Genomic DNA, 60,948 nt, shown 5'->3' with positions numbered 1-60,948 from the left:
TCTTTCAGAAAGATACTCATGAGGGATTATGAAAGGGTTTTGTCAGTCTCTACATGTTCTAGTTCTTCTGAGCGCACCGCTCTCACTATCCACGCACCAAGCTCCACATAATCTTCTATGAACGGTGACGACATTATCGTCAAGAATTAGTTAGTGGGCGGGGTTTTTATACCGGTTGATCTCTGATCTCCAACTTAAACAGCTCCCGACCAGGTTAGCCGTTCAGCATGTGTTACCATGGCGATCTACCCCGGTAACAAGTGATCCACCGTCGTAGTACAGAAAACCCTGGGTTAAACCTGAAGTTACCTCGCTAACGCCAAATCTTGATTCGTAGTACAGGCCCCAGGTTTCTACCCAGTCTGACACAGCTTCCCCTCCATCATTACAGGGGTAGAGTATATTTCCTGTGTCCTGTCGGACTGTAGATCTGGTGTTACTTGATGTGCTTTCCCAGTAGGTGTAGGCCAGTAGTTCTTCCAGCTGTGGGTCATACAGACGTTCTCTCAGGTGGTGACTGCTGGGACAGCTTGGCCCCAGACATCACTGCTTTGTTTTGTTTATTATTGTGGATACGCAGGTGACTCTTCAGATTGCCATTTGTTTTACCTGAATAGTCACAGATGTCACAGCTGTAGGGCTTCTCTCCAGTATGGATCCTGCTGTGAACTCTGAAATGCCCAGCTTGCCTAAAGGTTTTACCACAGAGGTCACAGCTGTAAGGCTTTTCTCCGGAGTGGATATACATGTGTTTTTTCAGACTGCCATTGGTTGCACAACTATAGCCACAGAGGTCACAGCTGTAGGGCTTCTCTCCAGTGTGGATCCTGCTGTGAACTGTCAATTGGCCAGGTTGTCTAAAGGTTTTACCACAGAGGTCACAGTAATAGGGCTTGTCTCCAGTGTGTTTCCTGCGGTGAACTGTCAATTGGCCAGAATGGCCAAAGGTTTTACCACAGAGGTCACAGCTATAGGGCTTCTCTCCGGTGTGGATCCTGCTGTGAACTTTGAAACTAGAAGAGTTTCGAAAGGTCTTACCACAGAGGTCACAGCTGTAGGGCTTCTCTCCAGTGTGGATTCTGTTGTGAACTGTCAATTGGCCAGAATTGCTAAAGGTTTTACCACAGAGGTCACAGCTGTAAGGCTTTTCTCCTGAGTGGATATACATGTGGCTTTTCAGACTGCCGTTTCTTGTACAACTATAGCCACAGAGGTCACAACTGTAGGGCTTGTCTCCAGTGTGGATCATCATGTGCTGCTTGAGGCTAAAGGATGAGGAAAGGCTCTTCCCACAGGTTTCACACTGATGTGTCTCCATAACTCAGGTATCTTTTTGTTCTGTTTGGTCTTTATGGGCCTGTCTGGTGTCAAGTCTCTGGAAGCTTGTTTCTCTCTGGTTGAGTCTCTCTGGAGTCTTAAGATGTCCTCTGTCTCCACCCACGATCAAGCATGATTGGCCAATAGGGGATCTGGAGGAAACAGTCCAATTTAATGAGCGTTCAGCCTTCACAAAAAACATTTCGTCTGTCATAAAGTCTACTGTGCATACGTAATGTTGATCAGTTGTGAGCAGTGTGTTTCTGAGGCGTATTTTGTCAAGAGACAAACACACAACACTGTGATGACAACCGCATCTCCAGCAAGATACTCCTTCTTAAAGTAATTTTTGTTATTTGACGAATTATAATTGATATTATAATAATACACTATCATAACACTAAGCATTACATTGAAATAAATAAAAATTACTTCGGATTGTAATAGCAAAGTTTGAATACATTTATAATAAAAAAGGGCCAACTCTATTGCGTGTGTCTCATTTTTTAAGATGAGGATTACGACCAGAGATCAAATTACAACAAATTATATTGTAGGCTACATAAATTAGACACATCTTGGCTGCTCTACTGGCGAGACAGAACGCAGCACAGTAGCGCACAATCGTGACTTGCTGCACAAGTGAACGGTAAAATGGAAGTTTACAAGAACAAGAGCACATACCTGGAAAGAGACACGAAACTCTCAGACGACCGCTACATCTGAAGAACATGAATAACTTTACACTTTTTCACAACGTAAGCTACAAACATTTGCTACATTCTTAAAAACAACCACAACCAAACAGTCAGTATGGAAGAAACAACGGGCTAACTAGCTAGTGGCATACAGCACCGTGTTGAGCTTCAAACTAAAAACAAAGTTCAGGGCTGCCAACTTTAAAAAAAAAAACTACATTTTGCTGCGTACAAAGCTATTTTTGGGCTCATTCATGATCATTACCGTACAGCAAAATATATATTTTTATATATATAGCGTTATATACACACACAAAGCATACCTGAAGCAGACATCCCAACCTCTCGCTCGCTCTAAATCTAAAATATCCTATTTCCGGGACATTGTATCCACCTTTATTGCCCCCACCCATAGAGTTAATATAACCCCCACCCCTCGCCCCTCGGCTTGAGGCAACGGCCCCGGTGGATGTAGGTGGTATTGCATTTCCGATTTGCTACCCGACTCGTTTTTATTCTATTAACTCCAGTCAACATATCTAAAACTATCTCCCCCAATCATTTTAGTTCGATTCTCGAACCTGGCTCATACTACTAGCTTTTTCATAGAATCATTTTTCCAGATTTTTGCTGAGTTTGAAACCAACCCGAAATGGCTAAACTAGCACCCCATTTATTTGCTCACGTCAAGAAAAGTTGCCTGGAAACGTGCTCGCGGATACTAACAGGGCACAAGCACAAAAGTTCACATTGGCCGATAGCCGATTTACATTGAGCTGAATGAGCCATAGACTTATATTGAATGAGCACAGGGAGAAATGGCTTGAGTTGCCTGCCTTGTCATAGTAAGTTTAGTAAATCGTTGTCACACATGAAATGTTGTTAACATAGTTTATTCCCGTTATTTTAAAACAGATTTGATTTTTCGTAAAAACGTTCATGACATGATGGCAAATATATTATGTTAAGCGCGAGCATAGATTGTTGACATGTCTATCTGGAGCAAAGACAAAGATTAATACTTTAACTGTTAACCACAATAGGAATATATAGGCTATTTAAATAATATTAGTCTTGCCTTCAGAAGCTTTTGTTAAACACACCCATTATTCTTTTTTTGATCGTGTCATCAAGCCAGACTGCTTTTGTTGGACAATGAAGGTCCTCAGTGATATGTTTCACCCCCACCTACATCTGATGGAAACTCTTGTAGCCTATATGGTTCTATGAATGCCCCTTTCGAATACAAATGTTCAATATAGTATATTTTAGACACACTTCTCAAGCTTTTATTTATTACACGTCTTGTTAGATCACGTTATATCCATTAATAGACGTTTGGTTTTCTAGGTTGAACATATAAAACATAGGTCACATTTCGACACTGATGTGAAATTGAAGGCAGTGTGAATTTCCCATTCTTAGCCTGGTCCTAACCAGACCCTCGTACATTTCATTTGTACAGAGGGTCTGGGATCTCTCCATTGACAAACATTAACTTCCTTGAAGGCGGGTCCTTTGTTGAAGTTTAAAACTATTGGATCCGCCCAGAGCCACTCTGATTTGCCATAACCAATCGCAAGCATTTACCTTAGCCAACTCCTTCACCACTACTGTAACGGAGCTAGCTGCCGTAGCTGGAAAATCAAACTTTTCTTGAACCCCGTGGGGAGGAGGGCCACAACATCATGGCCACCAACAAAACTCAGCTCCGGCTTTAACCTATATTCGGCAGCGTTGCCACAACCGCAGAATAGTTTCGCTCGCATCTTTCTCCGCTGCCATTACTGAACTATTCAAACAAGTGCACAACATTAACGTCATCGCTCTCAGCCACTCCCTCTGTTCGCTGATTGGACCTACAAAAAATTGTTTCCACAGCATCCTTCATCTAAGTCTAACAATAATAGATTTTATTTGTAATGCACTTTACATTTGAAGCAAATCTGCTAACTCTTACTGGAAGCAGGCATTAAAAAAAGCTTCCAACCACTGCAGATCAATTATGTGTTTTGATAGGAACCCAGACATATAGGCCTATATTTGGGGGGGGGGGGTATTTTCTGAGCCAGCACCTCGTACTGTCCTTTGCAGTCTCACGACATACCAACTGTAAAAACTAAATACACACATTCCTAAAGACTTGGCTTAAATGTTGTCGACAATTGAACATCACTGACTTCAAGGCCAAGCACACAGGGTTCAATAAAATATTTATTTTTGCACAATCACCCCTCGACAGTCTAGAGGTAAAAAAAAAAGAAGATGAAAAGGAAAACAAAAACAGTACAAAATGACATCAGTAGCCTAAGGTCGCCGTTAAAACAAGGAAGAATATGAGACGACTTTGCAGGCCTTGTGTCGTGATCGAAAGTGACAAGCCCGCAAACTGAGGTGGTGGAATGTGAGGAGCATCTGGCGCTGTACCACTCGAAAGCTGCTACTTTTTATCATTACTCCAGTCAATGGGTGATTCATTTAATGATCCGTAAAAAAAGAAAAAGAAAAAAAAAGACACAAATTCATAACAATAAAATTATCAATTCATTTGAATAGCAGTCAGCCCTGAGATTATAATTATTATTTTTTTACATGGAAACAATACATAAGAAACCCAAAATTCTGCAACTGTAAAAAAACAAACATATTTGGTACAATGCATCTGGCTGATTAAACTGAACACACTTGCAGTGACATTTAGGGCCTGGGGTGACGTAACATACGTTTAATTGACTTGGTTTGATTCAGACACTGTCGGTTTCACCGTGAAACAAGAAAGAAACAGACCAGATGGCACAACAAAAAGGTTCCACCGCCTCACGGACACAGAGGAGAGCCATGAGTTGTGTCTGTGTGAGTGTGTGTGATCTCTGTAACATTCCACCCCTGGCTGCGACAACCCGCCCACCCCCACAGGTTGACACGGATCTTATACAACACAACAGCGCCCCTAGTGGCGTTATGCAGAAACCCATGCACATCAACAACACGCGATCCCCCTCTGTTGACCTAGGCTGCAGAACCTGAATGAAAAAGCAGAACTGTCAATCGCTCCTTCCCTGGACACACTACTGGGTCCAACCCCAGAAGGAGGAGGAGGAAATGTTTGCAGCGGGAAGCAAACTTTCCATCACGTGCTTGACTGGAGGAAGGCCCTGACCATCAACTGATTTGTCTGCGCACCGTAGCTGGCGACGAAAGAAATGGATATTTAGTAGTTGTCATAAGGCTTGTGAGAAGGTTCCTGTGGAAACGTAAACAGATCTCATCAGCAAAAGTTGATAAAAGCTGATGAGAAATATCAATAAATACTATTATCCAGAAGCTGTGAGCCTCAAAGTCAAACCATGTTTTATAAATAAGCTACACACCAACTCCACCGCTCCCAGGACCTCTCTCTCTCTTACATTAGTAACAAGAGTGAATTGCAAAGATAACAGAAGAAGACATTTCCTGTCGTTTCCAAAGAACAAACATGCTCTTTTTGAGAAGCCCTACAGCAAAGCTCAACCGAGTGTGGTTATAGGTAATGAGTGTTGGCTTACATCAAACCATGTAAGAAATGTAATTCAATAACGTATTGAACAGACTGAAATTGAAACATAAAAATCAACTAGCGTCACAGGTCCAAAATAAGTTACAGGAAAATAAAGTTTGTTGGGGGGGGGGGAGAGATTCCTCAGACCCACAAAGATGACTGACGGGGCATCTTAGAAGACAAAGCAAACCAAGTATCTGAATGGAAAGAATTGGACTCCATCCCTCCTAGTCTCTCTAAACAGTCTGGTCGAGTCCAAGTAGGACAAGCTGGGTTCAATACATAGATTTCAGGGGTTCCGTCGAGGTGTTTCTACAGGGGAACATCAGGTTCTGTAGAGGTGTTCCCACAGGGTACCCCAGGATTCTGCAGAGGTGTTTTCTACAGGAGAACCCAGGGTTCTGCAGAGGTGCATCTACAAGAGAACACCATTCTCAGAACTCCAGTCTGCAGTCTACAGGCTAAACATTCAAGCATAAAAGCAGATGTGCAAAGTGCTGTAAGCCAACCGAAAACAATCAAGGCGTGTATGTCTGTCTGAATGCACAGTTTGACTGCGTGCCTGTATGTCGGATAGTCTGCATGCACAGTTAGACTGTGTCTGTGTGCGAGCAGTGACAAATAGCTGTGAGATGAGCCAGGTCCTCTCTGACTGATAATCTGAGCAGGATACACAGTAGGGCCAGCCAACACGATATAGATAATACTGCACCACCTTGTACTGTCCTTGGCAGTTTCATTCACCAAGCATCACTCAAAAGTGCTTCCTGCTCCTACACGATCCCTCGTTTGGTGGAGGGGCGGGCAAGTACATTCACAAGACGAACAAACGAAACCATACTGTCGTTATCTTCTCCTCGGGATCCGAAATCGCGATACAGTTAACCGGCCGACTGTTTAGTGCAAGTCAGTCGTACTTCCTGAACTCACCCCCGGCCCCGTGCCTCCCTCTCCGGCGAGGTCACGGTCCCTGCGCTGTGTGAAGTGGCGTTTACAGAAGGGTCACAGACAAGCCATAGGTTAGCTGAACTAGAGATGGTTTCTCCTCCTCCTCTCTCTCTCTCGGCCACCATGCTAACAGCGTTCCCACAATCCCCTGCATGGAGTGACCTCACCAATGTCTTCGGAACACATAAGAGTTAAGCTCTGGGTTAACTGCAAACCAAAACGCCACGAGATTCCCCCAGAAATAAATAATCAAAGTCAAATGACATACTTACAAAGCTTTACAATTCATTCCATTCAAAAGGAGGAGAGAAAAAACCCCATCTCTCCTCCCCCCCCCCCCCCCCCCCCAAACTCATAAATAATTACGAAGTTATGGCACAGTTTGGATATGCCATTATGAGAGAAGTGAAAGTCTCTTCCCAGTAGTGAACTGGGTCTGTCCCGGCCTGGGCTGTCCCGGTCAGTCTGGACACTGGGCGACGGGACCAGACCAGTCAGCTGTCTAGCGGCGTGTTCCCAGTAGAGGGTTTGTTAAGGTTTGTGGGTGTTTTTTTCCATTCCATCTGAGCCTGCCTGTCAGTCAGCAGGGCAGGGTTCCGCTGTCACCATGGTTACCGGGCTTCCGCGACAAAGTCTTGAGAACGCCACAGTTGAATGTCTAAAGAGAGAGAGAGAGAAAGAGAGGAAGAAACAGTCTTAGGATGGAGAAAACCAAACAAAATGATATTGCATACATATTGCGGGTCTGCATTGGCTGTGTGCTTGGCAAGCTAATGCATTTAAGACTAGATAGGACAAGGTGGTAACTAAATTCACACTTGACAGTAACTGCAAATATCTTTGCAGCAAGTCTGAAAAAATGACTCATCTGGCAGGGTTTTGTAGCTGAACTTGGGATTTAAAATATATAACACCCCCCCCCCCGCTTACTAGTGGCTATCCTACGGAAGATGTATCAGGGCCATGCCAAATCCCACTTTTTGGAAACATGGGGGTAGGTACATTCTTATTTGCATGGCCCAAATATTCTGGCGTTTGCCTTATTATTGCGGAACCTTTGACAGCCCACATTCAGATGCAAAAATCTGCATTGGTGAAACAACAAAGGGAACGAGCAGCATGTTCTAACCTCTGGAGAAAGAGGGAGAGACAAGAGGGAGGGATTAAGAAAGAGAGAGGGCATTCAAGGATATCACGTGAGAGAGAAAAAGAAAGAGAAAGGGATTAAAAAGGAGAGAGAGAGACACGCTGAGGAAAAAAAAATTGACAGAAAGAGGGAGAAAAGGGAAAAGAGAGAGAGAGAGAGAGAAGGAGGGAGAGAAAGAAAGCCAGAGTGAGAGAGAACAAGCCCAGCATCAGACAGTCTCACCGTGTGAATCAGGAAGCGAGTCCCGGCTGGGCAGGTCACCTGCCGTCTCGCCTGCCCCCCGGGGGGCCTTTCAATGACTTGTTCTAGAGCAGGAAAGAACCGAGAGATCAACCTACGCGAATCCTAGAAGCTTATCGCTAGCTTGTCACTGAGCCAGCCTCTCAACAGCCCCTTTCTGGTTTCTATGATAACATGTCAGTTTGCCTACCAGAGAAGCAGCTGTGAGGCAAGATTTCGGCAGGAGTGATGCAATACATTTCACCACAAAAGGCCAATGGCAAAAATAAGACTACTAGTGTTACAAAATCTGTGTGTGTGTGTGTGTGTGTGAGAGAGAGAGGGGGGGGGGGGGGGTCACCTAATACAAACCCAAAACACATCCTATCCCCTCACAAATGTATTGATCAAGAGTGAGCTCTCTACAAGCTCTGTGCGGCGGACGCGACATCCAAAGGGGTTGCCAAGTGACGATTGATTCTCACCTTGTGCTTTCTACACTTCATAGAGAAGTTCTCCTCGATGAGCACACAGTCTGCAAACACAAAGGCACAATCAATCAAGTAAAAGACCCCGGGATTCATCCCCGCAGGTCTGCCCGGAGCCTTGGAGCTGGCAGGGAGCATGAGAGCTGGCTGTAGATATGCACGCACTGCTTCGAGGCAGCACACTGCTTGAGCCAGGGCCCTCAGTCTGGAGACAGCCAGACCCAATGACCAGAGTGTGTTTGAAATCAAAAGCATGAAGCAGTGATGGCTCATTAGGCTTGGTGGCCTGCAGTTTACTGTGGAGATTCACCCTGATGGGTTAAATATTCATCATAGGTCCATGAGGAGCTAAAAGAACAGTGCGATTTGCAACACGCAGTGGTATTTTTACTCCTGTTGTTAAGACTCAGGCTGGGACATGTTGGCCCTGCGAACGGGGATTTACAGGGTTTGTATGAAACAGTGGGAGAGAGTGTGTGTATATGTGTGTGTGTGTGTGTGGAGGCTGGGCAGACCTACCTGACTGTAGGGCACATCTGTAGTGATATTTGTTGGGGCAGCCTTTGAAGAAGCAGCCCAGCGTGGCACCTGGGTTATGGCAGCCAGAGCAGGTCTGAAAACAGCACAGAGAACCAGGCTTCAGCATTAACCACGTTCCGGGCCAACGGCAGAGGACAAACACGTTCTTCACCGGACCACGTTTCCCATGATCCACCTCGACTGTCCCACTTTCAATGTCAAAGCTAACAGGAGAGCTCGCAGGTTGTAAACACGATCAAAAACGTACAAATTCAAATGCAAGAATAAGTCTAGTCATCCTAATCTTGGACGATTTGACTGGTAAAGATAGCTCTCTGGGAAGGTCAAACAGAAGGCATCTTACCGTCTCCTGAGCCACCTTGACTGCCTCCTCCAGTCCGTACACCTTCCCCTTCACCAGGAACACGCCTGCAGACCAGACGCAGCAGTCCTCGTGCAGCCAGTACTCACACGGTTCCAGAGGCACCACGGGGGGGGCGTACCAGTCCTCCGTCGCCCGGCCCCCAGGCCCAGCCCCCTCCAGGGTCCCCGCCTCCGGCCCTGACGCCTCCAGAGACTCGGCCCCTGCCCTGGCCCGCTTGGCCGCAGGGCTGCTGGAATGGTCGGTGTAGCTGGTCCACCTGGGGTGGCTCCCCAGCAGGCTCTTGTCCTGACTGTGTCGGGGGGCGGGGCGGTGAGTCCACACCCCCGGTGGCCGAGCACACTTCCTCCCTCTCCTGCTGAAGGACGAGTCCGAGTCGCTGTCCTCCTCCTCCTCTTTCACACCTGTGCTGGCGGGGGTCTTGGCCCTGGGCCTGTAGCCCTCTGGGTAATAGGGTCCATGGAGGTCTCCCAGGTCCAGGGCGTTGGCTGACCCACCACACAGGCAGCAGACCAGGGAGTTCTGGTACGGGCTGTGGGTGGAGACCCGGCCGGGCTGCAGGCAGGAGGTGGTGGGGATGGCCCCAGGGATGAAGCCCCCTGAGCTGGCCTGCTGATGGCCCTTCTTCAGCCTGGCTGCGTCCTCCTCTGGGTAGTTGATGACCATGCAGGTGGACGGGACCCGCTTTCGCTCCACCTGGATGAAGGGAGAGAAGCTGTCCATGGCCCTCAGGTCCCTCTTCTCCTCCTTGTAGTGGAGGTACTTCAGCCTGATCTCCGGCTCCTTCGGGGAGAACATGGAGGGTTGGCAGGCATTGTATTTTGGCCTTTTCCTCTTGGAAGGAGGCACTTTGCTGGCCGAGGCCTTGGCCTTCTGCTTTGGGGGAGATTTCTTCTCAGCTTTGGCTGGTGAGGAATCTCCCGTCACATCGACGATTGAGGGGGGCTCTGGGTCGGATACGGGCGGGGATTCTTCAGTTGGGGACCCCTTGTCTGTCGCAGACTGTGGGCTTTTTGGAGTGAAGCTGTTGTGTGTGTGCTGAGGAGGAATGGCAAGTTCCAAATCTGAGGTAGACTCTGTGTAACTGTCGGTACTTTTGTGAATGCTATTTTTACCCTTTTCCAGTGTGGGTGCAGAGTGTAGTTTGATTTTGATCTCTGGAGGGAGAGCGCCGTTCTCCTCGACTTCCTCCTGGCCTACAGATAAGGAGCCGACAGCTTCAGACGCACTTATCTCAGTCTGCATCTGGGCCTGCGTAGCCTTGATTTTCTTGCTGGGCCGCACAGCTTCCGACACTTTATACCAGGTGGGATTAATATTCATCACGATGGCCTCCAGCCTCGTGCCCCTCCCAGAGCGTGGGGGCAGTTTCTTCTTCTCAAAGCTGTTCTGTGCCAGCCTAGCGTTACCGTTCAAGTGAGGGGAGCGAGCGCCGTCCTTGGCCTTCTCCTCCGGAGCCTCGGACGCAGACCCGTCGTCCGTCAGGTCGATGACGGCTTCCGAAGGCACCGAGCGAGCGTCCTCCGGGTGCCCTCTGGAGCCGGGGTCGAGCGCCGGCCCTTCGACCGCCCGCGTCTCCCGTCCCGCCCTTTCCGGCTCGTCCCAGCGGGCGTCCGCCGGCGAGTTGTCGCCGCTGGGCGAGCTGGACGCCTCGGGGAGGAGGTACACGTCTTCCAGCGAGGTAGCAGAGGGGGATACAGGGTCTTCCAGCGGGCTAGAGTACTCCCCGCCGACGGCGCAAAGGTCTCTGGGGCTCCTGTCCGGAAGAAGCGCTGGGTTCTCCGTCCTGGAGATGAGGAGCAGCACCTCCGAGTCCTTCCCCTCCCGTCTCCCGTCCTCGGTGTCGGACGCGTGGCGCTCCGGTAAGGACCCGGCGCGGACGCCAGAGTCGGACCGGCTGCGTCGGCCGTTCCTCAGCCCTCCGTCGCCGGGGGCCGCGTCCTGAGACGGACGGCGCTCCGGAGGCGTGCTCCGGCGCCCGTGTCCGTCGACGGACCCGTTCGTGGCGGCGTGTCCTCCGTTGAGCTCGCGAGGCAGCTGTGTTCGACACACCCCCGCCACGTTCCCGCTCGCCGCCCGAGTTGGGGACACGGCGTGGCGTGTCGGTTGGGACTGGGAGGCTAGGTCTAGGGGCTTGTCTGCCTGCTGGTGCAGGTAGTGCTGGCTCACTTCCTGGTTGAGTTCCACCATCTCCTCAGACTCCTCTTCCAGTTTACATGAGGTGGGGCAGAGAGAGAATTTGCTGATAGACGGTACGCCACACAGGGGTGAGTGCTGGGACTCGTGCGTGGAGAAGACGTGAGACCTGCTCACATAAGACAGGGTGACCGTAGTGTTGGAAAAGGCGTTGTCGGGTTGGATCTGGTCTCCAGAATGAAGCCTTTGATCGGACGAAGGCTCGGGGAAGGGTAGACCTTTGTTGCTGCCGGAGTTTGTGTACCAGGAGGAGGACTTGACCACCCGTAAGGGATCCATGGAGCTGGCTTTCGGGTGACATTCCTCACTTCTCCTGGTGAGATCGATCACAGAGGGAAGGCTGCAGGTCAAGGAGAGGTCTTGAGGCTGGAGGTTATTTGCGTTCCCTTGGGGTTGCTCCATGGCAACTGCAAAAGGGACAGAAAGAGATTGCTTGAGGTTTTATTTTCATAGCGACACTTTGAAACAGATTTAGCTGTTTGTAGTCAGCCAATGAGAGATTATCATCAAATGTATAACATTTCAGGAACTATTTTTTTGTCTCTTTATGTGGCATAATTTTTGTTATCCCAAATAAGTTTTCATTATTTGATAAATACATAAACAATAAAATTAATAAGAGGGAAGCTTTCTAAAGATATGCATGTTTGACTAACGCGCTAACTGGCTAACAACTACATGAACAATACAATCAATGTAGAAATATTTAATCATATTTCAATTTAGAATAATGTCACTGGTTTGAGCCAATGTTCATGTTGGTAGGATAACGTTAACAAGTAACCTAGTGTTAGGGTTATGTACAAACCAACCAGATACTAGTATTACTAGTTGCTAACAAATGCTGACATTATCTAGCTCAATAAAATGACTGTTGCTAGACAGCGAGCTAGCGAGGTAACTATGCTAACCAGCTAACTCTCAAAGCCTGACGTTTTCATATCGCGGAGTCACCCTCGGTCATCGCTTTTAAAATGTATTTCACTGACTGACCTACTGTAAGTAGAAACAAGTATGGCTCTACCTTGTTGAATAGCTAATGGTGTGGTTGATGAGTTATCAATATCGAGCTGGAAAGCTTGATAGCAGTTGGTACTAAGGTACGTAGGCTACTGATGACTTCATCTGACGTTAGCTAGCTAAGATTAGGCTAGGTCGCTAACGGTACCAGTGTGCTTTCTGGGCCTGCATAGATGAGACAAAGAGGGAGCGTACTACGCTGCCAGACGTCGAAACTTACCCACCGGGAAAGACTGGTGGGGGGGGTTCAACGTCCAATTCAACAATTTGTCCCACCAGTCATGTCGTTCGGGAGCCTATCTTTCGCCGACATCCTAGATCACCTTATTTGATAAAAGAAAAGCACACCTCCTGTTTGTCGATAAAACAGGATAATCCGTACTTCTCTGAAAACAGTTCTCCGTACGTGAGATGCACTTCAACAGCAGTTGTCAGCTGGCGATCACAGTGAAGCATTGTGGGAATACACAGGGTGTGTTCTGCAATGACTGTTTCATTGTGACTGCTGTATGTCAGACGGTCATTAGCTGTCTTTTCAACATAAATCTATTCACAACGTTACTTTATAGAATTATAAAAACAAGGTAATACTACGTTTAGTTGATTCGTTTATATGTTTATGTTTATTAGTTTATATTTAGTTGATATGAATATTGAAGTCCTTGCGGTTAACTTGATTTTGTGGGTTGGACTGCATGTAGTTAGAGCTACTTATTTGCTAAATGGGGTCCAAATTGTCAGTTTAAGAAACCCCAAACCTCAAAATTGACAGTAAAATTGTACATAGTTTTGTACTTTAACACGTTTAGATGAAGCACCAATCTATATCTGACTAAACATTTATTGTAACGGTTTCTTACAGGGGCAGAAGAGACAACTTTGAAACTCATGGGTTGTTTACCAGCCAGACCACAACTGCAGGACAGAATTAAGAAAAATATATAAAATTGTCCAGTTAGAGAAATGACAGATTTGAAAATATTCAAACACATGGTGCAAAAATATTTATTGCTAATAAATCTGTTGTCAGTTGGTGTACATTTGCTGTATATTTACAATAAGAGAGTACAGTGAGAATGGGAATGAGCAACAAAACCCCAAAACATTTAAATAAATACACAGGGACTGCCACTGAACATGACTACAAACATAACCCAAGAACTCCCTCCCATAAACTGGACCAATATCATTACAGAGAGATGGGAGAAAAACTATATCAATGTAAATATATATATTTATATTCATTTTCATAACAAGCAAATCCCATCCATACGCATTCAGCAGTCACCTGTCACGGGATAATTTCAAAACGGTCCACGATTTCAGAAAAACATAATCTATGATGAGTATTCACCATATGCAAGCCAACACCTCAGGCATTGAATGAGCAATATCCTGTGCAACAGCTAGTTTACTTGTACAGTGATGCAGGCAAATCTTTTCTTCCCATAGCTTGTTTATTTAGCAAGACTTCCATCTGTGCTGAAATGATAAGGGGTTTGGAGGAAAGCTTCAACATGTGCACACTGACCACACCAAGCAGAATACACAGGCCTGAAGGCAACATCGTTCCTACCATTGGTTATGTGAGGGTTATTCAATCATCAATGTGTTTAGCCGTCACTTACTCCTTTGGCTAACAACGGTCTGAGGAGTTAAAACAGTAGCTTACTCAGTCACGATTTAGTGTATGCTTGATAAGACGCTTCATTAAAAACAATACAGAGTATTTACAGTAAGACATGGCAATCAAAACGCAAAACAAATGTCACAGTAACCGAAGTGCATAGAATGCAGACTCTTCTTCTATCGACATGAAATTGAAACTTTATACCATGTGTTTTTTATATATATTGTGTATGTATATATATATATATATATATATACATATATATACACACATTGCGTGTGTGTTTGTGACCAGTGTGTTTCTAAGTAAGTACATTACAGAGCTAAAATATAGTGAGCCTCTAAACATGCAGCGTTGGTGGACTACACGTCCCTGTCAGAAGTCCTTAGTGTCTTTGTTGTCGAACAGGTGGAGTCTCTGCTCAGCTGTCAGCCCTTCCTTCAGACTCTGCAGAGAGACAGAGACAGAATGAGGCGGGGGGGGGGAGAGAGAGAGAGAGGAGGAAGGGGGGGAGAGAGAGAAGGGGAGGAGAAGAGAAACAGAGACAGACAGAAAGACAATAGACAGAACGAGAGAGTGGGGAAGCGGGGGATGAGTACGACAAAGAAAGAAAGACCGAGAGAGAAAGGAGGGAGAGGGGAGAGAGGCGGGGCGAGAGCAAGGGGAGAGAGAAAACAATTGAAAAAAAACCATTAATGATCAAGTTGAACAGAAGCCCTTGAATCACTCCCGACCATCCTGTGAAGTGTGAAATCTGACCGACCAGTAAGCCCTTCTATCTTTGTTAAGATAAAACACACACACACACACATGCGCGCGCGTGAATATGACATGCATTCAAAGTCATACAAATCAACAAAGGAAAGAAACCCGAGGTAAAAGAGGATGAACCACTTCCATCCGTACAGTCGACCACAGCGTGGAGGCTGGGGAGCACTGTGGATGGAAGCCACCCGGTGATCGGAGGCCCGTCGTATGAGAGACAGACGAGAGTCACCCACAGGCAGGACACCAACAAGCTGCACATCGCCACACGCTCGGTTATGAACAGACATCCTACATAAGTCTCACTCACACACACAATATACATACACACACATCCTACATAGTCACACACACACACACACACGATTCCCCCGCTTCTCATCCCGAATCCTAATCCACGCGGACCCACAACATTCCTCGATCGACTTTGCGCTCCAAAAAGGGGCAACCAGGCCCCGTTCTATAGTGTGGGTCTGGGTTGGGTTTACCTAAAAGGAGAAGGGTAGGCCTATCGGTCCTCAGGCAGCCCTAGCTGTCCCAGGGCATGTCACGACTCACAGACTGAGGACAGAAGGGGGGAGAACACACCAGTATGTGTGTGTTAGACGAGAGAGAGAGAGAGATCCATCTCCACCAGGACGTCTCTTGTTAGCTCTAGCACATACACAAGGTGGCTGGTACACACATGCAGTGATTGGTTACAATCCACAATTAGGAGGTCAAATGGTCAAACGTCTATGAGGTTTTGTGGGTGTGTTTATTAGTTTATATTTAGTTGATATGAATATTGAAGTCCTTGCGGTTAACTTGATTTTGTGGGTTGGACTGCATGTAGTTAGAGCTACTTATTTGCTAAATGGGGTCCAAATTGTCAGTTTAAGAAACCCCAAACCTCAAAATTGACAGTAAAATTGTACATAGTTTTGTACTTTAACACGTTTAGATGAAGCACCAATCTATATCTGACTAAACATTTATTGTAACGGTTTCTTACAGGGGCAGAAGAGACAACTTTGAAACTCATGGGTTGTTTACCAGCCAGACCACAACTGCAGGACAGAATTAAGAAAAATATATAAAATTGTCCAGTTAGAGAAATGACAGATTTGAAAATATTCAAACACATGGTGCAAAAATATTTATTGCTAATAAATCTGTTGTCAGTTGGTGTACATTTGCTGTATATTTACAATAAGAGAGTACAGTGAGAATGGGAATGAGCAACAAAACCCCAAAACATTTAAATAAATACACAGGGACTGCCACTGAACATGACTACAAACATAACCCAAGAACTCCCTCCCATAAACTGGACCAATATCATTACAGAGAGATGGGAGAAAAACTATATCAATGTAAATATATATATTTATATTCATTTTCATAACAAGCAAATCCCATCCATACGCATTCAGCAGTCACCTGTCACGGGATAATTTCAAAACGGTCCACGATTTCAGAAAAACATAATCTATGATGAGTATTCACCATATGCAAGCCAACACCTCAGGCATTGAATGAGCAATATCCTGTGCAACAGCTAGTTTACTTGTACAGTGATGCAGGCAAATCTTTTCTTCCCATAGCTTGTTTATTTAGCAAGACTTCCATCTGTGCTGAAATGATAAGGGGTTTGGAGGAAAGCTTCAACATGTGCACACTGACCACACCAAGCAGAATACACAGGCCTGAAGGCAACATCGTTCCTACCATTGGTTATGTGAGGGTTATTCAATCATCAATGTGTTTAGCCGTCACTTACTCCTTTGGCTAACAACGGTCTGAGGAGTTAAAACAGTAGCTTACTCAGTCACGATTTAGTGTATGCTTGATAAGACGCTTCATTAAAAACAATACAGAGTATTTACAGTAAGACATGGCAATCAAAACGCAAAACAAATGTCACAGTAACCGAAGTGCATAGAATGCAGACTCTTCTTCTATCGACATGAAATTGAAACTTTATACCATGTGTTTTTTATATATATTGTGTATGTATATATATATATATATATATATACATATATATACACACATTGCGTGTGTGTTTGTGACCAGTGTGTTTCTAAGTAAGTACATTACAGAGCTAAAATATAGTGAGCCTCTAAACATGCAGCGTTGGTGGACTACACGTCCCTGTCAGAAGTCCTTAGTGTCTTTGTTGTCGAACAGGTGGAGTCTCTGCTCAGCTGTCAGCCCTTCCTTCAGACTCTGCAGAGAGACAGAGACAGAATGAGGCGGGGGGGGGGAGAGAGAGAGAGAGGAGGAAGGGGGGGAGAGAGAGAAGGGGAGGAGAAGAGAAACAGAGACAGACAGAAAGACAATAGACAGAACGAGAGAGTGGGGAAGCGGGGGATGAGTACGACAAAGAAAGAAAGACCGAGAGAGAAAGGAGGGAGAGGGGAGAGAGGCGGGGCGAGAGCAAGGGGAGAGAGAAAACAATTGAAAAAAAACCATTAATGATCAAGTTGAACAGAAGCCCTTGAATCACTCCCGACCATCCTGTGAAGTGTGAAATCTGACCGACCAGTAAGCCCTTCTATCTTTGTTAAGATAAAACACACACACACACACATGCGCGCGCGTGAATATGACATGCATTCAAAGTCATACAAATCAACAAAGGAAAGAAACCCGAGGTAAAAGAGGATGAACCACTTCCATCCGTACAGTCGACCACAGCGTGGAGGCTGGGGAGCACTGTGGATGGAAGCCACCCGGTGATCGGAGGCCCGTCGTATGAGAGACAGACGAGAGTCACCCACAGGCAGGACACCAACAAGCTGCACATCGCCACACGCTCGGTTATGAACAGACATCCTACATAAGTCTCACTCACACACACAATATACATACACACACATCCTACATAGTCACACACACACACACACACGATTCCCCCGCTTCTCATCCCGAATCCTAATCCACGCGGACCCACAACATTCCTCGATCGACTTTGCGCTCCAAAAAGGGGCAACCAGGCCCCGTTCTATAGTGTGGGTCTGGGTTGGGTTTACCTAAAAGGAGAAGGGTAGGCCTATCGGTCCTCAGGCAGCCCTAGCTGTCCCAGGGCATGTCACGACTCACAGACTGAGGACAGAAGGGGGGAGAACACACCAGTATGTGTGTGTTAGACGAGAGAGAGAGAGAGATCCATCTCCACCAGGACGTCTCTTGTTAGCTCTAGCACATACACAAGGTGGCTGGTACACACATGCAGTGATTGGTTACAATCCACAATTAGGAGGTCAAATGGTCAAACGTCTATGAGGTTTTGTGGGTGTGTGTTTGTTTGTTGTGGGATGAAGCGAATGCGTCGCTGGAGTGTGCAATTACAATGATGTTACAGTGGTTGACCGCTAGGTGGCAGTCTGCGACAACACAAAAAAACAAAACGTTGCACCTTTCACAGAGCAGGGAGACCTCTACTGGCTATGACCGTCTCCTTCCAAATACAACTCTTTTAGTCTCTTTCTGCGCTCGTCTCGCAGACTAACTACAGACAACCAAGTTTACATCCCCCCTCCCCCCTTTCATGTTTAATGTACCGTAACCTCCAATTCAATCTTGCATCTGACTTATGTAGTTCTGACTGGGGCGTGTTTAGAGCTGACGGCTGGTGCTGGGACAGTGTGTGAGGGCGAGGGGACCCTACCTTTGACCTCATGGTGCGCTCTGAGCGTTTGGCGGCGGCAGCGGCCATCTTGAGAATGTCTGGGTTGCTTTTGGACTTCATGATATCTGAGAGGAGAGCGCAGAAGGAGCTCAGTTTGACAGCAGCGCTAACTGAGCTGACTGTAGAACAGTGCTGCAAGCCCCAATTCACTATGACAGTGCTGCTCGCCTCGACCCACTATGACAGTGCTGCTAGCCCCAGCGCACTATAACAGTGCTGCTAGCCCCAGCGCACTATAACAGTGCTGCTAGCTAGGTCAGAGAGGAAGCGTATCAGAGTTGTTTATTAGACTTGCTTATATATGGCTATACAGATAGAGGATTTGGGCCGCGTGCGTGGGTGGGTGGGTGCGTGCGTGTGTACCGTAGCCTCCTCGCTCCACCTCCTCCAGCGAGGGCTCCCCCAGGGCCTCGTGGGCCAGCTGCAGCTGGTCTCTCAGCCGGCCCAGGTCCCGCTCCGCTTTGGCCTTCACGATGCTCAGCTCTGTGTAGATGTCCTTGTACTTGTCCGTCGCATACTTCTTATCCTGGGCGCGCGCGCGCACGCACAAACACACACGCAAACACACACAAACACAATCAGCATCTAGAGTCTCAAGTTTGTGTCTTTTGTTTCTTCGAGTTGAAACTTCATCTCTGACAAACACGTACTCTTTGGGCTGCCTGAAGTTCATCCTTCAGCGAGTTGATCTCCTGCTTCAGGTACTGCACCTCAGACTCCTTCACCCTCAGCATCACCTGCACAGACACAACAGGAGGTCAAAACCAGCAGCACCTCCATACAGTGTCAGGCCTGCTGGGATGAGATCCAGTCCTTGAGCCTGAGATTCTGTCTGAGACTAGGACAATGCCTGAGTCCAAGTCTGGATCTGGGCCTAATATTAGTATTGGGACTCGGACAGGGCCTATTATTAATACTGGGACTAGGACTGGGCCTAATATTAATACTGGGACTAGGACTGGGCCTAATAGTAATACTGGGACTAGGACTGGGCCTAATATTAATACTGGGACTAGGACTGGGCCTAATATTAATACTGGGACCAGGACTGGACTTAATATTAATACTGGGACCAGGACTGGGCCTACCTCCAGCTCATACAGCTCCTTGCCCTGGACCAGGGTGCAGCAGTCTCCCTCCTCACTGGTCATGGAGCGCATCTTGGTGATCTCTGCTGCCAGGCGGTTGTTCAGCTCCTGACAACATAACGACAAACGACAACCAATTCAGAACTGGTGTGACGCGTGTGGAGGGAGCGAGGTTGGGAGAGAGACCAAATGAGGGGGAGAGGGGGCGAAGAAAGAGAGAAACCGTTGCCTGTGATCATGTATACACAGTATGTGTGCATGTGTGTCCACCTGGTTGTGTGCGTTGAGCTCCTGGTTCTCCCTCTGACACTGGCGGAGGGCCTGCCTCTCGGCCTCCAGCGCCTGGGCCAGGTGGGCGTTCTCCAGGCACTTCTGGGAGTACTGCTCTGACAGCACCTCGATCTCCCGCTGGAACGAGCACAGCTCCTCCCTGCAGCGCACACACACACACACACACAGACAGACACACAGACAGAGTGAAACACAGCCTTGGCACCAGAGAGAGAGCGAGAGAGAGAACAGGAGGGAGGGAGGGAGACGGGCAGCAAGAGAGACAGACAGGCAGATAGGTATGCAGACAAGCAAGCCAAGCCGGCAGGCAGGTAGCCAGACTGCCAGCCAAACAGGCTTCGTCCTTGGGACGACTTAAACTGTGTCTGAAATTCCAAAGCTTGGCAAGGTCGCCCTGCTACCTCAGTGCCCGGTTACCATGGTTACAGCTGGCACGGCGAGACACACACACATACAGGCATTGTCTGCTCATCCTGAACCCGCCCCACAGCTTGAACCCTACAGCCAGCCAGCCTGAGTCCTGCACGCAGCCAGACAGGCCCTGAGCACTCCACTCACGCACCCACCTAGCCCTTGAAGCCTCCAACCACTCACCCATCCACCCAGCCCCTTAACACTGCACACCACCCAGCCCCTGTGGGTGGGGGACATAAACCCACGTCCCCCACCCACCCCACCCTATACCCTCCACCAATGCACCCACCCAGCTCCTGAACCCTCCACCCACCCCGCCATATACCCTCCACCCATGCACTCACCCAGCCCATGAACCCCCCCACCCACCCAGCCCATGAATCCCCCAACCCACTCGGCCTCTGCACAGAGTTTCTGAGGTCACCCAGAGAACCAACCTCGGCCTCGAAAATAACGAGCGGGGACAGTTTGTCGAGTCACGCACATCGCTGTGGGGAGTCTTCCCCTGGCTCTGACGACGGCAAGGCCCATGCTAAAACCCACGCGCTCAAGTCTGCTACGCGGCGCCATCAGTCGGGTCAGTCGGAGCCCAGCTGCCCCACAGGACTCTGGGAACAGTCGCTCACCTCACAGCGTGGGCAGGTGCGAGCATACGAGCAGCAAGCCTGTCAAGTCACAGCTCGTCGCCTGGCTGCCGGCAATGCACCTGAGACTGACGATTCATTAAAGTTATAAATCACGGAGGTTTTTTATTTTTATGTCTCCATCTGTCATCTACTTGTCAAGCAGGAGGGGAGGGGTTAGGTGTTCCCGGGGAACTGACGCGGGCTCAAGTCAGGTAAGCCGAGTCAGCACCTCGGAGCGCGAGTCCAATTTCGAGTGAACGACGTGAAACCCCAAGCACGGCGTATTCTCGTCGCGACAAGGGGAACCGTCCCGACGCTCCTGGTTCTCCTGGGCACTAACGTTCGTGGGGGGGGGGCGGGGGGTGGGTTATAACGTACTCGTGCTGCCTGCGGATCTCCTCGATGTCCGCGTTCTCCGTGTTGTTGCCGGTCTTGCGCGCCTTCTCCAGCTCCTTCTCCAGCTCCGACCGGTGGGCGTTCTTCATCGCCTCGATCGCTGCGGCAACCACAAACAAAGAGGGGCATTGAGAGGAGAGGCCGGCTCCTGGCGGAAACAACCTGCAGACACTGGCCCGTTGCGTAACAGTTTTTATTCCCGCTAGAACAACAAGCATCCGTTTGTCACATGACCAGAAGTGTTTTTGCGGGCTATTTCAGGGATGTGTTATGTTGTCCATTTGGGTCTGTGTTTTAACAAAAAGCATCACACATTTACCTCACCTTAATAAAACAGTCACGAGCATCTCATTAACAACTAAACTGATCCCACAGGAGTGGGGATTGGACTTTGATCTATATACTGTATGTGTGTGTATATAGCTCAGTGGTAGAGCATTTGACTGCAGATCAAGGGGTCTGCGAAATGAATTCATTACATGAAGTCTATCTGGGGTGTTACTGACCAAGAGCATCAAAACAGAGGTTAGGATCTGATCCAAGGCCAGAGATTAATGGACGTCTTTAAGAAAGGAGTGACATTTAGGGTAAGTCAACAACTTCTAGAGCCAGCTTCACCTCTCAAGCACAAAAGGACACTAATGATTTACCTGTCCTATAACTGCCTGCTCTGTAACTGCCTGCTCTGTAACTGCCTGCTCTGCAACTGCCTGCTCTGCAACTGCCTGCTCTGCAACTGCCTGCTCTGCAACTGCCTGCTCTGCAACTGCCTGCTCTGCAACTGCCTGCTCTGTAACTGCCTGCTCTGTAACTGCCTGCTCTGTAACTGCCTGCTCTGTAACTGCCTGCTCTGTAACTTCCTGCTCTGTAACTTCCTGCTCTGTAACTTCCTGCTCTGTAACTTCTTGTTCTGTAACTTCCTGCTCCATAACTTCCTGCTCCGCAACTCCCTGCTCCGTAGCTTCCTGCTCCATAGCTTCCTGCTCCATAGCTTCCTGCTCCGTAGCTTCCTGTCAGAACGACGTACTGACCAGAGATGGTGGCGGCCGTCTCCTCGGCCAGCAGCCGATCCTTCTCCTCCTGCAGGTTTTCCAGCTCGCGCTGGTGCTTCCGCAGGAGCTCGTCCACCACCCTCTGGTGGGACTCCTCCATGGCGGTGAAGCCCCGCTCACAGGTGGCCTGAAGGGCAGAGGACACACAGTCAGCACACACACACACACTGAGCAAACACATACTCTCAGAGCGCATAGACACACAGTCAGAACACACAAAGTGAGCGCACAACACAATGCACATCCACACGCGGCCTCAGCTAGGACCAAGAGTTGTTCCTGACCATGGGAACCAAACCAGGGAAAACTCTAGTGCCTCGACCTGGGCTGAGAACCGCTCCACGGACACAGAGACTGCAAACACGCAGCTAGCTACAGCACGTTAGCCACGAGCCGGCGGTTAGCGGAGGGTTAAAAGGACAACGGAATACTCGAACATGCTAAAGGAATGCGTGGGCAGTAAAGGGGTGAGACCATGCCCGTACTCCCCCGTGGGGTGAGCAGAAGGCCCAGCCAGGTTTGTGCCGACTCTGGGCCGCCGCTTATAAAATGTCAATTCCAACTCCAGTTCATGTCTGGTGTAAATGTCTGAATTCTGGTGCAATTGTCTGAGTGCTTATGCACATAAAACCATGAGCCGTTGCTGTTGGCCAACTGTTTGGGTGGAATGTGGGATTGGAGCCGGATCCACAACCCAACTCGTGAAAGGACTGATTCTCAAAAGGATCGAGCTGGCACACACAAACCCAATGCATCTTCATCGCGAGGCGTAGCCCCAGCCAGCGTCAAACGAGGACAGGCTGCCAGCCTCGCACTAACACCTTTAGGTAACATGGAGAACGGGGGAGGGGGGGTGGGGAGTAATCCCCAACCACCACGCTTTGAAAAAGGGAGCCATTCACCGATGCTATTATAATTACAGTGCATGTTTCCACAAGAGGGGATTTCAATGGCCTTCCGTCTGGCTCGACCCCGCAACCTAGGCCCGCTTCCGTCCTCTATTCAAATACACTAATCTGGAGTGCTCAGTCAGAGGTTCTGCCCCCTTCTCTCCCTGCCACGACCCAGACAGCCAAACGGGGCTGCCCCGGCCTGTTTTCACAGGGATAACTCTCCAGAGCTCAGAGGCCAGGCCCGGGAAACCGACTGTGAGAGCCTACCCCCCGCAGGGTAAACGGAGACTTCCTGCTCTGACATCACAGCGAGCAGCACCTGCAATTTTGTTTAGATACTTGTTCCGTGCGTCTCGGTTGGCGTGTGTGACGGAGGGAGGGAGAGAGTGAAAACGATAGGGGTAGAACGAGAGAGAGCAATGAGAGAGAGCAATGAGAGAGAGAGCAGGAAAGAGAGAGAGATAAAGCAGGAAAGGAAGAGAGAGAGAGAGAGCAGGAAAGGAAGAGAGAGAAAGAGAGAGCAGGAAAGAGAGAGAGAGCGCGCGAGAGAGAGAGCAAGAGAGTGCCAGACAGACACAGGGGCCCCACATCCTGTTTAGGGGTGAGGGGGTTGTGGGTATACACAAATGAGTTCTTCTAAACTATTAAAGACTCAATACAGGAAGAGGAATATATACACATAAACTGTGATCTTTAAAAGACACAGCAGACAAATCTGACAAGAATTATAAAATGGTTCCTTGCTCAAACTATTTGGCCCCACATCAAAAACCCAGCCGATCCGTTGCTGGCAGACACAAGTCTAGCAGTAAATCTGCATATTGAAACTACCTTATATGGAGAGTAATGCATAGCAAACACTTATAAACTAAGCTGAGTGAAAAAAATTGTTTACACAAGCATACATCGAAATAAGTTTAACCATTTGTTTGCACTCTATTTCTGAGCAAAATCATTTTTCCATTTGTCTTAAACCCAAACGAGTAAACGAATTAATCATTTGCAATTCGTTTTGAAATAATATTCACATGTTGTTAACCAGTTAGAAAAGGGAAAGTTTCAGTCTGTAAAACTAGATACAAACAAAGACAAAGAGGTAAACCCCATGCATTTTTCTGGGGTAAAAAAATAAATGAAAAATGATTGATAAAATTCAATTAAAAGACCAGACTCTATTTTCCAAAACTTGTTTTGATCACTTAATTAAAAAAAATGGGTGAACTCTTTGTCTTTGTAACCAGTCTACAACGGCTGAGGAAAAGAAAACATTGTTAAGCACATCAAACTAACACTACAGAGGAACTCATTTCATAAGCAACTTAAACTGGAAAACTCGTCTATATGCTCACACTGAATATGTTGATGCATGTTGGAACTGAATACAAGTTGTGCTCAAACATTGGCTCAGCTAACCTAACTTTCTGACAAGGTTCTTGTCGCGAACCGATCAACAAAATGGGTTCCTCGGCAGGCTACACAACTTAGCATCAACGATCACATGCACTACAGGACAGGGTTAGTCACCATGCAACACTGAAGGATACAGAGTCTACAGAGAGCAGAGGAAAGGCCAGCAGGGTTAGGTAGGCGAGGAGGGGGGTTGGGGAAGGAACGGAGGGGGGGAGGTGGGATGGGTCTGGGGGTGCCACAAGGAGACACAAGGCATCACGGATGGAGAACAGCAAAGGACAAGGGAACGCTTCCACCTTCAGGCTTTCCAGATCTTTCTCGTATTTCAGCCGGAGCGTCGTCGTGTCTCCCTGTTGCTCGCGCCGCCTCATCTCTTCCGTCAGGGCCAAGACCTGGGCCACCAGCTCCTGGAGACGCTCTTTGAGGGTGGAGGGGGAGGACTCGGTGGGCGGTGCTCCACGACCCTCCGGGCCGTCAGGGGCATCTCCTCCCGGGCCGAGCACGCTTCGCAGCTCCTCCATCTCCCCCTGGAACCTCTCCAAGATGTTCCCCCTCTCGGCCTCGTGCTTCCGCTTCAGGTTCTCCATGCAGACGGTGAGGGAGTCGATCTCTTTCACGTTCTCCTCGGACAGCAAGCGCAGAGTCTCGCCCGCCATGGCCACTTCTTGCCGGAGCTTCTCAGCCTCCCGTTCGTAGACGTCCTTCACCTCACGCAGCTCCTTCTTGTGCTTGGCGATCATATCTTGGAGCTGAATGGCCTTGTCCAGGGAGTCTATGGGCTCTCCCTCAATTTGAATGTGTGTTTTTGGTGTTGTTGTTTGGTCGTCTCCTCTTTGGCTTTCCTTGTCTGACAGACGATTTTGAAGGTCTTGCAGTTTGCATTGGAGATCTCTGTTCTGGTTTTGAAGCCAAAGGCAGTTTGGACAGTCGGAGCTGCCAGTTTGAACCTGGCTGGCGTTCGGCTGTAGGACATGTTGGAACTTGAGCCTACTGAGGAGATAGGAGTTGTGAGCCTCCGTCATGGCGTCCGACAGATACTCCGACCAACGTTTCTGGGGACTGCCTGAAAAGCTAGCTAGAATCAAGGACATTAGCTTGCTGTTGGTCGACATGGTGACGGCGGAGGCAATTTGGGTGAACAAACGCACTTTCTCTCGTAAAGTCTCCACAAGATCTTTCAAAACAACAGTGTCGGACACCAACTCAGACATTGTCTCTTCGCCGTCAACCTTCATCTGAGGTGCTCGCCGGCTCACCAAAATCAGAGCACTCTTCTCTGCCACCATCCGCTCGGCAACACGCCTTTCAAAGGAAGGTTCACTTTGTGAGCATCCGGGGCTGACCTTAATAGCGCCTAGCAGCTGGCTCCAGAACTCCACTCCCGCTACCAACATCTCCACCAGCCTCTCACTCACTTCGACTCGCTCCTCTCCTGCAGTCTCAAGGCGATCCGTGCTAAGTAAAGTGCTTCTCCAATCGCTACGCATCTTCTCCACGTTACAGTCTACCTTCACCAGCATCTCTAACACCGTGCTGAGGGCCACCGACTTCATCTTGAGGTCCCCTACTACTTCCTGTATAACCCCGTCGTCTACAACCTGCTTCTCGTCCGTCTGCATCCGTTCTTCATCAACAACATGTGCCGTCGCTTCTTCTCTAGCCCTACTTGCTATCCCCTCTTCCCCTGACCCGGTTTGCGTCGTCCGTCTTTCATTCTGCGCCTCTAGAAGCTTCCGACTACCGACCCAAACAGCCTCCTCACACCTGGTTTTAAGCTCTGCGTTCTGGGCTTGGAGTTCCCTACAGCGCCCCTCAGTGGACTGGAGGAGCTCGTCAGTCTCGGCCAGCTTGGCCTCCGTGGCGGCCAGCTGCTCTCTGAGTCGCTCTCCCTCCAGCTGGGACGGGTCCGCCCGGCCGTCCTCCATGTGGAACCCCAGGCCTCTCAGCGTGGCCTCCTTCAGCTGCAGTCTCCTCTCCGTGTCCTTCAGACTGTCTCCCAACATCTCCAACGTGACCAGGGCTTCATGGAGCCTGTGGGACTTCTCGTTGAGCTCTCTCTCGTAGTACTCCCTGTCGATCGCGCTGGCCTCGCTTTCGGCCAGCTGCTCCTTGACGCGGTTCAGCTCCTCCACGAGCAGCAGGTGCCGTTTCCCTTCCTGCAGGGCGCTCAGCTCCGCTTTCAGCCGGTCTATCTCCCTGTCCGCCTCCGTGAGCTGGTTCAGCATCTCCTGGTAGCGCTGCGTCAGCGCTGCGTTCTGGCAGGTCAGCAGCTCGACCCTCTGTGACAGCGTCCCGATGGTGATCTCGTGCATTTCCGGGTGGTCTTCGATCTTGCAGAGAGGGCCATACGGGTTCTTGAGGCTCTCCACCTTCTGCTTATGAACCCTCCCCAGCATGTCCTCCATGGTCAAAAGACGAGACTCGTAGTTTCGGATGCTTTCGCCTGCCTTGGCTAAGCTCTTCTTTATGGTTTCGTTCTCCGCCTCCTGCTGATGCTTCCATGTGTCCAGAAGCTTCTGACAGCTACCCTGTCTATCCACTTCCTGACTCACACCCTCAAGTGATCGCAGGATCGTAACTAACACACTTAGGGTTAGTGGCTGGCCTGCTGTTAATTCCTCTATCTTAAGAATCCTGTCTGCGCTATCGTGGATGACAAAACTAACTGTTTTCTGGACAAGGTCGGGGGGAGGGATTTCCGGACTGGGTGTTTTTGGGGGTTCAGAAAGGGAAGGTTCCTCGGCGGAGGTGTGAGAAAGCGAGAGGCCAAGCTGTGCCTGCATATTGCGCTTTTTCAGTTCTTGCAGCTGCAGGAGCTCTTTGGTCTCCTGGTACTTCTTTGTCAAGCTCTGAGCCTGAGAACTAACCAGTTCAGGCCTCTTCATCTGGGCCGCAACATCGGCATCCAGACCGGTCGGATGCTCCAGCTTGGAAAGGGGACCAGAGAGTTTGTTAACACACAGCAGGGGGGGGGGGTGAAAAAAAGAACTAGGCCTAAAGGTTTTATGAATTACTTGCCCCAATTTTCAGATTTGCATGAAAACATTTACCATATTAAATTTCGTCTTACATTGTATGGAATTATGTAAATTAACTATTAAGGATTAAAAACAAAAACATTACAAATACGTATCCATTATAAGATAGTATATTAGAGGGCTGGAGAGAGAATAAATGGCCTTTGTTAGTAAATCACAAGAGATCATGCACATTAAACGGTTAAAGGTTATTTCATGGGGTAAGTGATGCAAAATTAGTACTAGCTAGATGGTTTATTAGGAGATGGGAGGCACACTGGGTTGTACAAAAGAAAGAAAGCCTTGTATCTACTTTTCTAACTATCCAAAAAGATGAAAACTATTGCATTGTTATAATGCCAATAAAGCCAAACTACGAAATCCTAACTGTGAAATTATACTCTCATAATACTTAATCAAAATTAAGAATGAAAAATTATTTCATGACATAGCCTAATCATATGCACAATTAATATGCACTTTTCTATGGACTGAACAATGACCTGATATTTTGAAACCTACGCCCCTTTTTCAAACGCAACAGAAAACATCTGGGTTCCGTTAAACCCTCAAGGCACCCCATCCTGTCAACCGAAAACTATTCTACTCCATCAACCTTGACAACGATCTGCCCTCAATCTTCTCATAACTATAAAAGCGGCGAGATGATTCTCAATCAAGCACAACATTGCTCTCTTGCATACACACGCCAACTCTCACAGGAGTGTGCGCACACGTTTCTTATTTTCAACACAAACAAGTCGAAACCTCACAGATTCGAGCCTTTGTGTTGCTCACCACCAGTGCAGTATATGGGACACACAAACTGTGAAAAGTTACTAGTCCACGTACAGCAGTTGAAATAAGAGGATTCATTTGACCACCATGCATAACATTTCAAACAAGACAAGGCAAAAATTCAAGGTCCCTTCTCCAACCAGACATCTACACACAAGAGACCACACCTAAACTGTTGGCATCCAAAGAACCCCTGAGCTTTCATGCCTTGACCCCAGCACAGAGACGCCATCATCAAAGCCTTGTGTTAATTATTATCAGTAATTGAATGCTCAATCCAAAAAGTGCCAGCATGAGTTTCATGACTTCAGCTGTAACGTAACGAAGCACAGCGGAAGGAGATGAGCGAATAGAAGTTGAGGAAGACATAAAACACAATATAAAAAAATCAAAAGATCTTCCATGTTTCTTTTCACATGCAATGAACTCATGCAGTGGCTCGTCTTCGTAGCCGTTTTGTTTTTTAATCGCAGCTCTGATGTCAGTTTGTTGTTGGATGTTGTCTTATCGATAAAATACAACATGCAAAGAAATGTTACATAATAGGAGAGGAAATGGCTCAGTTGGAAACGTAGGTGTGAGCTCAAACAGCTGGCCTCCATATAATATGATACATAATAAAACAGCAGAGCGCTGGGAAAGGAGAGAAAGATGGCAAGGGCAAGATATGGAAGGAGAGATGAGGAAGAGAGAGAGAGAGAGATGAGGGTGAGAAAGACGGGGGTAAAAAGGGAGGGAGAGAGTGATACGAAGAAAGATGGACAAAAAGAGGATGGAGGTGAGGGGGAAATACGGTGAAAAAAGAGCGATGAAGAACACAGAGAAAGAGAGAGAGAGAGAAAGAGACAGAAAGATGAGGAGGTAATCGATAAACTGTGGGCTCTTACAGGGGAGATGTATCCCGTGCGGACGTGCTGCTCTCTGTCCAGAGCCGTCCTCAGTTGCAGCTCCAGCTCCTGCTTGTGCTGGTTGGAGTCCAGCAGCTGGTGGTGACAGCTGTCCAGCTGTCCCTTCAGCTCTTCTACCTGGGAGAGGGAGGGGCCAGGCGTCAGCAGAGGGAGGAGGACATGCTACAAGCTCTCGCTAGAGTATACAGTGTTGGGCTGCTGGTCTGGGCTCTACAGAACACCAGCAATCAGATTGACACAGGAAATGTACACTTGCATACTATCCCACACTACTGGCGTACTATGAGGAATGTTTATGAAAATGTGAGATTATTATTATATTTTAAATTCTCTTTCACTCACTCACTCACTCACTCACTCACTCACTCACTCACTCACTCACACACACACACACTCTCTCTTACACACACACACACACAGACCCCTTTCTTGTAGCTCTCCAGCAGTTTCTCCAGCTCGGCCGTGTCCCTGGTCTGCAGAGCCGACGGCAGGGGGACCCTCCTCTCCTCCCGTATGGGCGTGTTCTCCACCTGCTGCCAGTGCTGCTCGATCACCTCCTCCACCTTCTGGTGCCTGTCCACAGACGCCGGCCCCGCAGGGCCCTCCCCCGGGGCCCTCTCCCCCCCCTCCGCTCTCAAAGTCCATCCGGCTGCCCTCCCCCGCAGCCGCCGGCTCCGCGGAGGAGCCGGTCACGGACTCGTACCTCTTCCTCCTTTCCTCCCTCCGACGGCTCCGCTCGGGGTCTCCCGGGTCGGCCTGCAGGGGCTCGGCCTCCTGGGCCCGCTGCTGGGCCATGGCCTGGGCGATGGGTCGGAACTCGGCCCAGTCGAAGGTCTTGGAGCGGCCCTCGCGCCGGCGCTCGCGCGCCCGGCTCTTCTTGGGGCCCTGGCCGGGCTCCCGCTCCGCGGAGGAGGCCTCGGAGGAGGAGGGGAAGTCGTGGGTCACGTCGGGCCTCGACAGGGCCTCCGAGGGGGCGAAGGAGCCGTGGTCCTCAGTGGAGCTGGGGGGGAAGGTGGTGGTGGTGGGGGAGGGGCGGGCACAAGGCACAAACATGAACAACTCAAACTCACAGGGCTATACTGTATAAAGTGGTGGTGGGACAAGTCAATATTGGTGAGTCAATATTGTTTCTTTCAAGACAGAAAACGATACTTTACACGGCAAGCTACCTTTCGAGAAAACACAGAAAAAAAACAGTTTCATGTATTTTATTGTTGTCAGATTTTGGCGCTCCAGAGAGCAGGTGTGGAAGATGCTGACCTGGCCACATCCGGGGCTGTGGAGGAGGGCCTCACGTTCTTCATGACCGCCAGGATCCAGTTCCTGCGGATTCCTGCCGTCATGGCCGACAGGGTGTGCACGCCCTCCTGGGTCTGAAGGAGAAGACGTCTAACACTTCACGATCTTTGCAAACAAATAGCTGTGGACGTGTAGTAACTTCACAAGTACGACCAACAAGGCTAATCAGCTGTAGCTAGCTTCAGCTGTTCAAAGCGGGGGTCGCGGTGGCTCAAAGCTGGACGGACGAGCTGTGGGGAGGAGAGAGAGGACACTCACGTGGATCTGGAAGCCGTAGTTGCGCTGAGCCTGGTACTCCGTGACGTTGTAGCAGGTGGACAGGTCGATCTCCCCGTCCAGGTCTGAGGCCTGAGGACACAAGGAGTTTCTCACACACATGCAAATATCTGGTCTGCTGACACAGCAGAACCAATATACACATACGGTACTGTGCTAAAGTCTCAAGGGAAAATAAAAAAATATATATAAAAAGTTAATTCATAAAAACAATGACAAGACTAAAACATGTTCAACTTAGCAGTTTTTTACTGCCGCATAAATACCGTATAGACCAAATGTATTTTTTAGACAGTTATCACGTTAAGATCATGGACTTTTGCACAGTACTATGTGTATATATTTAAAGGGGTCATAGAATGCAAAACCGAGTTTACCTTGTCATAGTTGAATAACGACAATTCGGTGGGTAAAATGGACATACAGTGAATATCAAAGTCCATTGACACTTCTTTCCTATCTAAATATCACAATTTGAAACTGCCACTGTAAAACGAGCGGTTTAAAAAAAAAAGCCACCGTTGTCATTCTATGACCCCTTTAAAGTCTTATCTGAACGCCGCTTTTACAAGCGGGACTATAACTTGTACTACAACCACCGACTATAATCACCCTTAACACTCAAAGAAGACATGGAACCCCCCCCCCCCCCCGCATCTCAAAAAACAACAACACAGTTGATGTTATTGGATTTGACAGAAACAAGCCAATAGCAGTCATGCTGACAGAAACAGTCAAACGGCATCAGTCACTGCGGGGTCCACGAGAGTGTTTGGGAGGTGAGACTCTACCTCCTCAGCGATGGAGTCCTTGTAGTAGCGTAGACTGTGATCGGTCAACACGAACCAATACTTCTTCCACTTCAGGGGGCAGCGGAGAGGAGGGGGAAGGCCAATGGGAGGTCAGAGAGACAAGGTTAGGACAAGCCGCAAGACATGAAAAAAAGGCAGAAACAGGTTTGCCCGATCGATCCATGAGAACGAGGACTGCTTTTGAGCCATGAATAAAACGGAACTGATGATAAGCAAATTGAGATTTGGAAAACCTTTTCAAACCAGTATCCGACGAGTATTAACTGGCAGCAGTCAAACAGGCAGTCTAACAAGAACTCTCTCCATCCCCCCCATCAGTGAATAACTGCACACTTGTCTACATAAGGTCCATCTTTAAAAGACCTCGGAAGCACCTCCCTACTCTTTCAACTGCCACCCATTGAAGCTCCGCCATCAAAAGCCCCCCCCAAAGGCCATAGAATGCTACAGACATTCTCGAATTGCTTGAGGTGGACAGTTCAGATGGCCCTTTGAACTGGGGGGGGGGGGCCTGGTGCTTTCATGGGTTCTGAGGAGCCCATCGTGCGGAGCCAGGCTCACGTCACGGGGGAGACGGCTGGCCGTGTCACGTTTACTGCTGGTGCGTGCGTCCGCGTGCGGGGCGGAAGGTGCCGTACCTGGGCTTGCTCGTCCAGCTTCACCATCCAGCCCTTCTTGAAGTTCAGTAGATCAGGCTGTAGGAGGTGGAGAGAGAGACGGACAGAGAGAGAGAGAAGGGAAAGGGAGAGATAGAGAGAGACAGGGAAGGAGAGAGAGAGAGAGCGCGACAGGGAGTGGTGGAGAGACGGACAGGAGGACAGACAGACACAATGGAGGGACAGACAGAGGGATAAGAGAGAGAGAGAGAGAGAGAGAGAGAGAGAGGAGAGAGAGAGAGAGAGAGAGAGAGAGAGAGAGAGAGAGGAGAGAGAGAGAGAGAGAGAGAGAGAGAGAGAGAGAGAGAGGAGAGAGAGAGAGAGAGAGAGAGAGAGAGAGAGAGAGAGAGAGAGAGAGAGAGAGAGAGAGAGAGAGAGAGGAGGACATACAGACAGAGACAAACAGAGACAGGAAGGGACAGAGAGAGAGAGAGTCAACAGTTTGCAACAGTTCCTCATGGCACTCTCCAACTCTGGTTATGACATTGTCCCACAGGGATGCAGTGCTGTGCCCCGACTCTCTGACCCCCATGCAGGACGAGCTGGGAGATGCTAATCACACAGGTACCAGGTGACCAACGGCAAGGCAACCACTGCTCTACAACCCAAGTCACATGAGCAGCATGACAACAGCCAACTCACCTGAACCTACTTCGCTGTCTGGAAGGAACGAGGGTTAGCTGAAGCACTTTTAAACCCGACACGCAACACACTTTTCTGCACTTAATAATCATCGACTAAGTTATATTCTAAGTCTTACGAGATAAGATGAGAAACAATTGGTCTCTGACTTCTGGGTCATCCTCGAAATACAAAATAGTTAAGGATTAAGAGCAGAAAAAAAAAATCATTCCAACATGCACAAATAAATAGAAGTGGGCCATAACTCTGATCTAGGGTCAGATCTTGCCTCCCCGCACGTCCTCCTCTACCCTCGGAGGGGTACGAAGGAATCTGAGCCCAGACCAGTCGTTGGAGACCGCCCCTATCCACTCTGCCAACTTCAGTGTCCAGTATTGTCGCCTGATGTGCTACCACACAGTGGAGGGCAAAACACGCACACACACAAGTACCCGCCCACCGCGCACACACACACCACACGACGCAGGCATGTGAACAGTGCCTTGGGGAAGCAGTGGAAGTCTGGTGGCCTCACACGCCCGCACACCCTGCTCATTCATAAACACACACAGCAATACAGGCGCACTGTTACAGGGCATGGCTGCACACAGAGAGAGCAGGAGGGTAACCTGAGAGGAGGGACAGGCTGCACTGCCCCCAGCTGCCTGGAGGACTGCACTACAACACACACACACAGCAGTCACACACACAAACACACACAGCAGTCACACACACAAAACAGACTAGTTAGTCTCAAGGAATAAAGAAAGTTCAGCGTTGTTTTGGTCGTTGTTTTTGTTTAGAGTTAGGGCTACACGCTACAGTATCAAAAGCACAACTTTCCCACAGATACCAATAATCCCTGAACCTAATCCCGATAACAAATGATGTATTAAACCAAACAAACCTAATTGTTGTTGCATTGTTTCCCCATTACAGTATTGCCACACCAACCAGATCAGGGTTCAGGTTTCCCCACCAAGGAGCCATAATGACTTATTGCCGACAAACAAGATTGTTAGTTACACAACAGTTAGTAATAACAGAGGATTTTCTCAATGGCCCCTACCTCAGACCAAACCAGCCCCCCTTCCCCATGCCCCCATCTACCCACTCCTCCCCCCCAGGTCCAGGCCCTCTGGTTCCCCCTAGGTTAACCCCACAGCGGAAGTGAACAGCAGGTCTATTGTCTGGCCCTTCAGACGCAACTCCTTCAACCCACACGCATACGTTCACACACACACCTTGGGCAAACAACATCGCCTGATCGTTTGGCGGCACTCCCCCCAACCCCCCCCCCCCCCGAGCCTCCAGTACTTTTGACCAATGAGAGGCCAGCCCAAGTCACCTGGCGCCTCCCCAAGGCCAAACTCTCATCCGCTCTCACCCTGCGGTCAACGACCGTGGGCAGGCCTCTCGCGACAGACACTCCCCTCCCATCTCCCAAGCCCGGGGCAGTGAGAGGCTGTACTGGCCTAGCCCCTGCAGACCAGCTGCACGGGAGGCAGGAGACCCCGGGGGTGATACAGCCCCTGCACTGGAGCACAGGGGGTGAGGAAGAGGGGGAGGCCATGTGGGAGGAGAGAGAGGAGAGGGAGGAAGAGAGGGGACAGGAGGGGAGGACGAGGGACAACACCAGGGAGGAGAGGATGAGGGAGGTCACGGGGGAGGAGAGGGGGAAGAGAGGGGACAGGAGGGGAGGACGAGGGACAACATCAGGGAGGTGAGAGGGGGGTGAGGACGAGGGAGGAGACACTCACGGTCATCACAGACTCGGTGGTGCGGCGGTCCAGGGACTTGGCTCTCCTGAGGGGGGGCAGGGTGGAGGGGAAGTCCAGGCCCTGGCCAGGGTCATGCCTCTGCTCCTGGAACACAAACACGCACACAAACTGGTTATTATTGTGCTTGCTACCAGCAAGGCACACTATTGTCACTATTGTGCTACCAGCAAAGGCTTTTACTGTCATCTCACGTTTGATATATCTTTACTATAGCCACCACTGCTCCTTCAGTTTGCAGACGTGAAAGGTGTCAAAATGTGCGTTTTGTTCCCGATTGCATTGCTATTGGTTTACGGAAGGTTCCAGTCGTAGGCGTTAGCTAGCTAGAGCTAGCAGCTAATGCTCAGTGTCGTCGACCTCAGTTTGGCAGATGATATCAGTCCACAGCTGGAGACTACGGATGTCTGGGGCGGCAGAAAGCTCACTTCACAATTCCCCCCGAAATGGTACCCCTCTCTAGTCTTGATTATTGTTGAGAAATTCTATAAACATTGTCCTTGGGTGTATTGAAACCGACTTACTTTCGTCATTACAAACGGTCGCCAAAATCCTTCGGAGGAAACCGATTCAACCGAGAAACGTCAGGGAGACGTCTAAACACTGGGGCACAACGACACGATCGAAATCCTTTCATATCTCACCCGGCCTACCACAGACGTACCCCGCAGCAACCTAACGCTGACCCAGAGAAGGGGAATTAGAAGAGACTGCAAGAGACAGGACCTAGAGGGAACAGATCTTTGGAGGGCTGGCGCTCCGACTCTGCGTGGAGGGCATGCTAAACTGTAAACAACCTGGAGCCAGTCTAGGCCAGTCTGCTGGTGACGGGGGCTAGATTACAGAAGAAAGAGTCTCTGTGGAGGGCCGTGACTGTGTGTGACTGTGTGTGACTGTGTGTGACTGTGTGTGACTGTGTGTGACTCTGTGTGACTGTGTATGACTGTGTGTGACTGTGTGTGACTGTGTGTGTGTGAGCTCCATGTTCGGGGCTCTGTGTTCTCCTGGGTTCTTCTCTGACCAGGATGGGAAAGGGAAGCGCAATTACCAGGGGACTCCGACCACAGAATGGAAACTGGAAATGAACTCAGAGCACACTCTGAACCCCCAAGCTCCTAACCCAAACAAAGACAGGACGGGGGGGGGGCAGAGAGAGAGAGGGAGAGAGGTGAAAAGGGGTAGAGAGGAGAGGAAGCAAGAAAGACTAAAGAAAGTAGAAACATTGGAGAAAAGGAGGAAGAGGGGAAGGATGGGAGGGAAATAACTTTCTTGATTAAAAGAAGACGGGGGGGGGACGGGGACGGGGGGGGTGGAGAGGAGGAGAGTAGTTGTGTAGTGCCGTGTGACAGTTTTGAAAACTCGTCTATTGTTAACTCGTACACAATGCCTATACTGTTACACACCCACCAAAGCGTGTACGCGTGCACGCACACACACACAGGGTAGGGTTTACCTCTCTGTGGAAGCGTCGGTGCTCGCTGCGGCCCTGCCTGCCTCCTCCGCCCCTCCCTGCCTCCTCCACCTCCATCCTCTCAGCGTTCTCCAGCTCCAGGGCCTCCAGCTTCTCGATCACACCGGAGCGACTGAAACACACAGATGCATGGTTAATGATAGCAACAGGGTGCAGAGGCCTGCTGGTGGTCCCTGGGTAAGGATGAGAACGCGGCGAGGGCTGCGGTGGATCCCACCGAGCGGCACGCGACCGGTCGGCTCTCGCTGCGGACAGGGACAGTCTCACACACAGAAACTGTACGCTGCTGGCCTCGACTCACACACCAACACACACAACCTTTTCTTCCATGCCTGCGGCATGGAGAGGCCGAGCGAGACACTGCAGGTAGAGAGAGACGAGAGACGGAGAGAGGGAGAGGAAGAGAAGGGCAGAGAGAAAGAGCGAGAGAGGGAGAGACACACAGGAACAGCTCGAGAGAGCGAGAGACAGGCAGTGGGAAATATGAAATGACTTTTTTTCTTTTCTTCTTCCCCCTAATGTTGTCCTTATTAGGGGAACTCTGCTACCTTACAAGGCAACAAGGCTCCGACTAGGAGGGAGGCATTCCAGTCACATGATCTCAGGATGCCTCGCTTACTGCCGGGGTGCAGTGAGGCACCGTGTGGGTACGGGTGTGAGTGTGAGTGAGTGAATTAGACAGAGGCGAAGGATGGTAGAGAAACAGAGAGAGACAGAGTTACAAAGAGATATCTGATCCTTAAAAATAAAATCAAAATAAGGAATCGAAAGGGACCAGTTATCTTTCTACTGGGAGAGACTATCCTCTCCTCTCTCTCTCGCCTATCCTCTTCTCTCCCTTCGGCTCTGGCTCGGAAGGAAGGGGGTGATAGAGCCAGGAAGAGTGTGTGCGACCCTGGGTGACCTTTCCTAGAGCAGAGCCAAAGGCGGACGTCTGGATGGAAAGAACAAAGCCTGTTTATCCAGCGAGCGTTCAGCCTGAACAGGAGGCTGGATAACCCTGGTGAGGAGAGTTATCCATCAATAACCACAAATCCTAGCGGACTAACACGGGGATTTCTGGATATCACTTTGCTCTGAGGGGATTTGACCAAATATGGCCCATTTTTTCCACCCGTTGAGGGTTCACCGTTATTTTGGACGATGTGAGTGGGGCACCACGGAGAATTGGTGTGTTTGTGTGTGCGTGCACGTCACAGGGCGGTCTGTGTGTGGGCATGCCTTTAAAAGGATAAGCTCCTCTCCCGCCAGGCAAATGTTTGCAAGTTCTAACTTGGAGTCTGTGCGAGTTCATCTAAATCAGGCCCTGATTAGCTTCTTTACCTAACGGACAGCATCTAGCCAGCTAAGTTAAGGACCAGCTCCTCTCTGTTCTCCCAGGCTGTGTACAGCCTACATCTCCCAGGCTGTTTACAGCCTACATCCCCCAGGCTGTGTGGAGCCTTCATCTCCCAGGCTGTTTACAGCCTACATCTCCCAGGCTGTGCAGAGCCTACATCTCCCAGGCTGTGCAGAGCCTACATCTCCCAGGCTGTTTACAGCCTTCATCTCCCAGGCTGTTTACAGCCTACATCTCCCAGGCTGTATAGAGCCTACATCTCCCAGGCTGTGCAGAGCCTACATCCCCCAGGCTGTGTAGAGCCTACATCTCCCAGGCTGTGCAGAGCCTACATCTCCCAGGCTGTGCAGAGCCTACATCTCCCAGGCTGTGCAGAGCCTACATCTCCCAAGCTGTGTAGAGCCTACATCTCCCAGGCTGTGTAGAGCCTACATCTCCCAAGCTGTGTAGAGCCTACATCTCCCAGGCTGTGCTGAGCCTACATCTCCCAGGACACAACAATAAGCTGGGTGTCTCTCCACTTCAGCAAGTCATTCCAAGTCCAAAAAGTGATTCACCAATTCAGTCAGTCTTCTATTCATCTATTGATGTCCATCCATAACCATCCATAACCATCCATATCCATCCATATCCATCCATAACCATCCATAACCATCCATAACCCTCCATAACCATCCATATCCATCCATAACCCTCCCTCCCTCACCTCCTCTCGGGGCTGAACACGGCCGCCTCCCTCTCCGGGCTCCGCGCCCGGCTCCTCTTCTCCGCCTTCCTGGCCTCCGCCTCCAGGCGGCGCGCCCGCGGCGTGTCGACGTGGCTGCCGTGCGGCTGGCGCGGGTGACTCTCCGTGGAGGCCACCGTGCTGCCGCTGGCGTCCGAGTCCAGGGAGCTGACCGAGCCGCTGATGTGGGAGCCGTTGGAGAGCAGCGAGCTGCCGGAGGGAAAGGGGTCGCTGGGGGCCGGGGAGAGGCACCGCGGGAGGCCCCCCAGGCTGGAGCAGGAGCCCGTGGGGGAGAGGAGGCCGTGGGGGGGGTGCGGGGCGGCGCCGTGGAGCGGCGGGCCGCCGCGGTCCGCCTCGTCGCCGTTCAGGGAGCCGGCGTCCGAGCCGCGCCCTGCAGAGGAGCCCTCGCCTGAGGGCGGGGAGGCAGAGGGGCGGACACAGAGAAGGAGGACGCGTTAAACGGTGACCAAAAACGGTGTCTTTCCCATAAACTGTTTATCTACCCCTAAAATGACCTCAGTTCAACATGGACGCCCAATCCTAGCCCTGAGCCTCTTCTGAAGCAGCTGCCGTCACGAGACAGCGATTCAGCATTTTCAGATGGATTTCAGGGGACGTGGATGCGAAAACGGAATATACGACCCTCCGTCCCTCCCTACCTGCGGGGGCCAGCGGGGAGCCCAGCGCGGGCAGGTCGGCCACGGACCACACGGACGCCCCCTCCGCCTCCCTCTGGCTCAGCTCCTCCTGCCAGATGATGGAGCTTGAGTCTGGAACCTTCTCTGCCTCTGGGATCCCCGAGCCAGTCACCGCCACCTTGGCTGGGCCCGGCTCCTGGTGGGTCAACAGAAAAAACATGACAACAACAACGTGACGACACAATTATATGGTGACGACCACACAACAACAAGACAAAGACAACATGTCAACACGACATGACAACAATAACATGACAGGGCTTTCAGCTGTCTGTCAGTTTTAAGGGGCGAACGAACACTGACGTGAACCACACACACTTGGTGTCCTACTCAAACTGGTGGGTGGCATGTGCGAGTAGTCGGATGTGTGTGTGTTTGAAAATGTACTGTGTGTATATGTGTGTGGTTACCTGGGAGGTGGTAGGCTCCACCTTGCGTTTCTTTTTCTGGTTCTGCTTGTTGGTCCGGGGGTACACCACCAGCTGTTCAGTCCAGCTGCACACAGCAAGACAGCAGGTTAACATGTAGTCATTTAGCAGACGCTCTTATCCAGAGCGACTTACAGTAAGTACAGTGACATTCCCCCGCGGCAAGTAGGGGTGAAGTGTCTTTGCCCAGGGACACAACGTCATTTGGCACGGCCGCGAATCGATCCGGCAAACTTCTGATTACTAGCCCGATTCCCTAACCGCTCAGCCACCTGACTCTCACACACACGGTACCTCAAACACACACTGGGCAACACACACACACACACAGACCTACCCATTGATAATCTCTTTGTTTTCTCCCCTGATGAAGTACTCCTGCTCGGGGGTGATGATGCACAGGGCGTTCTTCTGGCCCGTCCGGGGCTCTGCATCGATGACGTCCGAACAAAGGTTCATGTTCACCGTGCCCTGGGGAAGCGTGCTGGGCTGGGGAAGAAAACAAGCACACCACATAGGTTTAGATTCACTGCTGACTGGGGAAGCGTGCTGGGCTGGGGAGGAAAACAAGCACACCTCACAGGTTTAGATTCCCTGTGGACTGGGGAAGCGTGCTGGGCCGGGGCGGAAAACAAGTGCACCTCACAGGTTTAGATTCACTGCGGGCAGGGGCAGTGTGAGGGGCTGGGTTGGGAAAACAAGCGCACCTCACATTTCCTAAAGGAGTAATGAGTTGAAGCAATAAACTGATACACTGGAGTTTATTGCTGGACATGACGAAGCCTACCAAATCTCTCTCACGTCTGTCTTTCACCCATCGGCCCCTTCTCTCTCCCCCTCTCCCTCTTTTCCTCTGTCTCTCTTTGAGGTCACATCCCCCCCCACACCTGTCATCTGCTCTTCTCTTAGCTTGTGCTGCTGTTCGCAACAGGTCGCCCTGGTAACCAGGGAATCCTTTCAGTTCCAGCGCTCGATGGGTCGAATGTGTGCTTATAAATGTATAATGTGTGTGTGTGTATGCTCGCTCAATGACTGAGACAGATTGACAGAGTTTCGTCCAACATGCTGGAGATGCCGAGCACACTTCACAGCACTTTGTAAGCACCAAAGGCGTCCTGCGGTGCTACACTGGCATACGATACAAGCGAACCCTTCTCTCTCTCTGTAGATATGGAATGTGACTCAATCTGACCCCTCTCCCTGTACAAAGAGACCGCCACATGACACGTTTACAATGGCCAGGCTTTTTGGACAGCACTGGTCCAGACAGTACTGCAAACGCTGGGTTTGCCCATCCTCACAGCTGTCCTGTACCTACTGCCAGTACACGCAACCCATCCAGACTGGCTATGCATGGCTGGGATTAGGGCCTACATTGTGTGTGTGTGTGTGTGTGTGTGTGTGGTGCTGTGTGCCCATGCTAGCCCACACAGTGCTCCCTTCACCTTCCGAGGTAGACTCCCCAGAAGGCCACAGTAAGGTCTGACTACCCAGAAGGCCACAGTAAGGTCTGACTTCCCAGAAGGCCACAGTAAGGTCTGATTACCCAGAAGGCCACAGTGAGTTTGACTTCCCAGAAGGCCACAGTGAGGTCTGACTACCCAGAAGGCCACAGTGAGGTCTGACTACCCAGAAGGCCACAGTAAGGTCTGACTACCCAGAATGCCACAGTAAAGTCTAACTACCCAGAATGCCACAGTAAGGTCTGACAACCCAGAAGGCCACAGTGAGGTTTGACTACCCAGAAGGCCACAGTGAGGTCTGACTACCCAGAAGGCCACAGTGAGGTCTGACTACCCAGAAGGCCACAGTCAGTTCTGACTACCCAGAAGGCCACAGTGAGGTCTGACTGAGCACTGTGGGGCATGGTCTGACTCCTGCAGCCAGCTTGTGCTGTTATCAGGGCTTGTGCTGTGTGACTTAACTTAAGATGTAAAACAGGTGCTGTCTCTCTCTCTCTCTCTCTCTCTCCCGCCCTCTCTTCATGTCTTTATATTTCCCTCCCTCTTCCCGCTGCTCCTTTTAAGGTCATCCAACACAGATCCTGCTTTATTAAGATCAGCCAGCGAAGCCCAGCCAAATATGGCAACTAGTCTGGGTCACACTTTAGAGGGCCGAGACTGCAGGAGCTTGTCTCAGACACACAGCACTCGCGCCGGGAGAGAGAGAGAGAGATAAAAAAGAGATGGGGACAGAGATACAGAGAGCTGGGGATAGAGAAGATAGATAAAGACAGGAATACGGGGGATAGAGAGAGAAAGAGTGAAGAGCAAGATGGAGGTGATCGGATATCTTTCTCACTGACGTGGAGGGTGAACAGGGCTCTAAAAGGAAGAGGCGGTACAGCATTTATAAACCGCCCAATGTCTCGGTTCTCTGCACACAACATCCCTGTAACGACACGCTGTGCTATCACCATGACGACTGGTACTACCTCTGGCGGAATAACAATAGGAGGCAATTGCATTCTTATTTACACGGCGAGGGGGAAAGTGTTTACTACAGTAACGGGTGTTGAGATTGAATCGTACAATAGGCTGGGGTTACCAGGAAATCCCCTCCTCCCCTTTGCCTCCTCTGTGCAGGCGGGCAGAGGGACGCTGGGGCAGTGGGAACGCCCGCGAGCTCTGCTCCTGGATCAGTTTGACTGTTGATGGTGGCGCAGGGTGGGGGTAGGGTTACAGAGGGGGTGGAACTGATCCTGGGTCTGCGTGGGTCACAGAGCGACCTCAACCTGCCTTCGAGAAACATCTTACGCTGGAACCGAAACAAAGACGATATATATCTGCCAAGTCTGCCATTCATGCGGTCTGAGTTATAGCAGACTTGATTTCTCTCCCAACAGTCCCAGTGCCATATCCTCTCATTGTGTCAGCCCTCCATGGTGGGGGTCTATATATAGTTCCACACGGGGGTATTATTAAAAATAATGACTTTCTCACAGAACAGAAGAAGGAGTTTGGCGTCTCCAAGATTGTGACACACAAAGAGATGAAGGATCTGTAGAGGGGAGTAATAATATATTTGTCGGGGAAAAACTGCTGCCCTGAGCGAGGATCGTAAAAAATGAAGTGTAAAAAAAAAAAAAAACTCTAGAAGCCAGCTTTACAATTAAGTGGCGTACGCCCACTCTATAAATGATGAATTCTTCTTTGGCTGGGTTTTTATTGGCCGAGCCGGTGGCAAGCCTGTCAGAGACCACAGAACGCCGCAGAGTGGAAGTCACTGTTTTATATGGCACATGTGCCCCGACACGCCAACCCCCTTCATCAGAACAGGCAACAACTGCCACTCTGGTATTATCTATGGAACCACCTCCTCTCCTCTCTTTTTCTGCTCCTTCTCCTCCTCTTCCTCCTTCCACACATCTCCTCTACCAACCCTCCAACAATCCCCCCCCCCCCCCCCCCCCCCCCCCATCTCCACTCATTTGTTCTCCACCTGCCCCCACTCCCGATTAAATACCTCAGGGCTCGGAAGCAGTCGTGGGCTCCGCACATACGGATGATTCTGCTCTGCATCTGACTGTCTAAGACAGGGTAGTCTAGCAACCTCCAGAACAGCTCAAGACTGACTCTGCAGCCTCTAAAACGGGCCTGACTCTGCAGCCTCTTATAGACAAGCCCAAGTGACTCTGCAGCCTCTAAAACAGGGCTGACTCTGCAGCCTCTAATACACAGGCCCAAGTGACTCTGCAGCCTCTAAAACCGGGCTGACTCTGCAGCCTCTAATACACAGGCCCAAGTGACTCTGCAGCCTCTAAAACCGGGCTGACTCTGCAGCCTCTAATACACAGGCCCAAGTGACTCTGCAGCCTCTAATACAAGGCTGACAGCAGCCTTCAAACGACAGAGAAAAGTGACTCTAAGATGGAGCTGGGTGACTGACTCACTGTAGCCTCCGAGACAGGTTGTTGGTCTCAATCTCGTCTGAATCCACGTGCTGCCTCTCTGTCTGATGATCCCTCTGTCTCAGCTGATCTCTTCCTCACATACTCTATCAATCGATCCTTCTCATCCGCTCTCCCATGTTACGCTGTCTTTTTAACGATTCCAATCTCTTTTCTCTCCCTTCCACTCACTCACACTGCGAGATTATAAAATCGATACCCCATGGCCTGTGCGATAGTTCATACCTATACCCATCGCACATTCACAACGTGGCGCTTGAATTGGTGGGTTGTGTGTGTGTATGTATGTGTGGGGAATGTTTGGGGCTAGCTGACATTTCCTTGTGGTTTTTTGGGGGGGCTTAGAGTCTCTCTCTCTCTCTCTGTCTTTCTTTCTCCCTCTCCCCCGGCCAGGGAGCTGGGAGCCTGCCGTAGTTCACCAAATATGGGCATCTCCAGAGCCATGCTGCTGGAGGCCTGAGAGCATCTCCCTCTTCTCAGAGCGAAAATAGTTCCGCTTTTAAGAGGCCACGGCTTCAGATGTTTGTACCAAGACACTCCTCCTGTTTCCACCGCTCAAACAACAGCAAACAACACCGAGTCTAAATGTATTACGGCCGGGGGCGGGGGGGGAGAGCGACTGACTTAAACCAAATTGTAGATTTCGGATATCATCCTGAATTGGGTACTAAATCGAGCCTAATGTCTGGTGAGCGGTGTCTTGTTCATTGTTTACATTCATCCAATGTTTCAACACCATCCCCATCCCATCTCAACCCCCCTCAGCAGCACACCCCCCCCCAACCTATGCCTCACCCACCTCCCCCGTCTCAACCTCTGCCTCACCCCCCTCCCCCATCTCAACCATGGCCTTACCCTTCCTTACGCAGGGTTACCTCACTCCCGCCCCCTCAGCTGGCCAAGACCAGCAGAGGAATTACTAACAATCGCTTCAAAACAGGATAAGTATCCCGCTACTAGACCATATTGGGTCTTTTTTTTATGAAGACAGTCAGACTGGAGGTGGAGAATCAGGCCAGTTTTCCGGAACATTCTTCTAAAAGACCGGGCAGACAGAACCATAAGTGCAGTAAGCCAGTTAGCTGGCTCATTCAGCCCCTGTGACGTAGATTCAAACGACCCCATCAGAGGACTAGCTTTGGAGAACAAGCATTCCAAACCATATACCCTGAACTTTTTATAGATGTGATTTATTCAAGGTGGATAACAGTAGCCAATGGGAAACCATCTAAAAGGCCAGTTCTACTAAGTCTAACCGCAAGTGTCAGCTTGTGATAAAGAACAGTTGTGTAACTTTGTCAGCTTGGCTCATTCTGAGAAACATTTAGTCATTTAGCAGGCGCTCTTATCCAGAAACGCCACATCTTTAGCATTGTCACATGGGCTGGAGATTCCTCTCGCTGTCGGGCTGTCTGGCCAAGGTGTCTGAAAGAATAGTGTGTTAATCGGATCATTGGAAAGAGAACAATGGAATCTTTATCATGTGGTCATTCTTCCCATTAAGCCATTTGGCTGAGCTAAGGAGGACAAACCAGAGAACAGCTAGCTAGCTAGCCCATAACCAAACAGAGCACTGCTAGTAGCCAACTCACCTGTAACTAACTGATAAGAACAGGTAGCCTGGCTGTAGCACTGGGTAAAGAACAGTTAGCTCGCTTGGCTGTAACCAACAGTAAAGAACAGTCAGCTATCCCATAGCTAACAGAGGAGAACAGCCAGCTAGCCCGTAGCTAACAGAGGAGAACAGCCAGCTAGCCCGTAGCCAACAGTGGAGATCAGCCAGCTTGCCTGATTTTGCTGATGCTTCTGTGAGTAAGAATCCTTCAGCACACTTGGCCGGACTGGGAGACTGTAGGGGCCCTTAAATCAGTTGCTAGGGAGGCAAGAGTAATGGGAGGGAGGATCAGTTGATCAAACAAGGAGAGAGGTGAGTGTGTGAGAGATATCTGAATCTCTTTTTCATGTCTAGAGGTGAAATGTCCAGTATGTAGGTGATAGGGTTGATTTATGAAAAAGTAAAATATACGACAGAATATTATGCTGCCTATCTGCCTTCTGCTGAGACTTAAAAATGGTATAAACACTTGTGAGCACAAAGTCCTATCCGGTCAGATTTGGGAGTGTTTTTGTTTAATGGGGGGTGGGTGGTATTGATGGTGGTTACGGTGTGCGTGAGGAGGGGGCAGCTATTTTCCTGGTCCAGTTTCCCCCAGTCTTCCAGAGTTTTCCCTCAGAGGATGAAAAGACAGGTGGACAATGTGTCCGACGGTGTTGGAATATCCTTCACAATCGGAGGAAAACACGTAGTACGCATGTGGCCGGGCTGCGAGCACGCGGCACACGCACGCAGATACACCCGCGTCTTCCTGCTTTTGTCATCACTGGCGGGGCAGTGAGACCCCGCGAGGACAACAGAGAGACTTCAACCATCTCCTCCTTCCTCCTTCCTCCTTCCTCGCGGGCGGAAGCTCCCGGGGGTCTGAAGATGCAGCTGTCTGCCTCCCAGGCATCCAAGTCGTCCTTCTATATCCGCCATCGACTGCTCGCGTCTTTCTCCGCGAGCACAGCGATGAAGTCCACGTCGCACGCGCGCCACACGTTTGACCTCTGCAGGCCGCATTTGATGACGGACGATCCGTTTTTGTGAATGGCCCACCATTTTGTGGGTTTGGAAGTGAACAGCCAGGCAGGAAGGCAGGCAGGCAGGGCAATGTGGGCCTCACTGTTTGCACACAAGCAATCTAATCTCCAGTCTGATCGGCCAGTGGATTTGGTCACCCGTGTCACATTCCCAAGTGACACACATACACACACACACACACACACACAAACAAATGGGCACGCGCGCGCACACATCTCTTCTCCCCTTCTCTTTCCCTTTCAGTTCTCTCTCCCTGCTTCACATCTCTCCACGTTGAGGTGCGCTTCTTTTTTGTCTCCACAGTGTCAGGGCACCCCTCAGCAGGATGGGGATGGCTTCTACCCCTACACACACACCTCTGCCTGGCCTGAGATAAGAGTGCAGAACAGTTATCCCGTATCTCCCCGCAAGCAGCAGTGGAACAGCTCGACACTGGTCTCGAAAAGTGCTTTATGACACTAAAGGAGGTCAGCCTGATTCCCTAGACCATAGAAGAAGGGAGTGACCTTAAAGAAAGGAGCTGTGAAAAGTAAGAGAATGAAAGAGAGATACATACAGAGAGAGAAAGAGGGGGAGGAAAAGAGGGAGAGGAATGGAGAGAAGGGGGAGGGTGGGGAAGAGAGAGAGGGAGATACATAAATAGACAAGATATGAAGTGAGATAGGGAGCTCCTCACCGACTCATCCAGAGCAAAGCGAAGACACCCATGTTCGTACAGCACAAAGAACCTCCGCTGCCATTTCTGTTGAGGAGAGAGAGGTAGAGGTAGGGAGAGAGTGAGTTATTCAACTGACAACAAGTTAACAAACCGCTATCACCTGTGCATGCTGGGCAAGGTTGGCTGATGGTTAGGCTAGTGTTTGAGTGGAATTGTGCATTACAAACATTCCCCTACTTATCTATAGAGTGATAAAAAGGGGGAAACGTCCCCCAGTGTGCATACGTGTCTGTCGATTCCTCACACACACACACACACTCTCTTACCCGGGACCTCTGATTAGGATTGTCAAAGTCCGTTCCTTCGGGGGCCAAGCAAAGCCATCCGCCATAAATAGGTTTGGCCTGTAAAAGAAAAAGCAGCAATTTTAGCAATCCGTATGAGCGTGAGAGAAAGAGAGACAAGCGTAGAGGGAACATGTTTGGGGTCCAGACGTGGCTTCCCTCTCCTCACAGGGCAGTTTGGAGCCACACAGACCATGTCTGTGCACCTGTGGGCCCGGTCATACATGTGATGAACCCCAGTGGAACTCCTCCTAGTCCCAGAGCAAAACGGAGGAACCAAGAGCGAAGTGACACCAGCCGCCCATCGATCTACATACTGGCTTCCGCCACGGGCGACGCAGACTTGTTCAAACACCGACTATTTGCTCCTTTGAATACGGGGGTGAAGATTAAGGGACGTGTCAACAAATGAAAAGACACAACTCGTTCCCACAAGATCTTTTTTTTTATAATGGCGCCTCTTTGCTTTGAATCGGGCGTCTGTCGCTGCCTGAACAGTTGAACATTACCGAGCAGCTGTCATTCCTGTTTGACAGTTCTCCCTCTTCCCCCCCCCCCCCTTCTCCAGCTCTTCCTTCGTTCGTTTCCCTCTCCACCTTTCTCCTTCGCCTCTCTTTCTCCTCCTCTCTGTCTACATTTCTCCCTCTTCCCCCCCCCCCCACCCCTCTTTCTCCCACTCTCTCTTCCCCTCTCTGTGTGTTTCTCCCCCTCTTTCACCTGGTGTGCAGACGACGGTTAAGCAGCTCTCTAAATGTAGGCCATTTCCCCCGCCAGGCCCCTGCATGTTTGCCATAAATCCATACGTGTGTCTTGTCGGAGCACGCACAGAGTCTGCAGAGGCAGGTGGATGGCTCGGCGGGTTTTCAAATTTGACTCGGGGGGGGGGGGGGGGGGGGGGGGGGGGGGGAACGTGTCATAACCCCCCAAAAAACTAGAGAATCAAGATCCAGGTAATTTGCCAACAGTGACCGATGATTCCTGACTATCTTCTTCTGGAGATCAGGAAAGAGATAGGGAGAGGGATATGGGGTGAGAGAGGGAGATAAGGGGACGAGCGACAGCGACTGACCTGAGAAAGAGAGACAGAAAGTGACTGAGAGACAGAGGCAATTAGACGCGGGGGGCCACCAAAAGACAGACAAAGCAGCAGCTGTGGCCCGTACCGATGACGACAGCCATGCAGCCAGGATGCACAAATGAGCAACAGTGACACACACACACACACCCCTGCTCTCTTCCCACACACACGCACAAGGCTGACTTCCTCTCCAGTGCTCCTCCACTGACCCTGCAGTCCCTCCACTCCCAGTCCCTCCAGCCCTCCTCACTACGAGGTTAACTCTTCATTTCCTCCCCAGCGAAAGCCCACCCCCGGTGTGGGCCGGGAAGCCCCAGTCTACAACCACTGTCATGGTGGACGACGACGAATACAGGAGCTTAGTGACACAGTCATCAGCCAGGCCTACAGGAACCAAGAACGATGTGTGTGTGTGTCCGACACTAACTCCAATGTGACCTTCGAACATTCTAATAGTTCTTGTCCCTTGAATTCCCTGCACTGCGGCTGCTCCACTAAGGGGCAGATGAATGGTCTAAACACCACACGGGACTATACTGTCCTTTTCTGCACTGTAAACTGAAGTCCATGGCCACCAGGTTGACCAGGCTGAAGCCCTCAGTGTGGGAGGAACCTCGGGGAGCCTCTACTCTGCTTTCTCAATCCCACCATTCCCTCTGCAAGCTCGGCAACCTCCCCCTCCCTCCTTCACCTCCCCTAAACTCCCATCATATCCTTAGGTCTGTCTCTCGCTCTCTACCTCTCTTTCTCCCTCTCGTGTGTCACAGTCTGTCTCTCTCTCTCCCAGTCTCTGTCTTTCTCGGTCTCCATCTCTCTCATCGTGCCCCTGCTGTAGCCAACTCTCTATGCTTTATACTGTAATGCCTAAGGAAGGACAATAGAGCAAAGCAATAAATCCGGAACAACAGCAGCCACAACAAAAAACTAACCAGCACTGAAAAGGCCTTAAGCTTCAGCTGAAAGTATTAGCCTATAAAAATAGAAAAAAGGCCTTTCTGGGAAATCAAACGTCTGTTTCTGTACTAAACAGACTATGATGGAGGAATCTGCTCAGTCAAGCCCTCCCCCAGTACACCTCCTGTCCCTGGTGGGTTAAACAAAGAGATTGTTTATATTGGATACTGTTCGGCGTTGACATTAAGCTCCTTCTCTTCGGATAACTTTTCCATGTGGGCTATCCATTTCAGAGTTGCATTCATGGGGTGAATGTGATCAAATGAATGAGAGTAGAAGGGGGAACTGTCTGTAAGCCAGAGACGAACAGCCCCAACTCTATTCAAAACTCAGGCAGCTCCCATTTTAATCCAGGGTCCAGATTTATCCAAACTAATGAGACTCAAGTTTGGAGTCGTAGCGGTAGCGTTTCAACAGCATGAGGTCGCAGCTTGGGAGAACTCTGGCCGGCTCACGAACGCTATCTACCAGAAACAGTGGAGGAGTGAGTGGAAGATGAAGTCAATGTCGCTAACGCCCTCTCCAACCTGTGTGTCTTCGCTAAACTCAAAAGATACCTCGACAGAGACTCTAAAAACATAGCCAACACTAAAATGTATAAGTATATCCCAGCAATTTTACATTATTCAGGACTGAAAATTGAAATCGGTTGATCCAAAACAGGGTTTTGATCTGGTTCTAAGGGGCCACTGGCTTAACGGACTGCCTGAACGGTGAGCTACTTGCACAAGTTAGCGAGGCCACAAAGTGTTTTTTTTGTTGTTGTTTTTTTAAACATGGTAATGAAGACAGCTGTGTGCATTCTCTACGAGGTCTACGAACTCTTTGAAAGGGTTGGTTGAGGGAAGCTATGGTGTGGTTGGACACAGATAAGAGCTAGTTAATTCCCTAACTGGTGATTGGTGTACGAACAACACTGGTCCCATTGGTGCTGTGAAAGATAAAAAGGATGGGGGGGGGGGGGGGCTGAGTCTCAGGGGGATTAAGGAAATGATGTAATGATTAAAAACCCGACCCTGACTGAGAAGTCTAGGTTTTAAGGGGTTAACCTGCAATAATTGCACACAGGCATTAACAAATGCGATGACAGGAAGAGTCTCTCCACATACAAAAACACACAAAACACACACACACACAACGACACACTGGTGGAGAGAAAGGATGCTGACGTTGCTGTTTGATTCTTAAACCATGTTCAAGGGCCCATCTGGTCCTCATCGTATGGGATCAATTACAGGATACAACACAGACTAAACTAATGATCTGGGGGAGAGAGAGAGTTCCTCTTATTCACAACTTCCCTAGGCTCTCAGGTATATGCATTGAGGTCAAATCAAAAGGCGCTTCCTCATAATATATTCTATACTGATTTGCAGACATGAGCCCGTTTAGCAACCTATTTTGTCTACTCTTATGCAACGACTTAAAACGAGGCTAATGCTTCCCAAGCAGAATAAAGGACAGCACTGTGGACCGTGTTAAATTAACTTCAGTGTATGCGCGCTCCCTTTTAGCCCAAATCTGAGACTCGTTCTGTTGTGTGCAGGCATAGTGTTCTCTTTAACGGAAGGAAACTAGGTAGATATAGACTGAGATAAAATAAGTAGACATTGGAGTCTTGCAGGAGGCAGACAGTCTCACTTTTTGGGGTAACATTCCCTCATTTTCATCATCCACTCATCAACTCCTCAAGCGAGTTCAGAGGCCAATGTCACCCGCAACAGCGGAGGGCTGTTTTGTCCCTAGTTATTAGTCTACATTTCATATCAGACCTGATATGACATGAGGTATGCGAAGCGCACTTTCTAGTTCGACTAGATGGTTACAATGTTGTCAGCAACTTGACACTAATAGGTTGCCTGCGACAAACTTTGCCTGCTAACTGTTCTTAATGGATAAAACATAAAACATTGTGACAAAATTCGATTTTCACAGTGAGCTATTGTCATTTCATTTACCTGATTCAGATCTTGGTCGGTCAAGAGGTGCAATTCCCGGGGTTTGAAGCAGTTCTGGCATTTACTTTTATTGAAAATGTTCGCTTGGAATTTCCTACATGGATTTTCTTTTGCAGTAGACATTGTATTTTTGTCTCGGTTCAGAGTCGAATGCAATGTTCTTTCTTTTGATTTTGACAATTCTCAGTGGAAAATCCCGTTATTTTCTTTGAGTTTCTTTATCCAGTTTGGAAAAGGGCTCAGCAAACAAATGCATTATAAAAGGATGTGTCTACTTTTTTATAATGTATAGTGGTCTTCACGTGCACACATACATACAGTCCAAATTGAATAGGTGGGTTTTTCTATACTTGAATCCAATTTGTGTTTTCCAGTATGTGATTGGTAGCCATCAAGCTAGCATGCGACCACTGATGAATGTCTTTCAGTCCATGGCCTGTTTCCACAAAGCCGAATAGCGAGCTATTAGCTGGCTATCTAGCTAGTTGATACAACCAATTATGTTAGCTGGGGTGCAAGCCACAAAACAGCAAATGCACAGTGTTTGCAGTGCCTAGCACCAAGGCAATAGCGTCCATCTGCCGATGCCCTACGCCCATTTGAGGGAAAAATGCCAAAAGTAAAGCCAAGGTAACAATTAGCTAGCTAACAAGCTTCCCAGATCTCTGCGAAGTTTACCTACTGGCCGATTCTTCACTGGCTAGCAATAGCAAGTTAGCTAACGTTAGCTAGCTAATGAATTCCTTCTGGCGTTATGGTAGAATGAAAAGGTCCCGAATCGAAATCTTCAGTGTAATGCACTCTCCTGTTGGAAAACAAGATTCGGCAAAGTGCTGCTTGACAAATCAGAGACGCCCAAAAGCGGATTTAGCTATATTATGTTTCCATAACTAGATTGCTAAGCAGCGCCCGTGGGTTTATTTTCTCCCTTTTTTTGGGCGAGAACTCTCCCAATGGATGGAGTTCGTGAGCTCAGAGATTTGTTGCTGGAATTTCAGGGAATCTCGCGATGGTAGACACGCGACACTATTTTTGTACACCCGGGACAGCCGCCGGTTCACCAAGTCATGTTGTTATCTTCGATCCCCTCAACAAAACCACATAACTAAGTTTATAGAGGATGCATGATTTGAAGCGGCTGATAAAGTTTAAACCGAGCTCTTTATCCAAACAAAGAAATATTATGGATCATAAGTCTAATGAATTTCACGCTCCACCCGAACCAACACGTTACACCTTGCCATGTGACATTCCATGAGACGAATAGGTATATATATGGAGAAAAAGTCAACCAATCAGATTTTTTTTAATTAGGATTCCACGAGTTTTCCCAAAACAGAAACACAAAGAAAAAAACTTTAATAGAAGCTGTAATGAACAAAACAACAAAAAGTCCATTATGTTTTGAAGATTAAATGAAATTACATGTCAGATATGTTTAAACAGGCATTAAACAAATACATATTTTAGTTTGAATGTTGACCTTTTTTATGAATGAGAGAAACTTCAATTCTGTGATTTACATTTAGTCATTTAGCAGACACTCTTATCCAGAGCGACTTACAGTAAATACAAGGACTTTCCCCTCGAGGCAAGGAGGGTGAAATGCCTTGCCCAAGGACACAACCTCATTTTGCACGGCCGGGAATCAAACCGGCAACTTTCTGATTAACAGCCCGATTCCCCCACCGCTCAGCCATCTGACCCCCTTCAACCATCTGACCCCCTGGAATTGCATCCAACTATCCACATGCCACAATAATACCAAGCTGAAGAGCAACACACTCCTATTTCAAGGGTCTGAGGGGGTTGCCTGTCCATTTGTCTCATAGGCAACAAGAGGAATGCCTAAGATACTATACCCCACACACATGAGTATTAATGGCTGACTCAGCCAGTGTCTATTAAAAGCACTTAGCTGCCAGTCCAACAGTAAGTCCAGCAGACACAGAGAAGGCTGGGTGAATGACGGACGGGACAGGGAGAAGGTGGCTAATGCTCTATTACCTCATTAGCCAACCAAACCTGGAAAACAACAGCCATTAACGGGTGAAGGATTATCTTCCTACGCACGCTGTAAGTGTACCAAGAATAAAACAGATTAGAGGTGTGTGTGTGTGGCGAAAGGTGTGTGTGTGTTCATCATGCACTAACCCCCATTGGGATCTCTTGACATCGAATCACCACAATCATACTTGTGCTGTTCTGGAATGCAAACCTCCAGATTAAACAGTAACACAACCTAATCTCATAATCTCTACACAAGTAAAGTCTGTTGTTTTTTTCCTACCAGAGGGTCAAATAGGGTCCCATATTTCATGTGTCTGTATCCCTGTTTGCCTCCGGTGGGGTATCCAGTGACCCTATCCTAGAGGTGGCCTAGTGTGAGGCAGTGTGTGGCGACAGCCTGCTTTGGCCATGAGTATATTTAGCAGTTGTCCTCAGACACACTTTACATGGCTAGAAGCAGCATTGCTACCAGACACAACTGCTCTGTCCATGGAGGAGAGGATTCAAACAGGATCTGTTTCATAATGGTCTGTGAGAGGCTCCATATTTCTGTTGTCGTCAAAGGGCGTAGGTTTGTTTTCAACTGTGGGTGGGACATATTTCTTTTAATAACTGAGGATGCGGCCGTTAAACTTGCTATTCTTAATAAAAAGTGTGGGGGGACGACAGATTTTCGTTTTCAAATAGTGTCATGTATAATGAAGCCTATACCCACAACAAGGAAATAAAAAGAAATCTGTGACTGAGATTACATACAATATTTTCAGTTTCAACTTGCACACATGTATTCTACATTAGAGTAGAGTACCTGTCATTTGGTGTTTGGGTCTGATCTGCATAGCCAAATCTATGAGCAGGAAGTGTACTAGCCCGCACACCAAACCCAAAGGTTCTGACCAAAAGTGTGTCAGTCCACAGTCCACTGAAAGGAGACCTCCAGGTGGTTTGTGGGTGGTCACTCCCTTCTCAGGCACCGTTTGGGGGAGAGTTGAGTGTTGTTGCCCGGTGACAGGTGACACACGATCCAAGGAGCACCAGCATTATTCCACACCCCGAGGTTCATTCCTAACTGGCTGAAATATACAAACCAAGAACCTCTCCTCTTACAGGACAGAGTTACATGTCGTGGTGGTAGCTATGCTGTGGTTCTACAGCAGTTGTACAATGGAATGATGTTAAGATGTGAGTTATGAGTTCTGCTACTGTAAAGGTGGACTGCAATTCACAGTGTATCACTGCACACCACAATTATAACCAACAAGTCTCAATGAAGTAACAAAAACAACACAACCACACTAGTTTCCCCTCATGTCCTCCTGAACTTGAGACTCATTAGATTACATGACATTCCTGCCAGTGGGTCCGATGCAACAAAGCTTGTTAGATTGATGGATGCTGACGCGTCAATCCTCTCTTTGTCCCCTTGCCAGGTCATGGAGTTGCCATCGGTGATGATGCTGCCTCTGCTGGTCGTCATAGCGGCAGGCATCTACTACATCTACACCGAGGTCATCCAGTACATGTCCCAATCCGTGGTGCGCAACAAGGTGGTGGTGATAACAGACGCTGTGTCGGGCGTGGGAAGCGGTGAGGGTTCCGATAAAGATTGGTTGATTCAATTGGACTTGAATTCAAATTAAATTCTGGATGGAATGTAAAAGAAATATCTTGAGATACAGTGTGGTACTGTATCTTTGATGTGGGTGACTGAATGACAAGATGAACCTTTGGCCTGACCCTCTCTCTTTCACCTCTCTCCTTTTTTCGTTTCATCTCCCGTTCTTCTTTTTTCTTCTCTCCAAACCCTCCTTTCCCTCTCTCCCTTCCTCTCTCCACCCCACTGTCCATCCCTCTCTTCATCCCTCTCCATTCCTCTCTCCATTCCTCTCTCCATCCCTCTCCATTCCTCTCTCCATTCCTCTCTCCATCCCTCTCTCTGTTCCCTCTCTCCATCCCTCCATCCAGAGCTCGCCCGTCTCTTCCACCAGGGTGGGGCCAGGCTGGTCCTGTGTGGCACCAGCTGGGACAAGATGGAGTCTCTGTACGACTCCCTCACCAGTGGAGCGGACCCCAGAGTGGTGAGTCACACTGCGCTGCTCCCACAACCACTGACCTTCGGTCCATTTGTGGTCAACCCTCCATAAGACAAAGTACATGGGCTGGAGACGAAACACTGATTCTAGACCTGCACGTGAGGTCTTTCCCCAGAGAGCACTGATCGGACTGATCAGGGGTCCGAATGAGCACAACTGCCCGGTGAATCGAACGGACGAGGGACACCAGTGTTCTGTCCACAGCTTTCACCAAACAAAACAGCGTGGACATTAGGATACCAGAAGAAAGGCCCAGCTTGTATCTCGTTCTGCTACACTCTCCTGTCTCTCTGTCCAGGGATCGGGGCTTCCTCCCCTGGTCACCAACAATGGCAGGATATCCTGCCCTTAACAGCGCTGTCCTCTGGGGTATCTGCTGAGCCAAGGCCAGAGCAGATGTATCTGGAAAAAACAACACACACACACCACACAGACACCAGGAAGGGGTGAGAGGGTCTAAACTGACACAGCAGATACAGTATATGAGCTCTCAGTGCGGGGTTTTTGAAGGGAGAGGGTCAGGGGATAAGGGTGAAAGTTACAGTCGTCACTCACCACTTCAACCCCTTTTCAAAAACAAGTGATGTCGGATGATATGCACAGTGGTTGCAGTATTGCTTTGGTCTCCACCTCATCCCTTCACCCTGGTGTCAGCTCTCCCAATTGAAGCATAAAGACCCTAGGAAATGAATGAACGAGTGAGGACACTAGGAAACGGATGTATGAGTGAGGACGCTAGAAATGAGTGTGACTCCCACAGTGGAAGGGAAAATTGGAATAAACAAATCTTCTCCCGTCTTCCTATCCTTCTGTTTTCTCCTCTCCTCCTCCTCTCCCCCCCTCTCTCCCTCTCCTCCTCTCCTGCAGATGTTTACACCCAAGCTGGTGCTGCTGGACTTCAGTGACATGGCCAGCATGCCCGACGTGGTGCTGGAGGTGGTGGAGTGTTACGGCTGTGTAGACCTTCTGGTGTGTAACAGCAGCATGAAGCTGAAGGCTCCCGTCCAGAGCGTGTCCCTGGAGCTGGACAGAAACATCATGGACGTCAACTACTTTGGTCCCAGTGCGCTCACCAAAGGTGAGGTGGAACAGGGTTAGGAAGGCAAACACCTTAAGTTGTTTGAGTTTATTTCGTGGAGGTTTTCCTTTGGATGTTTCATGCAAAAGTATTGTTAAGTTATGATCAGGTTTTGATTGAACGTCTTTCTATTTGAGTTTGGATTTTTTACAATGATGCCACCTAGGATAAAATAGTGTAGGTGAACTGACAGGTTTTGAATTCTCGCATTCTTGCAGACAATGGAATGCAGTCTGTGTTTGTATTGCTCTACACACGTTTAGGTGTTTAGTTCACAATAAAGAAATGAATGACTCTTGTTGTAGGGATTCTTCCCACCATGATCTCGAGGAGAGCCGGTCACATTCTATTGGTCAACAGTATCCAGGGGCGGCTGGCGGTTCCATTCAGAAGCTCCTGTGAGTTCCACTGTCCATAGTCTATGTTTTCACAACAACTCAATCAATGTCAGTTCTTCAACTGCATCAACATCAAATAGTGCTGTTGTACTACTAGGAAACCTTTGTGACAACACATTCTCCTCCTCCTGTAAGATAACAACCCTAGTAGAATGTCAGCTATGGGCTTGTGGCTGGTTCCCATAGCGTTGTGTAGGGGTAGAAGATTCCGGAGCACTAGATAATGATTAGGTACAGTATCTCCTCTGCAATGTATGGAATGAAGATCAGTGACGGCTGAGTCACGCCTTTCCGCTCGGTTTGTGTGTTTTTGCCTACGCGTGTGACGTGTGTGTCTGTATGGGTGCGCGTATTGTGGTGTGCGTGCGTGTGCACTCTGTTGGCGTGTGTACATGTGATTCTCCCTGTGTGTATGCGTGCATTCCCTGTGTGTGTTATTGCATTAGATGCTGCCTCCAAACACGCGGTTCAGGCCTTCTTCGACTGCCTGCGGGCAGAAGTGGAGGAGTATGGGATAGTCGTCAGCACCATCAGCCACACCTTCATCAACGCTACTGCCCCACCCACCACAATAAGCCCCGCCCCCAAACCTCCAAAGGGCCTGGCAGCTTGTGAGTAAAAAGACAAATCGATCCTCAATAGTGAACATAGAATAAGAGAGAGAGAACATACGATGAGAAACTGAAACAATCAATACAAGTGAATCGATAACATACCGACACAACAAATAATAAGACGCTGAAATGTCACCAGAGAGACTTTGTAAACCACCATTTCGAAACGTTCATTTCGTTTTGACTCTCTCCACCAGTCCTTTCCAGTCAGCTGAACAATGGCGTGAGCCCGTCAGCTCTGGCCAATGAGATTGTGCGAACGGTGAACAGGAAGAGGAAGGAGGTGGTGCTGGCACACCCCATCCCCCGGGTGGCTCTCTACCTCCGCTCCCTCTTCCCCTCGCTCCTCTTCTCCGTGGTGGCAGCCGGAGTGAAGGACTCTGCCCTGTCCGAGCAGATGTAGTGGAGGGGTGGAGGAGGGATGGAGGGATGGAGGGAGGGAGGAGGGATGGAGGGATAGAGGGAGGACAGGAGAGAACTAACAGAGCGTTAGAGAGAGCTAGAGAGAGAGAGAGAGAGAGAGAGAGAGAGAGAGAGAGAGAGAGAGAGAGAGAGAGAGAGAGAGAGAGAGGAGGAATGCACAGAACAGACAGTGGTGATATAGTTCACCGCCTTACACCTATATTCATGAAAATATAAAGACTTAAATACCAACACCTGTCTTACCGACTATTTACAACGCAGTGTGTTTGTTGGAGGGAGTACTTATTTGATTGTAGTGTTGATGTTACTTAACTCTTTCCAGACCCCTTCAGTTGCACTTAGATTGATACACTTGTCGTGTGATACATTACACTAGTGGTTTTGTTTTGATGAAAGACATTTTTATGGAAACAAACTTTCAGTGTACTGTAACTGTATGTAGCTTGGTGTGGCACATGCATTTCTCTTGATGTCCTCTAGATGGTGGTACTGATCTGTGTTTGCTGTTAGCTGTGTGGGCAGTACCACATCTTCCTGCTTTGTTGACCTATTTCACCAAGGCAAGCATTTATGTTGCCTGGAAACCCAATGTGAACCAGAACAATTAACCTGGTATATTTCTGTGCTCTGATGTAAAAGTATGGTGTTGCAGTGCCAGTATGAGTTTTCTAGTCTGAAGTGTGTAAAACAATATAAGGAAGAATCCACACAAGGGAATGGGAAGGTGAACTGACTCATCTCTAATCACTTTATTACCTTCAGCTGTGAGGGTAATTCCATTGACAATATTGTGTGTGTGTCGCATGGGAGCCCAGTGTTCATAGACTGGCAACGTGGGACTCAAATCTGTAGCTGTCTAAGGGTTAATAAATAAAGGTTCTACGTTTTATTTTTTGATCTGTTCATTTTTAAAGATGCTATTGAAAGAAACTCTAAGATCTCCTCAGAAACACATGTACAGCTCTTGTTGTTATGGAAATCAGTCACACATGTCTGAGCCTTGTAGCGTGTGTCCGTGAGTCTCTGTGTGTGTCTGTGTCTCTCTCTGTGTGTGTCTGTCTGTGTCTCTCAGTGTGTGCCCTAGTATGGAGTCCAGCTGGCCTCCATTGGGTAGTGCAGGTCACTCTACCCCCTCTGTCCCCCCCTCTGTCCCTCTGTCCCTCTCCCCACTCTCTCCCCTCCCCTCTCCACCCTCTCTCCCCTTTCTCTCTTGGGAATTCAGTCTTCTTTGTCCTCCTGAGTGCTGGACAGGAATCTGACTCTCAAACTAACATGAATAAATGCAACTTCCTGACGTGCTCATATGTAAAGAAGATGATTTTCTACAGTGCTCAGCTGGACTCTGCAAATTGGCGATTTGATTCTTCGAATTAACATGATGTCATGCAAAATCATGTATGTTTCATTGTATGTGATAACACGCCCTCGACAGTTTGACATGTGTCGAGGGCGTCACTGTTTCTTGGTTGGGCGTCAAACCTTAGTGTTAGGAGATCAAGGTGCTTTTTCCATCGAGTGCCAAGGTTTGCATTTGTGTATTTAATATGTAACATATGACATCAATGTCATAAGTACACATCTCCCATTATTTAACCTGTCTCTCTGTCATCGGTCTTCAACCCTGGTCCTCAGGGTCTGCTGTCCTGTATGTTCTAGATGTTTCCCTGCTCCAACACACCCGATTCAAATGAATGGGTCATTTTCAGGCTTCTGCAGGGCTTGATAATGACCCGTTCATTCAAATCAAATCATCATCCAAAAGTGCTGTTTGAAGCGACACATCCACGATCATCAGTCGTGACACTGTAGAGAATTCCCTGACGATCTCTCTTCGTCTGAGAGGGGACATCGCACGTATCAATATTTAAAGCTGCTGTTATTGACACTAACCTGAGTTATGGAGGTTACCCAGGGGCCAGGGTAATGATTCCTCCGTCATTACGTCCGTACTACACCTGAGGGGGCCCTTTTCTGAGGGGCCTTTACTGAGGGGGTTCCTCCTTGGTCCCCAGCATCACGGCTGACCGACAGAAAGACAATCGTCCCCGCGTTACTTCTATGATATCTGGAAAGTCTGTGGGTCTCAAACTGGGAATGTGTTTCCTGTTCTGTACGCGTGTGGTTAACAGGTTCCAGGTCTGACCCGCTGACCCTGGATCTGTGTCTGTGCTGCTTAGAGGGATTGTGCGATGACGGGAAACAACGGTTCCCGAGGAGGGATTTTTGAGGCTTACGTTGGATGTCTTAGCCAACGAGAGATCTCACGAGTATTGTTGTTGCTGGTTTGAAGATTATGCATGTTTAATCTGAAGGCTTAATCTTTTATTCATCTCAAGGCTCACAGGGTTCCTGTATCGCTTCGGTTTGGTTGGGTTTCTGAGAAAAAAAGACATAGAAATGATTCTAACTTATCCTATATATAGGGCTTTTTGAATAATAGATGTTTCTTTTAAAGTTAATGCAATGACACAATCCCGTGATATCCCTTACTTGAGCTAAAGAAGCTCTGCAGAGTTTAGCCTCATAATCCACTGCTTTGACACCTTAGACATGAAAACCTACTTCACGCTTCTAATAACTGGCATTTCAGACAAATCTTTTCTATTTTGCCTTTTTCTGTTTTAGAACCCTCAGGCATTGGGTGTCATCAGTTCCTTCGGATGTAGCAGAATGTCAGCGTGTCACCGTGTCAACCGTCTCATTGATCCCACCGTGTCTAATTGGAGACGTAATAAAGTTCGAGGCTGTCTCATTGATTGTCCACTCATTATCTATCCACGTATTGGATGCCAGCTGAATGTTCAATGTCATCTGGTGGGTAAACAGGATGGGATGTTTTAAGCTCTGAGGGTCTGAAAAAAGGGATTTATGTCTTGATGGGAAGGTTAGGAGAGAACCTGTGAACGAATGACAACCTCCGTGACGGTTGACATTTAAAAATGTATTTCAAAATACTGTTTTTAATAACCTACATTTATTTTTTAATCACTGTTTTCCCTCACTCGACTTTAGTTAGGTGCAAAGTAAGGGTTTGTTTGCAGAAATCGTTCCGCTGTATTGCTATATAACCGTAATAATATTGTGTGTCCACTAGACCCATGGACATGGGTGAACGGCAAATATATCAACTCCACACAATAGATGGTCGCATCACTGCGATACCCCTAACGCCTCATACAGGAACCTGTGAAGAACAGTTCAAGCCGTCCTTCTGTTTTCAACAAATAGTCGATCCAAACTCCTCCTTACAA

At 49.1% G+C, this 60,948-nt stretch overlaps 3 protein-coding genes and 2 long non-coding RNA genes across 8 annotated transcripts; 1 reads left to right on the top strand and 4 right to left on the bottom strand.

Moving 5' to 3' along the window:
* Window positions 1-275: 275 nt before the first annotated feature.
* On the bottom strand, window positions 276-2,416 carry LOC124475595. Its single transcript, XR_006956947.1, has 3 exons — window positions 2,339-2,416; window positions 2,002-2,039; window positions 276-1,469 (listed from the first exon to the last, which is right to left on the bottom strand). It is a non-coding gene; the product is annotated as an uncharacterized LOC124475595 (long non-coding RNA).
* Window positions 2,417-4,211: 1,795 nt separating this feature from the next.
* Window positions 4,212-12,915, bottom strand: si:dkey-94l16.4 (transcription factor 20). 4 transcript variants are annotated; one of them, XM_047032334.1, is made up of 6 exons: window positions 12,693-12,915; window positions 9,239-11,859; window positions 8,875-8,968; window positions 8,353-8,402; window positions 7,871-7,953; window positions 4,212-7,159 (listed from the first exon to the last, which is right to left on the bottom strand). In XM_047032334.1, exons 2-5 carry the CDS (start codon window positions 11,852-11,854, stop codon window positions 7,906-7,908), a joined length of 2,808 nt encoding a protein of 935 aa, XP_046888290.1. In that variant the 5' UTR covers window positions 11,855-11,859; window positions 12,693-12,915; the 3' UTR covers window positions 4,212-7,159; window positions 7,871-7,905. The 4 variants fall into 4 exon arrangements, with proteins under 4 accessions (XP_046888290.1, XP_046888287.1, XP_046888288.1 ...); XM_047032331.1 differs by lacking the exons at window positions 4,212-7,159; window positions 7,871-7,953; window positions 8,353-8,402 and having other exon boundaries at window positions 8,410-8,968; XM_047032332.1 differs by lacking the exons at window positions 4,212-7,159; window positions 7,871-7,953; window positions 8,353-8,402 and having other exon boundaries at window positions 8,410-8,968; window positions 12,697-12,915.
* A 546-nt stretch (window positions 12,916-13,461) lies between these two features.
* On the bottom strand, window positions 13,462-15,598 carry LOC124476126. The gene is made up of 2 exons (XR_006957006.1): window positions 15,356-15,598; window positions 13,462-14,549 (listed from the first exon to the last, which is right to left on the bottom strand). It is a non-coding gene; the product is annotated as an uncharacterized LOC124476126 (long non-coding RNA).
* A 392-nt stretch (window positions 15,599-15,990) lies between these two features.
* Window positions 15,991-52,057, bottom strand: LOC124476125 (myosin phosphatase Rho interacting protein). Its single transcript, XM_047033134.1, has 25 exons — window positions 51,082-52,057; window positions 47,074-47,151; window positions 46,766-46,831; window positions 39,876-40,027; window positions 39,521-39,605; window positions 39,072-39,246; window positions 38,395-38,821; window positions 36,332-36,461; window positions 34,861-34,965; window positions 32,462-32,518; window positions 31,803-31,871; window positions 30,994-31,083; window positions 30,697-30,809; window positions 30,103-30,436; window positions 29,859-30,062; window positions 29,416-29,553; window positions 25,010-27,640; window positions 22,390-22,537; window positions 21,341-21,458; window positions 19,902-20,061; window positions 19,632-19,739; window positions 19,194-19,280; window positions 18,907-19,069; window positions 18,523-18,608; window positions 15,991-17,078 (listed from the first exon to the last, which is right to left on the bottom strand). The coding sequence occupies exons 1-25, from the start codon at window positions 51,202-51,204 to the stop codon at window positions 17,007-17,009; spliced, it is 5,919 nt and encodes a 1,972-aa protein (XP_046889090.1). The 5' UTR covers window positions 51,205-52,057; the 3' UTR covers window positions 15,991-17,006.
* A 907-nt stretch (window positions 52,058-52,964) lies between these two features.
* dhrs7cb (dehydrogenase/reductase (SDR family) member 7Cb) lies at window positions 52,965-57,751 on the top strand. Its single transcript, XM_047032262.1, has 7 exons — window positions 52,965-53,157; window positions 54,522-54,678; window positions 55,057-55,169; window positions 56,052-56,262; window positions 56,568-56,660; window positions 57,107-57,271; window positions 57,472-57,751. Exons 2-7 carry the CDS (start codon window positions 54,525-54,527, stop codon window positions 57,675-57,677), a joined length of 942 nt encoding a protein of 313 aa, XP_046888218.1. The 5' UTR covers window positions 52,965-53,157; window positions 54,522-54,524; the 3' UTR covers window positions 57,678-57,751.
* The last annotated feature ends 3,197 nt before the right edge of the window (window positions 57,752-60,948 follow it).

The sequence above is a fragment of the Hypomesus transpacificus genome, chromosome 13 (assembly GCF_021917145.1).
Source record: "Hypomesus transpacificus isolate Combined female chromosome 13, fHypTra1, whole genome shotgun sequence".
In the NCBI taxonomy this organism is placed as follows: Eukaryota; Metazoa; Chordata; class Actinopteri; order Osmeriformes; family Osmeridae; genus Hypomesus; species Hypomesus transpacificus.
Note: the sequence above shows the minus strand (reverse complement) of the source record. Positions and strands in the feature narration are given on the sequence as shown.

What these genes read in the sequence shown, in the direction of transcription:
- si:dkey-94l16.4 (XM_047032331.1), bottom strand. Translation starts at nt 11,854, where the DNA reads ATGGAGCAACCCCAAGGGAACGCAAATAACCTCCAGCCTCAAGACCTC. An exon ending in TCAAGGTGGCTCAGGAGACG is followed by an intron (nt 8,969 to 9,238) that starts GTAAGATGCCTT and finishes TGCTGTTTTCAG; the next exon opens with ACCTGCTCTGGCTGCCATAA.
- LOC124476125 (XM_047033134.1), bottom strand. Translation starts at nt 51,204, where the DNA reads ATGTCTACTGCAAAAGAAAATCCATGTAGGAAATTCCAAGCGAACATT. An exon ending in AGGACTCCATCGCTGAGGAG is followed by an intron (nt 31,084 to 31,802) that starts GTAGAGTCTCAC and finishes TTGTGTCCTCAG; the next exon opens with GCCTCAGACCTGGACGGGGA. An exon ending in AGCTCAACGCACACAACCAG is followed by an intron (nt 19,740 to 19,901) that starts GTGGACACACAT and finishes TTATGTTGTCAG; the next exon opens with GAGCTGAACAACCGCCTGGC.
- dhrs7cb (XM_047032262.1), top strand. Translation starts at nt 54,525, where the DNA reads ATGGAGTTGCCATCGGTGATGATGCTGCCTCTGCTGGTCGTCATAGCG. An exon ending in GTGGAGCGGACCCCAGAGTG is followed by an intron (nt 55,170 to 56,051) that starts GTGAGTCACACT and finishes CCTCTCCTGCAG; the next exon opens with ATGTTTACACCCAAGCTGGT. An exon ending in GGTTCCATTCAGAAGCTCCT is followed by an intron (nt 56,661 to 57,106) that starts GTGAGTTCCACT and finishes TTATTGCATTAG; the next exon opens with ATGCTGCCTCCAAACACGCG.